General features: G+C 43.3%; 1 long non-coding RNA gene across 2 annotated transcripts; it reads left to right on the forward strand.

Annotated features, from left to right (window-relative positions):
- The first annotated feature begins 36,652 nt into the window (after positions 1-36,652).
- LOC140530226 (uncharacterized) lies at positions 36,653-55,757 on the forward strand. 2 transcript variants are annotated; one of them, XR_011975866.1, is made up of 5 exons: positions 36,653-42,500; positions 48,773-49,058; positions 49,783-49,984; positions 51,033-51,191; positions 55,394-55,757. It is a non-coding gene; the product is annotated as an uncharacterized lncRNA (long non-coding RNA). The 2 variants fall into 2 exon arrangements; XR_011975865.1 differs by having other exon boundaries at positions 36,653-49,058.
- The last annotated feature ends 16,332 nt before the right edge of the window (positions 55,758-72,089 follow it).

Below are 72,089 nucleotides of genomic sequence, written 5' to 3' on the forward strand. Positions count from 1 at the left end.
TAGAAGGCAGCTGTGTTGTTGAGAACAGGATCAGGGAAAGGGTGGAGGGAGAGAAGAACAGCAAGGAGGACAAAAACAGGATGGGGAAGGAGAGGCAGAGTGAGCCAGGCCACTGTGTGCAAGCCTGTTGTGGCAAGAAGCCAGGAATAACAAGATGGTAATTTTCACTTGCCCATCCCCCTTTCACTCTGTCCAAAGAACTTCCAAGCATTAATTAATGAGGTCACGTAATATCACTGGGAGGTAGAGGTGGCTCCATTCCCATCAAACAAATGTGGAGATTGACCTCTCTTTTCTCCCCATGGCCTCCCTACCCCTCAGCTAAGAAGCTTAAAGCCAACTGGGACCTCAGAGGTCACCCTGTCCAGTCCCCTTGCCCTATGCAAGAATCCTTTTTTTAAACTAAATCTCCAACAAATGGTCAGTCATCTTCTGTTTTCATTGATGGGACTCTCACTACCTCATGAAACAGCCCGCTTCATTCTTAGACAGCTCCAGTGCCCTAGAAAGTGATTTAGAAGTGGACTTGGTTATCTTAATAGAATACGAGGTTCTTGAGGACTGAGTCTGTTTCATTTCTGGTTTGGGGTCCTCAGGACGTAGGACATAGGTTTGGACCTGTGATTTTATTAGTAGATATTTATAAATATTTATAGGTAATATGTAATATAAATATAAAATATATTGTGTATAACTATAAAATTAAATAATATAATGTGAATAAAATAAATACGTTTATATTAATAAATAAATGTAAGTAGACCAATAATAAACTAAAGAGAGAGCTCCCAGGTGAGGAAATGCTATCTACCGAGGGCGGTTGGCATCCTCCCTGCAACTTAGAATTCTAGAGCCTGGGCTCTTCTTCTGTTTTTGTGACCTGAACCCCTTTCGGGTCCCCTTCTCAGAATCAGGTTTTTTTATAAAGTTGTTTTTTTTTTAATAAAAAGAATAGATGTGACTCAGCGGCAAGGTGGATAGAATACCAGCCCTGGAGTCATGAAGATCTGAGTTCAAGTCTAGCCACAGGTATTACTAGCTGCGTGATGCTAGGCAAGTCACTTAATCCTGATCACCCCCCCACCAAAAAGAAATTAATTAAAAGAAACATAATATTTCAATTAGAGATTAGTGAAAATAAAGAGAAAGATTTTTCCTGTCCAATTGCTGAGAGCCTGTGTAAGGAAGCTCTCTGTCTTTGAGAAGTACCTCAAGCAATGAGGGGACAGTATGTATCTTCCTGCCTTCATAGACAGCTGTTTATCTACTATCCCACTGGCCCTCCTAGCACATAGTAGGTACTTCATAAATGCCCATTGATTAAAAAGTCTTTTTGATTTTTAGTCCTAATTGATTTACTTTTAACCATTTCCCCACCTTCCTCTCTAGCACATAGGGAATACATAGGGTCATAGATTCAGAGCTGGAAGGGATTTTAGGTTGTATAATCCTTTCATTTTACAAAAGGGGACATTGAGGTACAATGATCTTGTGTGTCTTGCTGAAGTCATATGCAGTGACTGGCAGAGCAGGAATCTGAACCCAGAGCCTCTGCCTTCATGTCCAGCTCACTCCCCAGGGCACCATACAGTCTTTGTTCTTAGGGCCAAAGTGATTAAGTCTAACCCTTCTGTAAAAATTTCTCATCTCTCCAGATACATGCAGACTGCAACCATGACCCCATTAAGTTGAGTCTTCTCCAGGCTAAACATCAATTCCTTTCATCCCCCTCCCCCCATCCCAGAGAGCCTTGCCTAGAGGTCTCTACTCTTGAGCTGTTCAAGAGGCATTTATTGACTTTGGGGAAAACTGAGTGACTTGGCCAAGCTCACCTGTCCCATCATAACAGAAGAAAACAGAATTCTCTCTCCCAGGCTGGACCACACTCCTTGCTTGAACATCTGGAGTGACTGAAACCAAGGAAAAGGCAAAGGAGAATTGGCCTCGTGTCTGACCAAACATCCGTTAAATCTTGAGGGGGAAGCAACCAGATGAAACTTTGAAAAGCTGGTCAGTAGTACCCTTAGTGTACTCTATCTACTGCACCACCTAGCTGCCCCAACTTTAGTTCTTAATATCATAAGTCATCAATTAGAAATGACAACTTACACTTATATAGTCATGTGCAGTCACAGAGCCCTTTCACGTACATTACTTATTAACTCATTTGATCAGAGAAATCACAAAATGTCAGAGCTGGGAAACATGTTATAATATGTCAAAACAGCAAGTAACTTTAGAACATGAAATGTCTGAGCTGGGTGGGAACTTAGAATACAGAATATTAGAGATGGAAAGAACCTTAAACATAATAGAGCTCTGTGGGACCTTAGAAAAGGGGATGTCAAGACTGGGAGGACCTTAGAACATAGCTCCTAGCAGAGAGGGGCCTTAGATCAGGGAATGTCAGAGCTGAAAGGGGTCTTAGACCAGGGAAGGTCAGAGACGGGAGGGACCTTGGCATTTAGGATCTAAGATCTGGAGGGACATGACAGATGGGCAAAGGTGGATGGTTTGTTCTACGTTGTTGACAGAAACACCTACATCAGGGAAATCACAGACCTCTTGTATCTGTCTAGTGATCTTCCTAAGGCACAAGTCTGAGCAGGTCACTCCTCTGCTCCCCAAGCTTCCATGGCTCCCTGTTCTCTTTATGATAGCCTACAAGCTCCTCTGTTTGGTATTTAACGCCCTCCTCCATCCACTTCCTGCCTGGCTTCTGAGTCTGATTCCATATTCCTTCCTCCTCTTGCTCTCTGGTTCCAGTCAGACTGGATGTTCTTCACCTGTGATTTCTCTCATCTGCCTACCTTTGCACTGGCTCTCCCAGGCACTGCTCATTTACTCTCTTTTCACCTCTGAGTATCTCTGAACACCTTCAAAGCAAAATTCAGGGGCAACCTCCAACAGGAAACATGTTCGGCTTCTTTCCCCTGCCCCCACTGTCCCAACCTCACACATAGATTAGTTGACATTTGGCCTGGTGAAGGAGGGTTTAAGTCCTGTCTTTGGCACATATCGTCCGGGCGACTCTAGGAAAGTCACTCTCAATGTCTCAGGCAAGCTCCTTGCTTATGTAGTCATGTGTGGTCACAAAGCCTTCATATGGATTATTTACTAACTCATTTGTTCAAAGAAATAATAGAATCCTCTCGGGCAGGACCTGCCCTTTCCTTTCTTTGTGTTCCCAGAACTTAGCATGCACACCAAAGATGCTTAATAAATGCTTATTAACTGACTGACCCAATTGAGCAGGAGGTATTGACTGGAGTTTATAGAGAGAGTTCCTCACTAGTTACTCCCTACACGGATGAAATATCTGTGTACCTGCCCCTTCCCTCCCTTCTCGAGGATGTGGGCTGTTTCGTTTTTGTCTCTGAATTCCCAGGGCCTAGCACAGACCACAGGAATTGGGGGAGGGAATAAGCCTACTGGGTGCCAGGCACTGTGCTAATCATTTTACAAATGTTACCTCATTTGATTCTTCCAACAACCCTAGGAAGCAGGTACTATTATTATGCCAATTTCATAGTTGAGGAAACTGAGGCAAATAGATGTTAACTTGTCCAGGGTCACACAACTAGTAAGTGCCTGAGGTCATATTGGAACTCACGTTGTCCCAATTCCACATCTGGCACTCTATCTACTGTGCCATCTGACTGCCTAGCACATAGTAAGCTCTTAATGAATACTTGTCGAATTGAACTGGCATATTGAAACAGAATCTGAGAGAAGAAATGACTTCCCTGAGGTCCCGTTGCTGGCTAATGTCAGAAGTCAAGATGCAACCAAGGTCTTCTAGCATCTATTTCAGGGGTCTTTCCTCTTCTACCACAAACTAGTCAAGGAAACGTTTTCTTGACTGAAGGAGTCAGAGCATAGGGCATTTAGATGGAATGAAGACAGTTCCATATGTTTAACTGATCAAGAATGAGAGGAGCCCATGGAAGATCTGAGGAAAAACAAAAATCTCCTCTCCAGGGGGGCTTAAAATGAAGTGAGAAATGGGTGGGTGAAGGGAACCACCTGTTGAAGCAGCCCTGTGAAGCTTGTGAGCAGGGAAGAGGCTCAGGAGACAGATGCCTAACTGTGGGCAGCCCACCAGCAGCCAACCGTTAAAATCTTTCTTTCTATTCAGGAGTGAGCAAGTCCCCAAGTATCCTGCCCACAAATGACCTAGAGTAAACTTGCTTCAAGGGCTCCAGTGAACCAAGGCCCAATGGCACAAAACAGGCACCAAAGCTATTCGAGATTCTCAGCTGACTTCTCAAGAGCTTGTGGGTTTGGATGTGGCTCAAGAGCAGAGTGGAGGTTGGGAGGAAATCAATCAGAAGGTATCGTTCTGGTACATCCAAACAGGAGGGGGCTTAATCTAGTTCTTGGAGGTGTTTGCCATTGTAAATAGGTGCATGGATTTTGAGGGGAATTTGGAATGGTTTGTCCTGGGAGGAAGAATTTCCTGCCTGTCTCTCCCCTCCCTAAAATGATGTTCGGTAGTGCCAAGATGACCACAGGAAGAGGAAGTTTGTTGCAGCCACGCGCTGGAATCCCTGTGTTTCCAGGGTGTTTAGTGAGATTCCAACGACTCCTAAGAAGTCTCGTGATTAGAGGAAAGGAAAAAAAAATGATTCTGGAAGCAACCAGCTGGGCTAGCCAACGTCCTGGCTCTGCTGTGTGCTGTTGGACAAGTGTCTTCCTCTATTTGGACTGTTTCCTCATTTGTAGGAGGGATAATAATCCCTTCCCTGTTTGTCTCCAAGTTATGGGAAGGAGCCTTTGAGATTCTGAATGCGAACACACTAATAAAATTGTAAAGCAGTTTCTAAACTTTATAATGCTTTGTAGACCAACAAGTGCTAAGCACATGTGAACCCTTTAAAGTGGTCTATCCAGGACCCTAGTCAAGAGTCAGAAATATAAAGGAGATATTGACCTGTGCTTTTTGAAGGAATGCTTTTACTTAGACAAGTGTGGTAGGTACCAATCAAGGTGGAAAGCATTTGGGGTAGGGTGAAGAACATCCATCTCACCACCAGAAAGTATTGTGCATCTTGGCTCCAGTGCTTAATACCTGGGAGACTTTGGGCAATGTGCCTCAGTATTCTCTGATGTCAAATGGGGAAAATCATCACTGTATTTTCTAGTTTGCCAGGGCTCTTGCAAAGATGATGCTTTGTAAAATATAAGGAGCTGTAGAAATAGGAATTATTGTTATTTTTCTTATTTGAAAGGATATAGACTGCCAAACTGCCAGAACACCATCAAAGGCAATCAGGAACCCTTTCCCTTTACTCACTGTGGGACCTTAGACAATTCAGCCACCACTTTGGTCCTCAGTCTCTGTCTATGAAATGAAGAGATGGGATTCAGCGACCTCTGAAGTCCCTTCCTTTGATGGGCCTGTGAAATAAAGTAGTGCAATTTTCTTCCTCTATGAAAGCCTCACTTCTGCTATGTATGGTACATGATGTCAGGGGTAGCTAGGTGGTGCAATGGATAGAGCACTAGTGAAGGACTCAGGAGGACCTGAGTTCAAATCTCACCTCAGACACTTGACACTCATAAGCTGTGTGACATTGGACAAGTCACTTAACCCCAATTGCCTCATCCTGGGTCATCTCCAGTCATCCTGATGAATATCTGGTCACTGGATTCAAATGGCTCTGGAGGAGAAGTGAGGCTGGTGACCTGCACACAGCCCTCCCTCACTCAAAACAAAGTCAAGTGCAAGTCATGCCATCATTTCTCTGATGGCATGGTCTTCTTTGGCAACAAAGGACAAACATATACACATGGTGTCAAGGACAGTAATGGTGCCCATGGGATGGGTTGTGTTATATTCAGCTTTTCTTACATTGAATGATATTTCAGGCAACATTGTTAGAACTTTGAATATCTTGTGTTAGAGCTGAAAAAGTTCTTAGAAGATAGAATGGAAGTAGGGTTGGGGCTGAAAGATAGACCTTAGAACATACTGTGTTAGAATGGGGACTATCTCCTGATAGCATAAGCTTCTCCAGGGCTGCCCCTGCTCCATGTTTGCACCTCCAGGGTGGGTAGCTCATGCTTGTGTTTTGTTGAATGGACTGACTGATTAGACTTGAAAGGGACCTTTCAAGCGCAGACTGTTAGAACATAGGACAGAGAATGTCATGGCCACCTGGAAGGGGCCAGAGAACAGAGGAGTTGGAAGGGACATGGAGCACAGGCCCTGAGAGAATGTGGAGTGTTAGCGTTGGACACTACCTTCTATCTTAGAGTATTCCAGGCTGCTGGGGCTCTGAGAGGCCACCTCACCCTGGGTCCTTGGTCCCTGGATGAAGATGACATCCCCAATGCATTCTAGAATCTTTTTCCTGTGGTAGTTAACCCTCTTATCTTTTGTCTTTTCCACTTCTCTCCGCTACCCTCTCTCCATCCCCACCCGGCTGTGGAATGTTTGCCTTCCGAATGCCCCCTCCCAGAGCCAGAGACGAAGAATGTGAGCCGACGTGCGGCTGTGGGGCTGCGCTCCCGCCCCTGGGAATAAAGGAAGCCTCCCGGCGCTGATTCACTCTGAGCTGTCGGGGCCATCCGGCAGCAGCAGGCCTGTCACACAGCCACCCACTGCTGCGGGGAGCAGCCTGGACTGGAGCTGGCACGGGGCACCGGCAGCCGCCGCCGGAATTCGACATTCAGGACCACTCACTTTCCGGGCACATTCTCTGACTTTTGCCAGACTCGAGGGAGATGTGGACACCGTTCTCCTAATCTCTCTCCCTCCTTCTCTCTTTCTCTCTGCTTCTTTCTCTCTTTCTTTCTTTCTCCCTGTCTCTTTCTTTTTTCTTTCTTTTCCTTTCTTCCTCTTTCTTTCCCTTCTCTCTCTCTCTCTTTCCTCCCTTCTTTCATTCCCTCCCCTTACACTCTTCCCTTGTCTTTTTTTCCATCTCTCTCTACCCCTTTTCTCCTCCCCTTTTTTTCCTGCCCTTCCGCTCCCATTTCCTATAAGGCAGAGGACATCACTGGCAAATATCCAACCGAAAGAGTCTGTTCTGTTCTGGTGGGGCAAGGACGATGCTGAACACTCAGTCTGCCTTTCCAGCAAGAGTTAGCCACCTGGTGACTGTTGGGCTCCAATTTATCAAAGCCACTGCAGGAAGGAAATTGGCTTCTTATGAACAAGCAGAACACGGTTTTTTAATATTATTATTGTTTTCATATTTTCCAGAAAAATAAGGCACAAACCTATTTCCTCTTCAGAAAGCCTGACATTAACTGCTTGGAAGCTGCTACGACAGTTCTCTTGTATTTACATGCTGACAAGTTAGGGACTCTGGACTGGAGAGCTGGTGCCAGGTAGCAGCCAACAACATTCATTCCTTCCTTCCATCATTCCTTCCTTCCATCATTCCTTCCTTCCATCATTCCTTCCTTCCTTCCTTCCTTCCTTCCTTCCTTCCTTCCTTCCTTCCTTCCTTCCTTCCTTCCTTCCTTCCTTTCACTTGGTAGAATGTGGTATTTTTGAGAGCAAAGACTGTCTTACTTTTGTATCAGTATCCCTAGCACCTAGACCTAGCATAGTGCCTGGTACACAGGCGGCACTTAATGTATCATTTTAAAAAATAAGAACTTACTATGCACGAAGCATTCATGCTTGGGGTACAGAGAAGAAAACAGCATGGTTGTGGCTGTCCAAGAATTTATAGTCTAGTACAAATGATAAGACACACAGATGTAATCATAACAGCTCACATTTGTATAGCACTTTAAGGTTGGAAGAATGCTTTCTAGCCTCCTAGATGTAGAGATGGAAGGAATTTTACAGGCCATAGAGTCCAATACTTTCTATTAAAAATGAGGTGCAATGTGACTTTTCCAGGGAGGATTTGAACTTGTCTTTCTTCCGTTCTTTTACTCCATCTACTGCGTCATTTATATTCTTTCATCTCATCTCAGTTTCCTCATCTGTAAAATGGGGATAATAGTAGCACCTATTTCCCAGGGTTACTGTCAGGATAATATGAGATAATATTTATAAAGTGCTTTGCAAATCTCAAAGCATTCTATGAATACAAACTATGATCATTATTATCATCCTGATGTAATGTTGTCTCATAAATTTATTTCCCTTAAGCTAAATAATGCATTCCTTCCAACCATCCTGGAAGACAAGTAGTGGAGGAAGGATTATCAGAGTATTCAGGATGAGGAAACTGAGGTTTGAAGGGAGGAAGTAATGTGTTTAGGGTCACATGACTCTTACTTCTCAGGGCTGGAATTCCCACCCAGATCATTTGGTACTTGGACCTGTATGCTTTCCATAACACTTAGCATGTGCCTGCATATAGTAGGTGCTTAATAAATGTAGATTGGTTGCTTGATTGTGTATTCCACACTTGAAGATATTCAGGCTGTGGAAGAGCATAGTTGAGGTCAAGATCACTTCTACCTGGATACCGGGGAAGGCTTCCTCTGGCAGGCAACATTTACAGGAGACCTTGATATTGGCAAATGGGTTGAGAGTGAGAATTCGAGTTCTAGACCTAGAGAACACTGTGGGCAAAGGTTCAAGGGTGGGAACTCATAAAATAGGTGTAAGACCAAGTAATATAATAACTAGCATTTATATAGTTCTTTGAGATTTACAAAATGCTTTATAAATATTATCATTTTGTTCTCATAATTCTTTTTTGTCTGTTGCCTTTCTTTTCTCCTCTGTACTCCAGCTGGTGGGTTTTCGTACTGCTCAGGATTCACCATGAGGTATTAGTGACTACACAATCCTAGGAGTGCTTGCGTTTTGAGATATCTGTGGAACCTCCCCCCCACCCTCCTTTTTTTGCCCAGAGGACAGTTCTCTAATGGTGGAATTTTAATTACCATGGAAACTTTATGGGACATCATAGAGAAATTCAAATGAGCTCAAACTGGAAATTATCAAATTATATTCAATTAATAAACACTTATTAAGCACCTACTATGTGCCAGGCACCATGCCAATCTCTCAGATGGAGAGCTAGCCCTGCTGGGACTGCAGATAAAAGTCAGGACTAAGTTGCAGGATGGAAGAGTTTCAATCTTCTCATTTTACAGATGATGAACTAGGGAAGTTAAATGGCTTCTCCCAGGTCGCACAGATACTAAGTGGCAGAATTTAAACTTGAACCTAGGTCCTCCAGCTGCCCATCTGAATACTTGTTCCATCGTAGCATACAGCCTCAGAGACAAAGGCAGCTTACAATCTGCTGCTTTCAATTGCTTCTGACCATACAGGGGTAGAAATCTATCTATCTGTCTGTCTCTTCCTCCCTCACTCCCCCCCCCCCCCCCCCCCATTGCTAATTGTGAAATTATTTCCCAAGCCTTGAGGTTGTAAAATTCAAAAAACATTTTTTTTTTTTGCTTAAGCTTTCCTTTCCTCCTGTTTTTTTTGAGATTCTTTGTGATTTAAAGGAAATCCAATCCATATGTTTGCTTATTCATACTTCCATCATCAAAAATATTGTTGATTTTTAGAGGAGCTCTTGATGTTCTGGAAGTTGTAATAATAATAGAAAAAACAGCATACAAGCAGCTCTCCCCTTCCTACTTTCCCTGTACTCCAGAAAATAAACTTGAAGTGGAGTTTCATTAAGAAAATTAAAGAAAAGATCATTGAAAGATTCTTGTCCTTTCTCTGAAGTTTGAGCATATCTCAATCATTTCCCAGGCTTAGATCTTTGTGGGGTCTCCTTACCCCAGATTATCTATGGCTTCTACTTGGCACCTCACCCTAATTCTTAATTCCCAAAAAAAGAAAAGAAAGAAAAGGAAGACAGGAAAAGAAAGGAGATGAAAAGAAAGAATAGTCCTACCCATCTGGTAGGGGAAATCCGGATCTGCCATCTTTGATTCATCCTCTGATTCATCCTGCTTATATTGCCAGGTTACTCATTCCTGATGAGCAGTTTTGATTGAATGACCATAGGATTTAGAACTGGAAAGATGATCAACAGTGGACCCCAGGTTATAGAGATTCCAAGTGGCCAGACAGGGCTCAGATCTTGCCTTTAATCAAAATCCTTCCCTAGAACTTAGAATGGGAAGGGAGCTTAGATTCCCAGTCATCTAATTGAATTCAGGCATTTGGCAGAGGAGGAAACTGAGAATCATAGACAAGTATGGGGAGGGGAAGTTGGTTCTTCTTGTAACTTTCCTCAATCTTTGAGAAGGCAGATGTGGTTGGTGACATCAGACTTTGTCTTCTGCCCTAAGGTCGTCTTATGATGGCCCTCCTCAATCTCTTCCTTCTCTGACACAGTTCTCCTTTCCCCCATTGCTCCCAGGCTACTATTGTTTCTAGTCCATTCTGAATGTCCCTCTCCCCTCTACTTCCAGACCCTTGGAATATCTCCCAAGTTCTGAACTCATCCCTGCTTTCCTACAAATTTCTCCTGGGATGATCAGGTGCCTCACCCAGTCCAAATAGACTTCTTGTGGAATCTAGCTCTCATTAGCTGATTCAGTCAAGAACAATTCCCACCTAACAAAGGTAACAACTTGCCAGTGGAGTGGAATAATCAATGGCTCTCATGTTTATTCTTCGTTGCCAAAGAGGACCATGCCATCAGAGAAATAATGACATGACTTGCACTTGACTTTCTTTTGAGAGAAGGAGGGCTCTGCAGGTCACCAACATCACTTCTCCTCCTGAGCTATCTGAATCCAGTGACGTGATATTCCTCAGGATGACTGGAGATGGCCCAGGATGCACTGGGAGACCTTGGGCCCTTTAGGCCAAGGTCTTTGCAGGTACTCACTTAGGGTGAGGCAACACCCATTCATTGAATAGTCCTGTTTAAGAAGTATCCAGGGCATGGCTCTCATACAACACTTGGAGCACAACCTGTGCAAAGAAACAGAGATAAGAGAGGTAGTGCTGATTTTAGATGAAAATAAGACAACTCTGATTTAAACTAAGAGTTTGTGGAGGAAAGTGATGTTCAGTCCTTCAAGGCTCATCTCCAGTGGTGCTTTCTCATAAAGCCTTCCTTGATTCCCTCCTCAACTGAAAGGATTTTCTCTCTTCTCTGATCTCAAAGAATTGGGTCTTGTAGTTATGATCAGAGCATAATGAGATAATAATATAATTATGGGCAGTGTTTCCTCTGCCCATTAGACCCTTAGCTCCTCAAGCTCATAGACCATTTTCTTTTTGTACTGTCCAGAGGGGCTTACACAGTTCTCAGTATTAAGTTCTTTTAGAAGGGGGTGTTGGCACTTTTGTCTTTAATGGCCATCTCAGTACTTGGCACATAGTAGGTGCTTAAAGGGATTCTTGAGTGGCTACTTGATAATTGAGTGAGTGTTTTAGGAACTGCAAGCAATTAAGATGATCTTATTCTTCCTACCTGGGCCTGGAGTCAAAAAGATCTCATTTCCAATATGATCTCAGAAACTTAATAGCTGGGTGGCCTGAGCAAATTGGAGAACCTCTGATTGCCTCAGTTTCCTTAGCCTAAAACAGGAACAATAATAATGCCTACGTCAAAGGGCTGTTGTGATGATCAAATATTTGTAAATTTGTAAACTCAATTGACAAAAATTTGTAAACTAGGCTTAGATGGGCCTAGTGCCTGGCCATAGTAGGTGCTTAAGAAGATGATTTCCAATCCAATCCATTCCATTTTACCTCAGCTTCTAGCAGAGAGGGACTGCCATATTACTTTCAATAGAGGTGGTACCCCCTCCCTGTCCCCAAATAATAATAGACATCTCCATGGAGATTTGACATTTTTGAAATACTTTCCTCATGAAAAAAATACTTTCCACTCTGCACGGTAGGGAGAACTGGCATTGTTATTACCCCATTTTACAGATAAGTAAACTAGGGCTCAGAACAGTGAAGTGATTCTACCACAGCTGATAAGTGTCAGACCCAGGTCTTGCACCTCTGAGCCATCTGACTCCAAGATCATGGTTCCATACTGCATTTCCAAATCTAACTTGTATAAAGATGCATATTATTTTTCAGTTGGTCCTTCTGAATAGTCTTTTTCTCCCTGTCACCAACTACCACCTATCTCTGTATTTGGCTTTGGAGTGAGAGGATATGAATTAAAATCCTGCCTCTGTCACATACCAGCTCTGGGACCTTGGGCAAATTTTTCAAATTCTATAGGACTCAGTTTCCTCATTTGTAAAATGAAGGGATGGCTAGATAGTCTCTTCCATTCAAAGATCTATGGTTCTGTTTGACCTTTAAAGAGATCTCATTTTGGGGGAACAACTATATGGTGGTCCCCTACATCCAGGTTAATAATGTACCTCATGGAGAGGCAGTGTGAAGTAGTTGTAGCAAATAGACAGGTTCTAGCTTGAACACACCCTTGGGGATCCCCCGAAAGATAACTCACTGAATTCACAGCAACATAAATGGGTATCTATTCCAGGGGAGGGAGGTTCTGCCAGTGAGGGAGGGAAGGAGGATGGAAATACTTCAAGGGAGTGTGTAGATGACTGGGTGGGAGGGGTGCAGAAAGGAGGGAAGAGAGCACATTATTTCTGGCTGGCATTTCCAGACAAGGCCTCAGTCAGAGGCCGGAGCAACTTCTGGGTTTTTATTATAATTGTTATTGACCTTTGGAGCCCTGAGCAAAGCCATTATCCATTAAACAAAAGTAAATAAAAATAATTTCTTTGACTTTCCAAGAATGAAGTTTGGCTAATGTAGCCCCTGCCTGCTGACTGTGGGAAAACAATGTGTCTCCTCATGGCCAAGAAATAAGCGTTTGAAATTAATCCATTGATCTCCATAGAAAACCCTATTGTACCAAGGCTTGTCTTGAAAAGCTGCATCCTGCAGATGGCCCTTCCCCAACAGGATGCTCATTGAAGTCAACCCCAGAATTGATGGCAGGATGTGGCCCTAAAATGCTCCAGATTTAAGTGGCTCACAAAATCATGCTTATTGGAGGTGCCCCCTGGCAATTTTTCCTCAGGAATCCAAGAAATAATGACAGTTTCCTTTATATAGGTTCACTGTCTCTCATGGTAGAAAGGGACTTTTGAAATCCCCATGCCCATCCTGGACCTATCTAGGGATCCCCTTGGTAACATTCCAAACAAGAGAATATCCCACTTCCACTCAAAGACCTCCTTTGAGAGAGGAGCCCTTACCAACCAAGGCAACATATTATACTTGGGGACAGGTTTAACTGATTACCCTCCTTCCATCGGGCTACCATTTGTGGATGTCCTTCCTAAAACATCAGACCCAGACCTGAATGCCATATTACAGGTATTGTTTGAGTAGGCAAGAACACAGCAGGCCCATCACCTTCTCTGTGCTAGGTGCTGGGCCTCTTTATGAACTCCCTCTAAACTCATGTGAGTTTTTTCAGCTGCTATGTTTTTTAATGGTTCACATCTGAAATTTTAAAAGCACTTTCTTCAGAACAACTTTGAGAAGTTAGTAACGAAAATAGAATTTTTTTTCTACTTTATGTTAGATTATAAGCTACATTGAAGGCAGGGCCTGTCTTTGCCTTTGTATTTGCATCCTTACTGCTTAGCATGGTGCTTGGCACTTATGAAGTACTTAAAAAATGAGGAGATGAGAGAAAGAAGAGAGGTGAAGGGAAAAAAAGAGGATAGTGAGAAAAGGAGAAGTAAGAAGAGAAGGGAAGGAAAGAGAAGAGGAGGGGAGGGGAAGGAAGAGGAAAAGAAGAGAAGAGAGGAGACCAGATGAGAGAGGACAGGAAGGGAAGGCAAGGCAAGGTAAAAGATAGGAAGGGAAGGGAGGGGAAGGGAGGGCAAGGGGGAGAAGAAAAAGGAAGTCACAGAATCTCCAAACTGTGAGTGATTTCAGGGTTCACCTTGCACCTAGTTAGGAATTGTCTTTATGACATACCTGCTGTGGTCTTTCAGCCTTCACTTGAGCACCTCCATTGGTTCCATCTGCTGCCTCCCAAGGCAGCCTTTTCCTCTTGGGGATCTCTAACCTGGTGGCTTTTCAAATACTTGATCACATCTGTTATTTCCCACCCTGAATTTTCACTTCTCCAGGCTAAACATTCTGCAGATCCTCTCATGGCTCTCATGATTTTTCTCCTCTGTTTGGCTCTCTGGATAGGCCAGAATCCTTCCTAAAATTCTGGGGTCAAAACTGAATTTGATGTGGCCATCATGGAACTTCATGGCCTAGCACAGGTCCTAGAACACAGTAGGCACTTAATGGATGTTTACTGACTGACTGACAGATTGCTTAGTCTTGGACCAAATGTCTTTTTATAAAACATAGCTCAAGTTTGTGCTAATTTCTTTGGTTGTTTCTCACTCAAAGTGAGAATGTGATAAGACCTTAGCCTGAAAGGGCCAGGGTCTCATATTGTATCCTGGGCCATTTCCAGTCATCCTGTTGAATATCAGGCCACTGGACCCAGATGGTTCAGGAGAAGAAAGCAAGGTTAGTGACCTTGCACAGCCCTCTCTCCCTCAAATCAAAGTCAACTGCAAGTCATGTCATCATTGTGATGTCATGGTCTTCTTTGAGAACAATGGACAAACACAACAAGTCTCTTTGGTGGACACATTGCACAACTGTTGAATATTAAGATTACTATTTACTAAAACCCCAAGGACTGTTTTTCTTCAGATGAAGACAGAAGAGATTTCCATTTCTCAACAGAGTAGCTCAACACCAAGAGACATGTTGCTTGCAATAGTGACACTCAAATGATTCAAATATATTGTGTTAATGGATGTCTTGTATGTATACATATATGTACATATATATGTATCTATCTGTGTATCTATGTATGTATTTGCCTGCCTATTTATGTATCTATGTGTTTATCTATATATCTGTTTATCTATCTGTATATCCATGTATCTGCCTATCTATTTAACTATCTCATGAGTGGGCACTGTTCCCACAGAACACAGAGGCTTGGTACTAAGGGAAATCTAGAAAGGACTTCAAAGGCCATCTAGTCCAATAGCACCCCCTCCCCATTTTACAGATGAGGAAAACTGATCCCTGAGTGTACCCAAGATCAGGCAAGTAGTAAGTGGCTGAACAAGGTCTTGAAGCCAAGTTTTAGGATCATGGATTTAGGGTTGGAGGGGATCATCTAATTTGACCCCTTCATTGTACAGATGAAGAAATGGAGGTCCAGGGAGGTCCAGTGATTTGCCCAACGTTCTAAAGCTAGTATCAGGGGTGGGATTTGAACCCAGATCCTTGGACTCCAAAGACTCTCTACCAAGTGATGTGATTCATTCAAGGTCTCACAGCTAACAAGTAGTGTGACTATAATTGGAACCCAGCTCTCCTGACTCCAGTCCTGCTGGAGTCTCTCCCACTGCATATTTAAAGAATGGGTATTGCCTCACTCTAAGTGAGTACCTGCAAAGACCTTGGCCCGAAGGGCCCAAGGTCTCCCAGTCCATCCTGGGCCATCTGCAGTCATCCTGAGGAATATCATGTCACTGGATTCAGATGGCTCTGGAGGAGAAGTGAGGCTGGTGACCTGCACAGCCCTCCCTCACTCAGAACAAAGTCAAGTGCAAGTCATGTCATCATTCCTCTGATGGCGTGGTCTTCTTTGGCAACGAAGGACAAACATGATGACGCGACGACAACCATATTTAAAACACTAAATAAGCAAGAAAGAGCCAGGGGGCATTTACAAAATATGGAAACCAAACCTCTGGACTGGAATTCTGAGGTCTAAACATGTATCTAGTAAACACAGAGGCAGAACTGAAAAGAGAATTTGACCAGTTTCCTCCCATTGTCTATTCTTTCTCTCACTTTGTTATCCAAAATTTCTTTCTTGGGATTTCATTAGTGCTGAGAGCTTCCCATCCCACCTCTCCCCAACATTTGGGGTGGGGGTGGGGCGAGAAGAGCTGGCCATTCCAGCTGCAAACTACATCTGGGCTTCAAGTATTGGGGTGAGAATGGGGGGATTTCCCTTGGTGTTCTTCCCTTAGAAGAAAATGAGTTTGGGAAATAGAGGAAGCTGTGAAATAGTTAAAAGGCACCAATTTTCTATGAATCTGACACCCCCTCCCCCAAGATCTTGAATTCCTCAGCTTGACACGCTGGCAGTCCATCAGTAAGCATTTATCAAGCACCTCTTATGTGCCAGCCCCTGTGTACACACTGTCAGCATTCAGTGCCCCCAAGCCCCCTTCCCTCCCTCCCCCAAATCCCTTCCTCCTACTCCCCTCAGTCACCCACCTGACCTTGGGTATGAAACTGGCCAAAGAGGGAAAGGGACAGGAAATGCACTGGCTTGCTTAATTGAGTTTGGAGAATTAACAGATTTGCTTCTTTCTTTCTTTTTCTTTCTCTCTCTTTTAAGGGTCCTAATTCAGGGGAAGAGGGGAGGGCCCCTTTTAATTGCGGCTGTCTGTCCATCTGTGATTTCTCTGTGGCTGTTGGGATAAGACTGACTCCCAGGCATAAACTAATGAAGGCTTTATTTCTGTTTGATCCTCATTAAAAGGGCAAAGCCCAGAAGTCTGGAAAGAGCCAGAATTTAGGCCAAAGAATGAACTTGAAGTCATAATATGGAGGCTCTAATTCTGACCTGGACACCCTTAGCTTTGGGGTCACTGACCACTTGCATGGGCCATTGTGCTGGATTTGGAATCAGAGACCTGCGTGTGAATCTCAGGTTTGATATTACCCATGTGACCCTGGGTCACTTCATCCTTCTTACTCTTTTCATCTTACCTTGATAAATCTTCTTATAACTAAATCTCTGGATCCTGTTCTCTCATATGCTGGTTGCTGCCACCCCAACTCTCCCTTTGCTGGAAGGCTTCATAAGGATTTTATCGACAGCTTCATGATTTGTTCCTGCTTTTATGTAATTCTAGGGAATCATTGGAATGTCTACAATAGGCACTACCACTTTCTACATTTTTTTGTTCTAATTGTATGTTTTAAATTGACTCAGAACCACAACTAGGGTCAGACAACTGGGTCTTTGTCCCAGAGCGCTGAAATTTAGAGGAGTTGAGAGTACTACAGTTTTTCAGTAGCACAGAAACAACTGACCTTAATAGCTGTTTGGCAAGAAGAAGATCTATTTTTTTTTTCATCTGGGAGTTGCCTACAACCATGAAATCATCAGTCTGGGTGTTATTCCCCTAATTTGTTCAGATGAGATATTCTTAGATGACGTGCCTCCTATTCTCCAGATGAATTCCTCTGAAACCCCATCCCCCATTATTTTTCCCTTCTCCCTAACTTGTGATCTCTCCAGCAGCACCCTCACAGTGTCAGTCCATCAATAGGCATTTAGCAAATGCCTACTGTTTGCCCTGGGAATAAAAATAATATGAAAAATAAAGCAGTCCTTGTCCTCAAGGAGCTTATATTCTTTATACTCTGTCTGTCCTGCCATAGGGCAGCATCCTGTGGTTTTCCCTTCTCTGGGGTCTTATCTAGTGAAGTCTCCTCTCTCCCCAGTTCTCTGTTAAATGGATTTATCTTAAAAAGTTGGTGAATTTTGGAAGCTTGTTCTGAGCACCCAAACTGCTGGCTCTGACTGTGTATTCACTTGTGTACATTTGGAGACTTCATCAGTCACAAGGGCTTGACCAGAAGGCAGTAGGCTTGGTTGATCTCATTGTGTCTTTGTGTCTTTTTTTCATTCCTTGTCTCTGAATTTTTGCTTCTCCTAGAAACCTCAGATTCTACTTGCTCATATGGCTCTCTGGTTTGCAATCCATCAAGGCGTTTGTCTTATTCCATTGAGGACTGTATCCGTTGGGATGAAGCCTCGTTCCTTTATTAGATGATGAGCACCACAAGGCAGAACTTTGGCATCCCCTGGTGTGCTGTGTATGCAGTAGGTTCAATTATGGCAATTATGGTCAATGAATACAGCATTGTGATCTGAGAGTCAGGAAAATGGGAGTTCAAATCCAGCCTCAGGCACTTACTGACTGTGTGACCCTGGACAAGTCCTTTCACTGATGTTTCCTCATATGTAAAATGGGGGTCATAAGAGCACCTGTCTTTCAGAGTTACCGTATCAAATTAGATGATATTTATAAAATTCTTAGCAAACTTGGATGTATTATGGCGACACTGACCATGGTTACTATTTGTAACAATAGTAATAGCTACTTATAGAGCATTTTAAAGTTTGCAATATATGTTTCCTTTTGAACCTCTTGTTATACTCAGAAGGAGTTTCTTGGCTTCACCTGCTTCCAAAGGGGCTCAGATACAAAAGAGTTTAAGAACCCCTTAGCAATAAAAACAGGATAGTGGCTACAAAGACAAAAGTGCCCGTGAGGTATAATAACCTCCATTCTACAGATGAGGAATTTGAAGTGGGAATGTGATCCGCCTGGGCTCTCACAGCTAGAACCAGTAGTTTGGTACAAAGGAACCAGCTTCGGTTTGGAGTTAGCACCTGGCTCTGAATCCTCCCTCTCCTGAGGAATCGTTTAGACTATGGGCCAGTTAGAGACCTTCTCTGGGCCTCAGTTTCCTTATTGGATCCACAGTGTGCTCTCCTGTTTGGTCACAGTATCGATTCAGATCTAGAAGGGACCTCAGGGATCATTCTCGTTCACCCTCTGCATGCTACAGATGAGGAACCAAAGGCCTGGAGAGAAGAAAAACCTTAAATCCAACTCTGTCCAGGAAGGAATCCTGTGTCCCATCTGGTTCTAAATTCTGATCCTATATCTGCAGTGCATTTGGAGCATGTTCACATTTATGGAAATGGGGATCTCTTCATCCCCTACAATTTGGGAAAGGATGAAGGCTTCCATGTTATCTGAGCTGATCATGTCCAGACTAGCTTGTGTTATATTTTATTTCCTGAAATCTCTCCCTCTCAACTCCCCTCCCCCACTTATTGAGAAGGGAAGAAGAACAAAACTTATGAAAACATGGCAAAGTAACTTCCCACATTTGTCATGGAGAGAGAGAGAGAGAGAGAGAGAGAGAGAGAGAGAGAGAGAGAGAGAGAGAGAGAGAGAGAGAGACAGAGACAGAGAGACAGAGAGAAACAGAGAGACAGAGAGAGACAGACAGACAGACAGAGAGAGAGAGAGAGAGAGAGAGTAGGGGCAAGAAGAAAAGGGAGAGGGAGAGGAAGAGGGGGAAGGAAGAAACCAAAAAGAAAGGAAAGAATGTATGCTGTAGTTTGTGCTCTGAGTCCATCAGCTCTTCATCTAGAGGTGGGCAACCTTTTTTATTGAGTCCTTCCGAGCTGTGGCTGCTCATTGTGCTAATTAAATCTTCCAGAGTTGTTGGTCTTTACAACATTGTGATCATAGAAATTCTTCTCCTGGTTCCACTCACCCCCCTCTGCATCCTTTCAACAAGTCTTCTTCGATTTCTCCGAAACCACCCCATCATCCTTTCTTCCAACACAAATAATACTCCATCACACTCATACTCTTCACTTGGGGGGCATCCTCTCAGTTTCCAGTTCTTTGTTACCACAAAAAGAACTGCGATCAATATTTTTGCACATATGGATCCTTTCCCTCTTTCTTTGATCTCTTTGGGATGTAGACCTAGAAGGACTATTGTGGAGTCAAAGGGTATACACAGTTTTATAGCCCTTTGGGCAGAGTTCCAAAGGCTTTACAGAATGACTAGAATAGTTCACAGCTCCACCAACAGTGTATTAAAGCACCTGTTTTCCCACAGTCTCTCCAGCATTTATCACTTTCCATTTTTTTGGTTAACTTTGCCCTTCTGATGGGTATGAAATGATTCCTCAGAGCTGTTTAAATGTGCATTTCTCTAATGGTTAGTGATTTAGAGTATTTTTTAATATGGCTATTGATAGCTTGAATTTCATCCTCTGAAAAATGCCTGTCCATATCCTTTGACCATTTATTAATGGAATCTGCTTAGCTTTTAAGGTCTTCACAATCTGGCTCCAGCCCCTGCTTCCAGGCTCAGGGTACTTTCCTCTTCCCCTTGTACTATGTGATCCAGCTAAACCAATTTCTTTCTGTTCCTCATACACTACATTTCATTGCCTGGAGTGCCCTTGCCTCGCTGAATCTTTCTTCCTTCATGACACAGCTCAAGGACCACCTGCTCCATGGAGACTTTCTTGATTCTCCATCTGCTGGTGCCCTTCCTTCCATTTCACCTTGCATATGCCTAATTTGAATTCATTCTATTGTGATTATTCTGTATACACTTACATATCTGCTTATTGTCTCTCCCATTAGAATGTCATCTCCTTGAGAGTAGGGGCCATTCTCTGAGCTCATACCTGCAGTGCCTTGCACAGTGCATGGAACATAACACATGCTTTCCAAATGCTTGTTGATAGATTGATTGATTATACTGAAGGCAAATGGAAGTCAAAAGTGACTTGGTGAAGGATAAGCAGTTGGCACTTGCTTACCCAGGGATGCACGGAACTGTCTCCTCATTTCATCATACAATATAGGCTGAGAGCTGAAAGGACATTAGCTTGATTTTACAGATGAGAAAACCACGTGCCAAAAGAAATGAAGTCACCTCCCAGCCTAGCTCCTAGTCTACCTTTCCATATTCAGTTCATATCACTCCTTTCTATACTCTTTATTCCAGCCCAACTGGCCTACTGGCTTTTTCCTGTATGGGAAATTCTATTCCAGACTCGATGCCTTGACAGTGACTGTCCATCTTGCCTGGAATGCCTTCCTTCCTTCTTCATCTCCACTTTAGAATCTCCAGCTTCCTTCAAGGCTTGACTTATGTGCCACTTTTCCTGACCCCCAAATTGTTAGAAATACTTTTTGAATATTGAATGAATGACTGAAACAATTTGACGACACCACATGGGTGGGTTTAAGTGGCAGGGCTAGAATTAGAATCCAGCTCCTCTCCCTTCACATTCAGTATCCTTTCCAAAATGACACTGCAGGCAGGGTAACAGTGCAAAGAAACTTGGTTTTGGAGTCAGAGGCCCTGGATTCAAATCTCATCTCTCATAGCAAAGCAAGTCTTTCTTTGGCCTTGGTTTCTTCATCTGTAGAATGAGGGAGATCGGGCTCCATGGCCTGAGACCCTTTTGTGATCCTTAATGGTTGGAGATCATGCTATTATAGGTTTCTCTCATTTGAGGAAGAACAAAAATGGTAACATTTATAGAGAACTTTAAAGTTTGTAAATCACTTAGATCCTTACAACAATCCTTTGAGGCAGGTGGTAATATCATCCTTTTTTTTAAGATGAGGAAACTGAGGCTGGCCAAGTGACTTGTCCAGGATCACACAGTTAGCCTGAGGTACCAGGTGACAGAAGGACATCTGTTTTTTCTTGCTCATGGGCCACATTTCTTCTTTCTCTCTCTTTTGTAGCTTAGCGAGCAAACAGAAGAACATAGAGTCAAGAAGTCATGTGATCGAGGCCTATAAAAACCTAATCGGGGACAAATGGATTGAATGTAGATATTTCTGAAAACCTGGAATGAGCTTGGGACCGAGTCTTATTAAACTTGAAAGAGGTAAATTTAGGATCAAGAAAAAGAGGCCTTAAACCACCACAGAAATGATGGCTAAATGTTACTATTGTACATGATTAGCAGGTTATAAGCTAGAAGGCAAGAAGTCATGGGCAGAAATATCAATGAGTTCAAAGAAGGATTGGACAAAACCACAGCTAGCACGCAATTTAGAGCTGGTAGGGCCTTGGAGATCATCTTCCTCTTGGATGTTCTCGCCTGCCTTGGTCACTCTCTTCTGGATCTCTTCCCTACCTGGCTATTCTTATTCCGTTACATTTGCTGAATTACCCATGTTCCACTCCTTACCTCCAACATCTCCCTGTCCTCAGGAAGAGTCTTTTCTTGCTTTCTTGGTCATTTCAATAGCTCCCAAGAGTTGGATTATATTCTCTATGCAATGATCCCCATATCTATAGAGGTGGTCCAGATTTTTTGGCTGCTCTCCATTTCCATGTCTCTAAAAGGGATGCTGGCCATCTTCACTTGTATGTCCCATTGTCATCTCAAACTCAAGGTATCCAGAAGGGAATCTGTCATCTGCTCTAAAATGGTCCCTTCCCCAAATGTCCATGTGTCTTTTGAGGGTACTACCAATGTTCTACTCCTCTGGGTTTGAAACTTTGGGGTCATTCTCAACCCTTCCTTCTCTCTCACTGTATCCAATAAGTTCCTAAGTGGAGGTGATTCCAGTTTCACAAAATTGTTCATATGTATCTCCTCTTTACTCATATGGTTGTTACCCTAGTTCAAGTTGCCATCTTCTTTCTCCTGGCTTCTGCTAATTAGACACAGCTTTCAGTTGCTTCTCTCTCTTATCTGTCCTTTGAAAAATAGCCACAGGGGCAGAACCAAGATGGTGGAGTAAAAGCAGGGACTCACTTGAGCTCTCCCCTAAACCTCTCCAAATGTCTGTAAAAAATTGACTCTAGACAAATTCTAGAACCCACAAAATGATGGAGTGAAACAAATTTCCAGTCCAAGACAACCTGAAAGGTCAACAGGAAAGGTTGAGAGAACCTCTGGGCTGGGAGAAGTCCAGCATGGCCCCCACCAACACAGATGGGGCTAGAGCTGGCCTCAGGGGACTGAATCACTGGCAGCTGTGGCAGTTTCAAGACTTCTGAACCCCAAAATGCCAAAGACAACTTAGAAAGTCAGTAGGAAAGGTCTATTGGACCTGGGTGGGAAGTATGATCAGGCCCCAGCCTCTGTGGAATCTGAAGCTGTGGGGAAGCTTTAGTGGCTGCTTCCTGAGCTCTGGCCCCACAGATGGTGGGGGGATAGAGTAGCTGATCAGAGGAGGATTGTGGGGATCTCTGTGCTGGCTGTGAGGTAGGATTCTCATGCTTTGCCCATGCTTGGATCTGGGTTGCAGTACTAGGTGGTGGTCCTGGGGAGAGGAGGAGTGCTGGCAAGGTGGAGCTTGCAGCAGTGGTGGAGAGGGAATACTCCTCGCAGTTCCAAGGCAGAATAGGGGGCTTGAGGTCACTCACAGACCAGAGCACAGCCCAGGAGAGGAGTAAACAACTCCTCCTTTGACCATACAAAAATTTACAGGTCTCTAGTAATATTTCTAAAAACAGCTATACAACACCCCTGAAGTGCATCCTCCACCCTGGAAGCAGAGTCCTACCTTAACAAAGAGTTAAATAGTCAAGTAATTGGCTAGGAAAATGAGCAAATAGCAGAAAAATTCTGAGGTCCCTTCTCATTTTGAGATTTTATGTCCTAAAATATTCACTCCAATATTCTGTGATCTATTGATTTGATTACTGTGTCTAGACTAAGTGGGAAGTGTATAGAAGGGGTATAAGGGGTGAGTAGGGTAGAATACAAGACACAAGTGGCAAGATGGATGGAAAGATGGATGGGTAAAGCATGGTCCATTTTGGGGCCAGGGAGCAGTTAGAGAAGACTAGTTAAGTTTTCACACAACTTTCCAGTTAAGATAATTGGATCCTAGGATAGGAGTTTCAAAGATGAATAGATTACCTTCTCCAGGGACTGGAAACACAAATTTTGGAGGTCTGGCAAGCAGATGCCAAGGGAGAGCACTAAGTACCCTTCACGTGTGTGCCCTGGCCACATGTCATTCCTGTGCTTATTCTTTTCCATGCTTTTGTCCTACATAGGCCTGCTTTTCCTACTGATTGTATGTGATTTGTAGAAGAATGTGACCTAGCTTTTTTTTAGAATGTTTTGGTGCTATTTTCCTTACTATGAGATTTTACAAAGTGCCTTTGACTTGTTCTGATTTTGTCCTCTGTTTGACCTGAAGAGGTAAACACATTCAGTGGGGGCTCATGAATGGATATAAACCCATAGAGGACTTTTCTCCTGGGGTATTATTCTTCTCTGGAGGACCCATTATATGAGTTGGGTGGTTCCTCCAGATAATATACTATGTCCTAGAATTCTGTATTCTCACATTCCCTGCACTTCTAAAATTGTGTTCAAGTTCCAAAGTCCCTTTTCACACAGATAATCTATTTTTTTATTCTAACATTATAGAGTCTAGGGATCTAATCCAGCTCTAATGTTCTATGATCCTCAGCTGTCAGAGAAATTTTGATAGATTCTAATTCTTAGCCAAGATAATGACTGCTGATTAAAGGGGATTTTGTGAACATTCCCTAAAAGCAGGTACATTTGCAAATGAGGGCTTGTTGGCATATGGTATTTGGATGATATAATTTTCTTTAATTGAAAGTGCTATCTTAACCAGATCATTTTGCAAAACCCCAAACAAAGACATCTGTTGTTGTTTTGGTTCTTTTTCTGAGCAAACAATCTTGTGGAAAATAGGAAGGAATGAAGAAAATCCCAGAAAAAATTGTAGATTAGAAAAACCTAGGACTATGTAGGGGGATAGTGCTTAACTAAATCTGACAGGCAGTTTCCTCAACCAATCATCCTGTAAAATTTGGGCACATTGGAATTCCACACCCAACTTTTTTGCCAGCTGATTAAAAGGAGAAAAAGGGTTCATCTGCTGGGTTTGATGGCTATTCAGTGCATTGATCTGCTCTCTCTCCAGGCTGGATCACTTGGGAGTGAATCCAGTTTGGATTCAATCAAAAGACCACACTGGAGGACCCAGAGGGCCACACGTGGCCTCAAGGCCACAGATTCTCCATCCCTGGTTTAAAAACTTGACCTACAGATCTAGACTCTTCAGGTCTGAGTCAGGTTCAAACTTCTTTGAGTGGCCTTGAAGGCCTCCCATATTCTGGTATCTCTGTATCTTTCCAGTTCTAAGACTCCTCTATTTGGTGTTCCCAGTTTGACTCCTACCTATTATTCTCAGCTGATTTTGTTTCTTTCCCTCTCACACACTCAAATTTAAAATTATATATACTTTGTTTTTAACATTAAACATTTTAAATATCATTTTATTTTCCCACAATTTAATATAAAACAATTTTAAACATTCATTTAAAAAATTTTGAGTTCCAAATTCTCTCCCTCCCTCACTTCCTCCCCTTCCCTTCCTTTTATCCCCCTGCTTCCCTCCCTTCTCCCTTTTCTGTCCCTCCCTGAGACAGTAAGCAATCTGATATGTTATACAAGTGAAATCATGTAAAACATTTCCATATTAGTCGTGTTACACACTCAAATTTCTAGCCAAATTGGCTAAACAGAACATTCACAGAATCATAGACCTGGAGAACTGGAAAGAACTTTGGCAGCTACCATCTAATCTAGCCCATATGAGAAGGCCGTCCTCACAGAAGCTTTGTGTCACTGTCCAAACTCTGCTTGAAGACTCCTGAAGAGGGGGCGCACCATGTGGATTGGTGTGCTGGTTCTGCTTTCTTCAGTCAGCATCGTGTCACACAAGTCTTCCCATGTTTCTCTGAATCCCTCATCTTCATTGTCCCTTTATAGTCCTATGGTATTTACCATGATTTGTTCAGCCCTTTCCCTAATGATGGCAATGCATTTTCTTTAAGGTTTTCTGCTACAATAAGATTGTTGCTTATTAACCTTTTGGCTTTTATGTATATGTGATGGAAGAGAATGAATATTTATACAGCACCTACTATGTGTCAGGCATTGTGCTAAGTACTTTTTACAAATATTATCTCATTGGATCCTTGCAATGACCCTGCAAGGTAGGTGCTGTTATTGTCATAGTTGAAGAAACTGAGGCTAGCAGATTAAGTGCCTTACCTAAGGTCACGTAACTGATGTGATGCAGAATTTGCACTCATGCTCTCTTGACTATAAGTTCACTCTTCTTCCAACTCCATGATATTGGAGGAAGTAACAGGACATAGAGTTAGATGTCAGGAGAAGCTTGTTTGCAATTACAGATGTCAAAAGATGGATTAGACCGTTTTGGGGTATAGTGAGTGGGTTTCCTTTCTCTGGATATCTTCCAGCAAAGGCTGAGTGACCACTTTTTGACTAGCGAGGATTCTTCCTATTATAGATTGGACTAGAGAGCTTCTGAGGTCCTCTTCTGCTTTGAAACATCGAAATCCTGCACAAAATTCTATCTCCTAAGTGCCTTTGCAGACTCTTTTCCATAGCTGGAATGATCTCTGTTCTTGCCAATGCACTTAGAATTCCTAGCTTCCATTGAGGAAATGAATGAATGAATGAATGAATGAACGAATGAGTAAGTGAATGAATCTTGTGCTTCTGTAATAGGTTAGGGCCTGCTTTTGGAGGGTCTTCCAATGACAGCTAGAGGAGTCTGGACTCTTCAGTGGCTTAATGGCGAGCTCACAATTCCCCACAATAAAGCCAATTCTCTTTCTCGAGTTTCCTCAGGCCAGCTGGCTGTTCTAACTGGGCCAAGGGGGAGGCTGCTCCAGGCTTTGAGTGGTTCTTTGATCTTAGTTCCTGATTATTCCAGACCTCCAACTGTCCCAACTGTTGGGTGCCCCCAACCCCTCCCAGCTTAGAGTCATTAGGAAAACTGAACTCTGCACAATTGATCTCCTGAGAATAGTAGATCACTGCAGGGTGTGAGTGAATCTCCTGGGTGGGATGTTGTTAAGTGGGCTGGGTCCCCTTGGGAGCCTGGTGGAGATGATGACTATACACGTGCCTCTACATTTGTTCATCAATACAGAGACAGCAGAGAGTACTTGAGAGAGCCCTGGTTGGAAGTCAGTAATCCTGGGTTGGAATACCAGTTTTCTATTTACATGACCTTAAATCCTCAGTTTCCTCAAACTTAAAATGAAGCATTTGGTTTAGATATTATCCAAAGCTCTTTCCAGCTCTAACTCCTGTGATTAATGAGCCTAGGATCAATACTTGGCATTTACATGGGGCTTTAGTGATTATAAAGTATTTCATGAACATTATCCCATTAGACTCCCCCAAAAGCCAGGAATGCTCTCTCCTTATCTTCTAGTTTCCTTTAGGATTCAGCATAAACGTCACCTCCAGCAGGAGAGCTTCCCTTTCTCCTTCTGGAATCTTTCTCTCTAAGGTCACCCTCTATCAACTCCCTAGCGCGCTTGTATATATTTGATTATACACCTGTTGTTTCCCCAATAGAAAGAAAGCTCCTTGAGGGCAAGAATGTCTCACTTGGGTTGCTTGGTTCTTGTCTTTCTCCAAGAGGACCAAAATGACATCGCTATGTCAGGGTCATGGTACAGTGCATCCTATTGTGACTGAGCAGACCAATATGAGCTCAGAAGGCTCCACCACAGGTCAGGCACAAATAGTCTAGATGAACATTTGGAGTGGAGACGGCTCTAAATTTGGGCATCTCGTGTTTCTTCTGAGCTATTGAAATTCTGTCTTGAATTCTGTCTCATGTGGGTACTTACATTTCTATCATCTTGCACCTAGTACTTGGTGCACGGTAGTCACTTAAAAATTCCTGTTGAGATTGATAACTAACTACTTATTGATTGACTATTTCAAGGAGAGGGTGAAAGCAGTGTAAGGATGGACAGACATATGGTCCAGGCAGAAAGAGGACCTGGGTTCAATTCCTAGCTCTTCCTTCTAATGTCTGACCTTAGGTAAGTCACTCACATTGTCTGGGTCACAATTTCCTTGTTGGTCAAATGAAGGAGTTGGACTAGAGAACCCTTGAGATTCTTTCCCACCATAGATCTCAGCTCCTATGATCCTGCTAGTTCAAAGAACTTTGCTGCAAGTCAGGGGTCCTAGTTTCTTGTACCACCTCCATCCTTCACAGATTCCATTTCCTTGTATAAATCCCTTCCTCTCTGGACCTCAGTTAGTCATTTTTGTAAAACAGGGGGAATGGAATCAATGCTTTTGGGGACCCCTTCCAGCTGTAAGATTCTCTGATTCTCTGATAACCTTGGGCAGATGGTGAAATGACTGACTAGAATATTGAAGCCCCTACACCCCTTCAGCTTAATTTCTAGATGCACATGCACTGAATTATCCCCAAGCCCAGAGACTTATCCTCCTCCCTCTTTTTGTCGCAGTGGTAACTAAGAAAGTCTCCAGGGCCTCTACAGGAAACATCTGCCCAATAAAATCCCCCTTCGGAGTTTTGTGTGGACTGGAGTGGTGCTCTTTCCTTGGAGAGTAAACCAAGTTGGGATGAAGATCCCAAAGGGGAGAGAACACTGTGGAAAATCTAAGGGAGTTTTGCTCTCCCATGCTGGCCCTTGCCTTCCTCTGAATTAATGCCTTAGTATCATCCCAGAACTCTTGTATTCTGTTGAAGGAATGTGGGGATGCTTACCAGAGAGGAAAGAATATTCTAGGGGACTTGATGATGGAGTTCAAATATTTGGAGTGCTCTCATGAAGACTAGGGGTCAGGCATTTTTCACTTGACCCCAAGAAAAGAACCAGAAGCAATGAGAGAGGTACATTGAGGTAAATTCAGGCTTGACATCAGTACAATCTTGCTATTAATCAGAGATGTTTCAATGTAGAATTAGCTGCCTCTAGAAGTAAATAAGTTCTTTATTGCTGGAGGTCTGCAAGCACCTGACAGCACGTTGCCTGGTACGTAGTAGGTGCTGAATAAAATGCTTTTTGATTGAATGAAAATGACTTTTCCTTCAATGCCCAATTCACATGCCACTTCTTTCCTCAAGGTTCCTCTGCTTCCCTCACCTGAATGGGCTCTCTGGTAAAATATATCACTTTGTTTAAATTCTTCCTTTTCATTGATCAGAATCTACCATAAATTGTATATCTTATATATGATTGAGATAGGCACTGGATCTATGATTTTAATGACATAAAAAATCAAGGATAAGGAAACTTCTTCTACCAATGCCAGTTGTTACCACCTCTGAAATTTATCACAAAACTACCTGGAGCACTTAGAGGTGATGCTCTAGCCTGGGTGACATACCCAGTGTGCGTCAGAGGCAAGATTTGAACACAAGTTTTTCTAGCTCCAAGGATAGCTTTCTATCCACTATTCCATAGCTGTGACTATGGAATGTCCATATCTATGTCTATCTATCCATGTATGTATGTATCTAATTTCCTTCATTAGACTTATCTCATTAACAGTCTTGTTCTTAGTATATAGACTATTAGAGCAACATGTTGTGGATGAATTGGCTTATAGGGACCATTCCTTGGGATAGGGGTAGATATTCCCTGAATGTATCCAGAGGATAATGTGAAAGCTGGAGGGAAACCTGTCATGTGGTAAAACCACTGTGGAAGGGATATGGGAGTTTCTTCATGGTGTGACAGATACTGAATAGTCTCTTGGTCATTCCCTGAAACCTTGTGACAGGAGCAAGAGGTGAAAGGGGTGCTTGAAAGCTGAGAGGTGGTGGCTCATTAGGTAGAGCACTGGGGTCAGGAAATCCTGAATGCAAATGTGACCTCCGTCACTTAGCTATGTGACCCTGGGCAAATCACTTCACCTTAGTTTCCTCAATTGTAAAATGGGAGAGCTAAGGCTCTCAGGGTTGTTTCAAAGATCAAACAAGATAAGATTTGTAAAAAGTAGTGTCTGACATATAGTAAGTGCTGTACAAATGCTCATTTCCTTCCCTTAGACAATGACCATCAGAGTTGGAAGGGGGCCTTGGAATTCATGTCAGAGCTGGAAGAGACCTTAGAACACAAATGACGGGATGTTAAAAGTAAAAGGAACCCAAAACATTAACTAGACTAATCTACCTACTTTATAGAGAAGAAAGTTGAAGCCTAAGGGGAAAAGCAATTTACCCAAGGGCACCAAGCTGGGAAGCATGTGTTAAGGTGAGTGTTGGGAGGTACTCCAGCCTAGACTCTGAAAATAGTACTTTCCACCATGCCATAGTACAGACCAGATTCTGCAGCCTGACATCTGTTGCTACGATCAAGAAACATACAGCAGACTAGGGAGTAGGGTCTTAGCCCATAGTTTGGTGCTTGGAACACAGTAGGCACTTAATCTTTATTGACTGACTCTTACTCTCAGAGTAACTATTGTGGGGCCAAGAGGACTTAGCCCTTGGGTGTTATGTCCAGGGAAGTAGCCCACTTTCTTCCCCCAACATTGCTTAACAGTCCTCTGGTAGCATGAGGTGCAAGGGTCCCCTGATCACCACACTTGGGATCCCACCACTGTGGCTATGGAGTTGTGCCCTGGAGGCTAGCTTTCCCTCTTAACAATAATGGTGATAATTATAACACCAGCGCTGCCACCAATAGCTAATATTTCAGTACTGCTCACTATGTACCACGCACCGTGCTCAGGCTTTACCATTCCAATTTCATTTACCTCTCCCTGCACGGGTGGGAGTCTAGATTCGGTGGGTTGGGCCCCCTGGCCTCCTTGCTCCACCACCCCCAGAGCTGGATTGTCCTCAGCACAGCTGTGCCTGGCCCCTTTGCCTCTCCCCATTCTTCTGCCTGGCCCATTGAACTTGCCTCAGGTGCAGTGATGGTTCGCTACGGCTCTGCTCTAAGTACTCGCTTCAGCTCAGTAATAGGAGCTGAAGAAAACAAATCTCTTTATTGGTGTCCTGGAGCTGGGCTGGGGTTGCAGCTGTGGAGAGAGAGTGAAAAATGTTCTGGACTCGTGCAGCTGGGGCTGGGATTGAGATCCTCCCACACCCCAGTTCAGTTGCTGTAGTCACCGAAACTAGGATGCTGACAATAGAGAGAATAAGTATAACAATAATACTAATATTGAGCATTTATATGGCACTGTAAGACTACGTGCTTTACACATATTATCTCACTTGATCCTCATAACAACCCTGGGAGACTGGAGCTATTACATTATCCTCGTTTTACAAATAAGAAACTGAGTCAGACAGGTAAAATGACTTGTCTGGGGTCACCCAGCTAGCAAGAGTCGGAGGCTGGATTTGAACTCAGGTGTTCCAGAATCTTCTTCACTGTGTTACTGCGTCACTTAGCTGCCTCTGGGTACTGAGGAATTAATGTGCTCATGAAATACAAAGGGTGTCTATACCCTCTCATCCCTTGATAGAGTGTGAAAAAAATTCTGATTGAATTGTGAGGGAGCTGGCCATTTGTTGAGAAAGACTGGCCATGCTTAGTGGCCTGCCAAGTCAGACAAGCATTTTCAGGCAGGCAGCACCTTGTTGTGAGTGACCCTTGATTTTCTACCAGAGGGTAGGAGGGTTAGAAGAGGATTTTCTCTCTCTCCTTCTACTGAGCTTCTTGCCTTGCAGCACAAATTATAAAGTAAGAGTTTCTATCCTTAGGGAGCTCATATTTTCATAGGGGAAAACACATGCAGGAAATTTCAGCTGCAGGGCAGATGACGGAGCCCTGGGGTTAAGTAAGTATAAGAAAAGGTCAGAGGAGAAGGGGGGAAAAGAAAAAAAAAAGGGGAAGCTCCAGAGGGAGCAGAGACACATGCTTCCAAGGGAGATACAAACTCATACAGGAAATAGCTTTAAGGGGAATGATTGACACCTAGCAGCAGAGAAGAGGGTCAACTTTTGATTCAGGGGAGAATTAGGTTTGGTGGTTGGGAGGTGACCCATTGGGAGCTGACCTGTGGAAAGGACTAGACCTAGGAAGTCAGCAGAGAAGTTATGACCAGGAGGGGAGCATAAGGCTACCATGAGGTGGTACCACAGCACCAAAGGCATGAGTTGCTTTGTCAACTTCTATTCACCAGGCATATAATTCACTGCCGATATATGCTAACTTTTGGTGCTGTATGTATTTGTGGAAGAGTTTATGGGGGTAATTTTTTGTAGCAATTGTTTATAATAACTCATTTTATGAAATTCTTTTAATTTGCATTAATTGTGTCTATTGACTGTTAAAGGTAAGTTCACCAATGGGAGCTTGTGAGGTAAAGTTTTAAGAGTTTAGACTTAGTGACTGTCTTTAGAATGTAAGGTAGTATAATTCCAAGGAGGATCCAGCTATAGGCCCATGAGTGCCAATTTGGAGAAGGGAACACCTTTGGGAAGAGAGAGCTACCTCTTGAATTCTTGGGCAACATATTACTGACAAATCATTTCATCTCCCCTAGCCTCAGTTTCCTCAGTGGACACCAAGAGACAATATGGTGCACTGGACAGAGAACCATCATCTGAATTAAGACCTGAGTTCAATTTCCTTCTTGGAAATGTTCTTGCTTGGAGATCTTGGTAAAGGTACTTAAATACTCAGTGAACACACCAATGAAAGTATGCATCCAGGCTTTCCCCCACCAAAAAAAAAAAATGAACACAAGAATACTCATAACAATAATAGCTGAAATTTACATAAGACTTTAATGTTTGGAAAGTACTTTATAGATTCATTTGACCCCCACAACAATCCTGGGAAGGAGGTGCTAGAATTATCCCCATTTTACTGATGAGGAAACAGGCTTGTAGAGGTTGAGTAACTGGCCCAGGGTCACACAGTTACTAAAGATCTAAGGTAGAATTTAACCTGACTCCAAGTTTAGTTCTTTATCCATCACACCATCCAACTCAAAGAGCTGCTGCATTAGATTCAGAGGAGAGAATATGACTATCCCACAGTGAACTGGTGACTACACAGGAATCCTATCCCAGATCTCCTTACTTCAAATCATTGCCTCCTCTTCTCTTTCCATTTCTAGTTATCCTGATGGGAAAGAGATCACTCAGAACTTGGTGGAAAGGTCTTCTTTGCTCTTTTCAGTCTGCTCTCATGCCTTTTCCCCTTTATATTCATCTTTGATTTAAGGAAAGAAATGAGAAAAGTGTGTAGAATACAGTTATTGAACAATGGAATGAATGGATGAATGAGTGACGAGAGTGAATGAATGAGTGTCCAGCACTGTGCTAAGTGCTAGAGAAACAAATAGGGAAGTGAGAAAGTCTCTGACCTCTGCTGCATCATTGGGACTTTTGGGCCTTTCCATCCTCCCTGAGGCTAAACTTTCTTTGATGTATTGTCTCCTCCAATTAGAATGTTGGTTCCTTGAGAGAAGGGACTATCCTTTTGTTTTGCTTTCTAATTGTAGTTTCAGAATTTAATACTGTACTGGGTGTGTTGCAAGAGCTTAGTGAATGCTTTTCTACCCATCCATCCATCCATCCATCCATCCATCCATCCATCCATCCATCCATCCATCCATTCATCCATCCATTCATCCATCCATCTATCCATCCATCCATCCATCCATCCATCCATCCATCCATCCATCCATCCATCCATCCATCCAAGGAGCTTACACATCTTAATAGGACAAGTTCTAGCTGCCATCTTGGCAAGGCAAGGGGATCCAGAGGGTCCTGGAAAAGGGTAGAATGGGAAGAGGGGGAAAAGGGAGAATGAGGAGAAAGAAGAGAAAAAATAAAGGAATAGATGAGGAACAGAAAAGAGGAGAGAAAGGAGAAGAGGATAATAGGGAGATGGTGGAACAAGAGGAAAAGAAAGTGGAAGGCTTTGGAAGGAGGAGGGAGGGAGAAAGCATGTGAAAGGGGGAAGGAAAAGGAGGAGAAATAGGGGAGGAGATGCAGGAGGAGAAAGAGAAAGGGCAGATAGGAGGAGAGTGACTGGGAGGACAAAGAAGGGGAGAGGTAAGGAGTGTAAAAATGGAAAAGGAGAGGAGAATCCCAAGTGGGAAAGGGAGAATTGGAGGAGGAGAAGGAGGGGTCCCAATATTTGCACAGGTGCATTGTAACACAGCCTGTGGTGTGAACATTTTCCACTTCATTACTCCTGGACCATTGCCCAGATTCTTCTGCTGTTTTCCAGAGGTCCCTGATTTTTTTGGATCTCAGTGGTTCTTTCCTGGGGTTCAGAAAGTAGCTGCGGCAGAAGCAGAAATAAGGAAAACCAGAGTTGCCAGAAACATCAATGCTGGTTTTGTTCTGCCTGGTTCTGTACTCTGGGGGCCCAGGAGCAGAAGTGGAGCTAGAGTATTTTTCACCTGAGGTAAAACCAGATGGGTCCAGGACAGGCTGATGGTTGGTGCAGAGAGAGGAGGGCCCATGCCCCCATCACCTTTTCCTCCATGAGGTAAGGACTTTTTTCCCTCACCTTTCCTGGGAGGCCAAGGTATGGCAGACTTTAGATTGCCCTTAGAATAAAGTATCCCACCAAGATGTTGGAGTCCTGGAAGAGAGCCCTAGTTACCCCACCCTTGTTATGCCTCTGTCCAAGATGCGGAATTCCCAGACTGCAAGTCTGACAAAAAAGGGGAAAGAAGACACCTAAAAACTGAATACTTGAACTTTACTTCCAGACCAAAGCATCTCCCCAGTTTCCTCTTCATGTACCCAGTGTACCCAGTGAAGACGAGGCTGACATTTGCTTCTCCTTGCAAAGCAATCTTGTTTAGTTGGGGCTCTGAATATAGTCTCAAAAGAAATAGTGAGGCAGCAATCTGTGATAGAATGGAGACTTCATGAGGACAGAAACTGTTTCTTTTTCTCTCTTTGCAACCACAGAGCTTGGCACAGTGCCTAACAGGTCGTATCGTAGGCTCCCTTCCATCAGCTCCTTCTCTCCAGTTAGCCCATCATTCCAACCTAATCTAAATCTCACCTCCTCCATGAAGTCTTTCATGATCTCCCACAATAGGAAGAGACTTTGCCTGCCTTTGAACTCCACCTACTTCTTTATGCTGCTTTTCCCACAGCCTTTTTTTTCTTCTGCCAGTGTTTTTGTATTCTTGCCATCTTTCCTTTTAGACTGTATGGTCCTTGAGAATAGGGATTATATTATCCAAGTTTGGATCTCACCCCCAAGTACTGCATACAGTAAATACTTAACGCTCCATGATGTTTAAAAAAAAATTGTTGAGACATCTCATTTCTTCAGCACAGGAAAATCTTGGTGTGCACACTCCCTTCAGCAGTACTGATCTGCAACTCTTGCGCAATTTTCATTTTTAGAGCTGGTATTCTTACCCTTTTCGGGGTCCTGGACTGAGCAACCAGACTGTCGAAGCCTATTTTCTCTTGATCAGAATAATGTTTTTAAATACATAATATATAAAGCATTACAAAGGAAACCTATCATATTGAAATACCAAAATATATTTTTAAGTGGTTATGAACCTGTCTCAGAATGTAGCTTGAGAGAGCAGAGAGGTTATGTAACTTGCCCAGGGTAACCCAGCCATTGTGTGTCAGTCAGGAACTGGACTTAGATCTTTTTTTTTTTTTTAAATTAATTTATTTGTTTTCAGTTTTCAACAATCATATCCATAAGTTTTAAATTTTCTCCTCCTTGCTCCCCCCATTAAACACATTTTCACATTAGTCATGTTGCATAAAAGAATTAAAATGAATGAGAGAAGCCATGACAAAAACCACACCAAACCAAAATATAATACAAGAGAAAATAGTCTGATTCATTTTACATTCTGATTCTAAAGTTCTTTCTCTGGATGTGGTTGGCACTTTGTATCATGAGCCTTTTGGAAATGTTTTAGGTCCTTGCGTTGCTGTGAAGGGCTAAGTCTATCAGAAACATCCTCACACGCTATAGCTGTTATTGTGTACAGTGTTCTCCTGGTTCTGCTCATTTCACTCAGCATCAGTTCATGTAAGTCTTTTCAGATTTTTCTAAAGTCTGCCTTGAACTCAGGTCTTTCTGACTCTTGGGTCAGTCTCCTATCAATCAATCTTCACTGGAGCTCTGGAGGAGAACCCTCCCTGATGATATCCTTTCTCGTCCTCTTCTCCCATTCTTTATCCTCCTCCTTCTGTCTCCTCCCTCGTTCCTCCTCCTCTGCCATGCTTTCATCTGCCTTTCTCCTTCCTCTCTCACTTCCTTCTCCTCCTGTTCTACCAGGTCTTCATTATCTCCTTTCCACCTTTCCTTCTTCTCCTTCCTTTTCTTCGTACTGCTTCCTTTCTTTTTCTCATCTATTCCCTTACCTTCTTCTTTCTCCTCATTCTTCCCTTCCCCCTTTGCCCCTTTCCAGAACCCTATGAATCCCCTTGTCTTGACTAGATGGAAGCTAGAATTATCTTCCTGTCTTAAAATGTGAGCTGCCCGTTGAGTGAATGAATACGAATGACTACGAATGAAAAAGCATAAGCTAGGCTGCCTCTTTCATGAATGAATGAAAAACAAATTAATAATTATGCAAAGGCATAGTTTTCACATAATAGGTACTTAGATTTGTTCTGTGTGGCCCCTAGGAATAACTGGGGAAAGTAGGAGAGGCTGATTTAGTCTTGATATCAAGGGATAAAGTGAACAAATGGATTACAAAATTTCTTAAAGATGAGATGTGGAACATCCCATGAGATGTACAAGTGGGATTGAAGGATTTACCATGAAGAATGGGATACCTTGAGAGGATGGTGGGCTTTCCCTCAATGAATGCCTCCAGGTGAGGGTTGGATGGCTATTTAGAGGGTACCAGGAAGATGGGATCCCTTTTCAGGTACAAATCAGATACATCTCTTCTTGCTCTGAGGTTCTGGGGAGCTACAAATGCCTGAGAAAACACGGATCTGAGGCGATCAAGATGAAACTGACTCAGTCCTTGAACCACATAGAAGACTTCCACAAAAGACTGATTTCCTAGTGTTTGACACAGGCTTAGGCACACAACACATGCAAACATGGATAAATTCATCTGAGAGTTTACAGTGAGTCAGGTGTTTGGGGATAAAGGAAGGACAGCATGGGAGATTTCTTGAATGAGCTGTTGCCCAGGGGACTGACATATATTCATATACATACACTGGGTCCTTCACACACATGCACACATTAAAATCACAGCATTAGAGCTGGGAGGGGCCTGAGGACAGGGGGTGTCAGGGATGGGAGGGGCCCGAGGACAGGGGAGGTCAGGACTGGGAGGGGCCTTAAAGACTTTCTAGTCCATTTTTCAGATGAGAAAACTGAAGCCTAGAGAATAAAAGTGAGTTTCCCAACAAGGTCATCATGACCCATTTAAAGGTTGGCCAACAATGTGTTATTACTTGCTTGAAAGGAAGATGTCCCCGGACTCAAAATTCATTGAATAAGGTTCTTTTTGTTTTTTTCAAGAAATTCTGCTTTACCTTCTATGGGAGAGGCGGCTTTGGGGTAGGCATTTGTCCACATTTCCCTTTTTTTGTCTATAAAATAAGAAAGTTTAAGGTTAGAATTATGATCTCTAAAGTCTCTTCTGATCCACATTCTGTGTTCTAAGCTCTGACATCTCCAGCTCTAAGTTCCCTCCAAATAATTTTCATATTAAAGTATACCCAGAAAACTCTCTCGTGCATGCTATTAGAATGTCTAGTTGCTGTTGAAACACCTTATATATTTGAAAATAATGAAAAGAACCATATTTCCAGCTGGCTTCCCATCAATTCAATCTTGTCTTTGACCCTAACTAGTCTGGATTCATGAAACTGTACAATACATGGGAAGAAAATGATGAGCATGTCCCTCTCTTTTACCTGGTTTTAATATAAAATTTCTCAACTGAAAGGGTCACCTACACATCTATCCCTTGTCTAATGCATGAATTCCCCTTAGAGCATCTCTAATCTCAAACCAATGATGGAGAACTCACTACTTGTCGACTCTCTGTTTTAGTTTTTTTTATTACAAGGTCAGCACAGCAGTCCACTAGGCTTTCCCATCTATACAAAGAAAACTTTTGAAGAATATTTCCTGAATTGATTTAAAATGTTTTTTTGTCAATTACATTACCTTATTGCCTGAGATACACAGGATTTCAGTGTGAATAAAAGCTAAGAAAGGAGGAGAGACAGGAGAACTTTCAAGAGAAAATAAAGGTCCCATAGAGACAGGCACTGGGCCTGTGATTTTGGTGGTGTAGGAACTCCCAACTGAGGAAACTCCGTCTATTGGCAAATTGGTATCCTCTTTGCAGCTCAGCAAGAGTTCCCTACAACGCTGAGAAGGTCACTTAGCCAATATGTATCAGAGCTACATCTTGAAGTCAGGTCTTTCAGTTTTTGAGATTAGCTGTTGTCCTCCAAGGTTCTATGAAACCCTTCCTTCTGCAGTTGGTCCAGGCTCCATGATGACCATTTTTCCAAGCAACATCAGCTGGCATGTGTGGTTTTCCTTCGAGCCTGAAAGACTGTTTAAGTGGAGGTTGGAAGGCAGGGGAAAACCCTAAGGAAAATAAATTTGGCACTCTACCCCAAATCTCTAGCACCCTTCCAGACACACAGTATGGATTCTGAGTTTCATTATTTCACCATGGAGCTGGGAGTTGCCAGGGAAACGTAGCAACAAATATTTGGAGTCCATAACACCTTCCACCAAGATTCCAGACGAGAATGTTTTGGCGAGGGCCTCTGTCCGTCAGACAGCTCCTGTGCTCTGAATGCCGGCTTTGTCCTGGTTCTTCTGTTCACAGAGATGACGACTCGTCCCTGATTTTTCTAAACAGCATTTGTGTTCTCTTTCTCCAGAAAAGAAGGGAAAAAATACTAAAGCCCCAATCAGAAACCACTCACCCCTTTGCTTGGGCCATTTGCCAAGGTGGGCTTGGGGAATGCCCTTGGCCTTGACCATGTCAATCAGACAGTGCTTGTAGCTTCTCCATACCGCTTGGTCTGAACCCTCTCCAAGATCTAGAGGATGATAGGGAGACAGACAATTATGTCCTGGGTAGGCACTGTTTTTATCTGCCTGAGAACCTGATATGTGCATTTATCACTTCTAGTATATGGCCTCCTGGTTCCCATCTGTCTACCTGTCTGTTGGAGGGGAATGGGAGGGAATCAGACTTCTGTAACAGGTGTGGCCTTCAGGGCCAGCAAAGAGGCATTGTTTTCTCTGGCCTTCCTTCTTCTGCCTTCCAGCTGAATCTCAGCTTAACTATTATGATGCCAATGCCTTTTTCTTGGCATCTCTCAGCTGTTTTGACTGGTTTTGTCTCTTCTCCATTCTTCCTGCTTCCCCCCAGCCAAACTAAACTAAAATATGAAGCAGAATGATAGAGAGGGGAAGTGGGTAATTTTTTTTAACAACTGTAATTTTATGATGATTATGTAATGGAATAGACACGCCTAGCCCTCCATGCACCCGGACTCTGTGGCCAGAGCCAAGCCAGTAGATGATTAATTATGGGCAAAGCCAATGTTGGATTGAAATTCTCAAGGCACTTGGTGGAATGAGGCCTGGGCTAGCAATCAGGAGACGGGGTCTTTCTGCTTCTCTGCTAACTAGTTGAGTGATCAAGGGTGAGCCAGCTGCATACAATTCAAGTGGACTTGGAGTCAGGAAGACCCAGGTTCAGATCCTGCCTCAGGCACTTATTAGTTGGAGGACCATGGGCAAATCACAACCAACTTGGGCCTCAGTTTCCTTATCTATAAAATGAGAGTGTTGGCCTAGAGGTCCCTTCTACCTTTACATCTTTAATTCTATGATCCTGTGACTATCACTCAATAGACATTTATAAACACGTATTTTGTCTCAGATACTTTAGACACAAAGACAGAAACAAACAAACAAAAAATCTTCCATGTCCTCGAAGAATTTATTATGTTTATTTACTCATGGATTCTGAGCGTCAGTTTCATCATCTGTCTCCCTCTTCTGTCCACCTCACATAGCTTTATGGGCATAAAATGGGAGAGTATAGGTGACGGCGCTTTTCCAAATGAACATCTCCAGGCTTTCTTCAAATCTCAGCTAAAATCCTACTTTTCTGCAGGAAGCCTTCCCCAATGCCCCTTACTGTTAGTGTCTTCCTTCTGAGATATTCTCCAATTTCGCTTGTACAGACTGCATCTATACATAGCTGGTTCGCATGTTTTCTCCCCCTTTAGAATGGGTGTGGTCTTAGCACAATGCTTGGTGCGTAGTATGTGCTTAACCAATATTCATTGAATTGACTTGTTGACTCTTCACTTCCACAGCATCTGAGGGGTTAAAAGAATATACAGAATGAAATGAAATAATTTCAGAAGGCAGCACAAATATATGGAGAGTTTGTTACCTTGTTAAATTTAATATAAAAATAATAAAACTCTACAAGTATCTGAAAGTAAAGCTCTCCAATACTTCCCCTTTTAGTTTTTCCTTATCTATTGAAATGCTCTTATTTGTTGATGATTATTAATTTATAATAAAAGAGAAAACTTTGAAAAATCCTAATTTTTCTTGACATAAGGCATAATTTTTTTGATCCTACCCATTAGCTATTAGCATGTGTGCACCCTCGTGTGTGTATGTCTATGTGTGTGTGTTACACACACACACACACACACACACACACACACACACACATTTCTCTTATCTGTGGAAAGGTGTCCCATCCCCCTCCCCTCCAGAAGTAGCTAAATTCCTTAAGATCAGAGATGGTCTCAGAATTACAGAATTGAAGTGTTAAAAGGACCTAGTACTAGCGATGCATTCAAAGAAATCCTTATTATAATATACCCAGGGAGTGGTTTTATGTTTGAAGACCTCCAGTGAGGGGGATAAAGGAAAAGGCTTTCTTGCATTGTCTTTGGCTACTTTCATTACCCCTGTAAAGGAGAATTCCAAGAGGAAATGTCTTAAAACCATTTTTCCTCATCCTTTGGAAGAGATCAGTGAACAAGCTCATTCTTATCCACACTGCACGTGATGACCCTAACCCATCAGACATGGAGAGGGGGGAGGGGAGCTCTCCTGACTACCCTTGCCACACTAGCTGCATTCTCTACATACTAAAAATTGTGGAGAAATGGTTACAGAAACAATTTCCTCAGTTATATTTGTTTCTCACTTCACAGCATCAATACTTCATTGAATTAGTTTTGATTGGGGCTGTTGTACTTGTACAAAATCCACTCATTTTAGCTTTATCTTTTCTTCTAATCATTTGTTAATTTTGACCTTTTTCTAATGAGTCAGTAGTCTGATTGCCTACTAACTGCTGATTCTAGAAGTCATTTTCTACATGTTCGAACATGACCAGTTTAATTTTTTGTGTTCCGTATTTGCCATATCTAGCTAGCTCTTCCCAATTCTTTTCTTGAGGGGAGTACTCAAAACCTAGAGGAGTGTGTAATTTCAGCTGTGCAGAAGAAGGCATCAGCCTTTTTTCATTTCCGTTTTCTTGACCAAACTGTCGCTCTCATTTTATTGGACTTTTCAATCCATTCACCTTTAAAGTGTCATTCAGAGGCAGTGAGACAGTACAGTGGATAGAGTACTGAGCCTGGGGTCAGGAAGACTTCAGCTTAAACTCAGCCTCAGATACTTAATAGCGGAGTGACCCAGGATAAGTCACTGCACCTCTGTTTGCCTCAGTTTCCTTGTCTGTAAAATGGAGATTACAATAGAATTCACTTCCTAGGGTTGTTGTGAGAATCGAATGATGTAAAATTTGTAAGTTCTTAGTGCAGTGCTTGATACATAACAACACTTACTAAATGCTTAACACTAGCTCTAATTCCATTTCCTTAAAGTTATGAGAGTTAGGTTTCTATTTTCTTTCATTTATGTCACTAAATGACATAAATTTTTATGAATTTTTTCCTGAATCAATACTTTTTGGGGGGAGATTCTTTGTCTTTTTACATTGTTCATCTGACTAATTTTGTTTAATCTGCTTTAAAGCAACCACACTCCTATAGGCTTCTCCCCTCCTCCTGACCTCCTCCTCCTGTTTATTAACCCTCTTTCATTTCTTAATCCTGAATCATATTTTCACATTATACAATTATGCAATTTATATTCTTACAGGGTTGCCTAGGGGCACTGAGAAATTAAGGGACTTACTTAGGGTCACACAGTCAAATGATGCCAGAGGTGGTTTGGAATTTCTGTGCCCCTAGAGCCCTTTGCCCCTTTTCAAGCATTCCACCATGGTCACTAAAGGAATGTCAGGTTGCTGCGAAGGCCTGAGGGCCATTTGGTATTTTCCTTTGCTCCATGGGTTGCTATGTCCAAAGAATTCGTTGACAAGGGACTGATCTGTTGATGAGGAGCTCCTCTGTGAATAACCAGACTGGTTTTCAGGGAGCAGGTTCAGACTGTTACCAGAAATTGCCACTCTTACTTGGATGGACCTGAATATACATACACACACATGCATATATGTACACACATGTATGTGTATATTTGCATATATGTGCGTATATGTATGTATATGTGCGCATGTTTATATACATACATACACACATATATATGTGTATATACATATACACATATCTACCTATATCTATATCTGTATCTGTATCTATATCTATATCTTCAGGTATATGTCTCTCTACTGCCAGAGTCATCCCAGCTCTAGATCCAGGCTGATCCAGTGCCTGGTACGCAGTAGGTGCTTAAAGAATGCTATGATACCTTTTTTACAAAGCACCCTGCCATCTTTCCATATTTGCTGGCATGGGAGAGGGAGAATGAGTTTCTAAAACCCTCCAGATGGAGGAGAGGCTTCTGGCCCTCTCTAATCCAGGGCTGCCATGGTCCTACTGTTGCTACTGTTTCTGTTGTATCCATTTTTTCTCATTTCTAGGTAAAGGAGATTGGAGGTAGCTGTGACCGGTTCAGCTTAGAAAGGTCAGGAGAGAGTAATCTGAGGTCTGAGAGTAATCTGTGGTCTATGCTGAGCTTTGTGGCTAGCCAGTCCAGCATTAAGGCTCTGAGAAATGGCCTTCAGGAACCAGTTCAGACTGGAGGTAGCTGAAATCTGGACTCATCATTGAGTGGAAAATTGGTGGGACCAATGGTAAGTAGAAATTATGTCAAGTTTGAATCTATGCTCCTCTGGGACAGACGTAGTTTAGGAGAGGATGTATTTGGAGGGATATTTATATTTCTGTTCTTAGGATATCTTCAAAGTAAATATCACTTTGTGAAAGAAATAAAAAAAAAGTCACCCTTGTCCTAAGCACCTAGGGAGATACAATAATCAATAAGATATAAATCCTTCCCTGATGGAGCTTCAAATGTAATTGTGGGGGTGGGATGGTATAGGACAGGACCACATCCAATTTGTCAACTTGAATGTTAAATTAAATTACTGTGTGCCAGGCATTGTGGTGGATGCTAGGCATATGTAACTGGGTTTGGAGTGTGCTCAGATGACCTAAGATGGAGGTACTTGTGTGGGAAGACACCAGGGATCTGATTCTAGGAGAGAAGTGAATAGGTCCCTTCCCCCAAATGTAGCGAAAAAAGTTAGTCTGTCCAGGCAGGTCACTCTGAAGATGGAGGCAGAGGCTGCTCCCAACCTCAAGGTAAGCCAAAGCCTGATCTATGCCTGTTCTAGTCCTTTTAAATCTCAGAAGGAGGTTCCTGGCATCTCTTGAGGGGGGATGTCACCATCATAGATGATCTAGCGATGTGCCAAACACTGTTGTACATACAAAGACAACAATGAGACAGTTCCAGCCTTCCAGAAACTTACATAGTACTGGGATTGCGAGGTAACATGTACACAAATCATTATGTCGGTAAAATAATGTCACGATATGGGGGTGGGGCTGGGGTGGAGGTTGTTAATCAGGAACAGCCTAGTATAGACACCTGAGTCATGGTCTGAAGGGAGATGAAGGGGACATTCCATCCCAGACATGGGGACTGCTGTTTACGAAGGTAGAGGCAGAGGAAATATTGTCTGTATCTTTACCCCAGTCACCTCTGGCTCCCCTTTTTTGTCTTCAGATTCCTGATGACCTTCAAAGTTCAGCCCCAGCTCCATCACATACATGGAGCTATTCCTGACTCCTTCCTCCCAAATGCTCTCCTTTGCTCTGACCCCAGCTTTCTTCTGTTGCTGCCCTAGATACACTTACTCATGTCTTCCTTGATAGAGTGAAAGCTCTGAAGAACGCTGAGGATGTTTCATTTTGGTTTTTATATTTTCTCCATTTAGCACAGTGCCAGGAATACAGTTTTATTGTTGTTGAGTCATTTCAATTGCGTCTGACTCTTTATGACCCGATTTGGGGTCTTCTTGGTAGAGACAGTGGAGTGGTTTGCTATTACCTTCTCCAACTCATTTTACAGAGGAGGAAATAGAGGCAAATATGTGAAGTGACTTGCCCAGGGTCACACAGCTAGTAGGTGTCTGAGGCTGGATTTGAACCCAGGAAGATGAGTCTTCCTGTCTCCAGGTCCAGCACTCCATGCACTTTAGCACCCCCTAGCCGCCCTTTAAGGTGGGTAATGCAGGTATTTTGTTGCAGTTATACAAATGAGGAAACTGAGGTTCTGAGGTGAGGTGACTTACCCAGGGTTACCCAGCTAGTAGACGACAGTTCTGGGACCCAAACTCAGGTCCACCCACCTTGAAGCCCAGTACCTTGTCTCATAGGAGCTGTGCTCAGTAAGATCTTTCTAAATGATCTTGCTTGGGGAAGACAGCATTCAGCAGCCAAGTTTCCACAGCTCATGGGTCAGGGCCCTAATTTTTCCCTTTCTGCATCATGAACATTAAGGCCATGGGATCATAGATCAAGAGCTAGAAGAGACCTTGGAAGTCATCTCATTCAGCGCTCTCATTTTACAGATAAGGAAACCAAGGCACAGAGTATTTCCCAAGCTCCTACAGGTAGTAAAAAGTCAGTTTTGATGAGGGAGACTGAAACTAAAGTCTCCCTCTGAAGCTGCCGCTGGACTCCTCTTGGTGATTGAGAAATCTGGACTTAATGAGCTATTGGAGGTGCCCTTCTTGTTTATCAAATTCCCTTCCCGTTCTAATGTCCCTGTGACATTTTGGATATTTGACAAGGCATTTCCAAATCACCAGCTCAGTTAAAGATAGAAGTCCTGCATTGCTTTCCTAAGCCAAACATGTAAAGCTTTCTACCCATCACATTTCTTTCTCAGGGCATTTCTCCCCATTTCTGTCCTCAGGGCTTCAAAGGAACATAGCTTGGAATGTCATGTTTTCCATCCTCTGTTTCACCCTGAGTGAAGAAAGCCTCTTGGGGCTTGGTCAAGCCCTTTATTTTGGGATGATCAAATCCTCAAAATCCTCCATCCTGGTCAGGCCCCCTCCTGAGTGTTGTGTTCAGTCCTAGCCTCCAATTTAGGGAGGGCATGGAGAAGTGGGAGAGAGGCCAGAGGAGAGCAAGTAAGTTGGTAAAAGGACTCAGGGTCTTGCCATCCAAGGGTTGGCTGAAGGAGCTGGTGAAAGTGCAGCCTTTGGAGAAAAGCAGACAAAAGTGGGAATGCTGGCTGGCTTCGTGTATCTGAGGGGCTGCCATGGGGAAGAGGGATCAGCTTTGTTCTGATTGGAGGAACAGTTGGAGGAAAGTTACAAAGAAGGCTCCATTCAGGTTCTATACAAGGGAAAATGTCCACTTAAAGCACTCTAAAATAGTAATTCGTCCCTCTAATCCTCCTACAATAAAATGCTGGGTGGAAAATGGATTGTCTGAGGAATCAGTAGACCTTGGTTCAAATTCTTAGTGTGTCTTTTAAAGCCCAGACCAAGTCACTCGACTTCCTTGGCCTCCAGTTTTCTCATCTGTAAAACAGAAAGATTTGGGAGTAGGTGATTTCTGAGGTCCTTTTAAATTCTGAATCTATGATCTCATCTATGACCCCTCACCTGTGGTCTTCAGCTCAAGGCTAGCACAGTGCCTGGTACAGAGTGAGTGCTTAATAAGTGCTGGTTGAGAAGCAGAGCTCTGAGGAGCGTAGATTTGGAGCCAAAATCCAGCTTAGAGATCATCTCGCAAGTAAGTAGGAATTGAACCTGAGACTCCCTGGCTTTGAATAGAATCCTTTCCATTATTTCACATCCTTGTTGGGGATATTGGCTCAACCAGACAGCATTTTAAATGTTTTGCAAACCTTAAAGGGTTGTATAAATGCTATTAGCTATTAATATGGAGCCTTTGAGGCTCCTTCCAGATTTAGAATTGTGCTCTTGTGATTGGATGAATACCTCCAGAGCATAACCTAACTTGCTGGTGATGGTCCCTCCATAGGTCAGGGACTTACCTTCGGCCTAAGTAACTAAATGTTGTTTCAATCAATATCTTGGGCATCTTCTTGGAGCCACAGGAAATAGTGAGTCATTCCTGGGACAGGTGGCCTCACCGCCTTATTGGAGCCAAAGGCTGGGAGGTTGTATAATCTAGTAGAAAGGGCACTGGGATAGGAGTGAGGAGGATCAATGTCTAGGCCTGGTTCAGTGTATGACTGACTAAATAAGTTTGGGCAAAACATTAAAAGGACAGAGTAGGAAAGCCTCCTTGTGCATCATATAGAAAAGTCTATTGTGTTGTTCAGTCATGTCTGACTTGTTATGACTCCATCTGGGGCTTTCTTGGCAGAGATAATGGAGTGGTTTGCCATTTCCTTCTCCAGCTCATTTTACAGATGAGGAAACTGAGGCAAACAGGGTGAAGTCACTTGCTCAGGGTCACACAGTTAGTAAATGTTTGAGGGTGGATTTGAACTCAGTCTTCCTTATGAGTCTTCCTAATTCCAAGCCCAGTGCTTTATCCACTGCAGCCCCACCTAGCTGTCCTGTACTCAAGGTAGCTAAGAACTATAAGGGTGGTTCTTAACCTGGAGTTTGTGGTCCTCCAGTGGAGCTGAGATTCATTTCAGGGGGTCCGTGAACTTGAGACAACGTGTCCTTCTTTTCACCAATCTTCAGTTGAAATTTAGCTTTTCCTTTAAAGACGAATCTAAAACAAAACATGATTGTGAGAAGGGATTCCCTAGGCTTTATCAGACTGACAAAGGGCTTCATGACATAAAAAGATGGGAATCCTTCATTTTATAGAAGAGGAAACTGAAGTCTAGACTTGCCCAAGGCTAATTCTTTACCATTATAAGAAAAAAAAATGGGGAAAGAGTGGGCTATGGGCTTATGTTCTTAGTTTCTTATTTATGGCCTAATAGGAATGAGACCTGTGACCTGGGATTTCACTGACTAGGGTACTCCCATATGAGGACACTCCCTGTACTAAGGCAGATGGGCACTTTCTCTGTGACTTGTGAGCTTAGAGAGTTGTCCCGGGCACTAAGAGGTTATGTGAAGATCTCTCTCAAGAACTTTGGATTTGACTGGGAGATACTGGCACAGGACAGCTCAGCATGGCATGCCCACATCAGAAAAAGTTCTATGCTCTACGAGCAAAGCAGGATTGAGACAGCACAAATGTAGGATGTTCAGATTTGGAGTAATATTCACTATCTATGCCCAGTTTATGGTAGAGCATCCAAACTCGTATTGGTCTGATCAGTCACAGTAGGACACACTGAAACTTTACTTTATCATGGTGATGTCATTTTGGTCCTCATCGATAATGAAGGACAACAACCAAGCAACACAGACAATACTCCACAGAGGTGAGATATGAATCTCGTTCTTCTTCATTCTAGGGCAGCTCTCCCTGTACCATGTAGCCTTTAGTTAGGGCACATGTGGTTAATCAATCTGGGAATTTGTTTCACTTGACTATGCTTATATAATCAAGGGTTCTATATTTCTTTCTTTCTTTTCAGTGGGTGGGGGGAGGTAGGAGGAAGGAAAAAATAAATGCTTGGCAATTTAAAAATATATTTAAAATATGATAAAATAAATTCCTCCTTATCAGTCTCATTGTTGCCTGGATATGATTCTGGGTTCATAGAATCGTAGACTTAGGATGGGAAGGCTCTTAGGTGGTCATTTAGTCCAACTCACTTATTTAATAGATGCGGAAACTGAGGTCCAGAGAGAGGTCACATGACTTTTCCAAGGTCAGGCAAATAGCAAGTGTTAGAGCTGGGATTCAAGCTTAGAGTTTTCCTTTTGACATTGAGCCTTCTTCCCACTGAGCCACACTGCCTCCCAAGACCACTGAGTTCGAACTCTGGCAGATTTTACCAAACTTGAAATATGGACCCAAAGACGGATTAAGCATCCCTTGTCCCAAGACTAGTTGAAATATACTCAAAGAAACTCTTCTCCAGGTTGGTCACAGATTATGAGATTTTTGGCCAAGGAAAATCTCAAAGATCATCTTTAAATTATGGGAAGGCAGGACAATACAATTGAAAGAACACTGATCGTGTGTCAGAGAACCTGGGCTAAAATCCTGTCCCTGACCCTACCTGTGTGACCTTAGAAAAGTCACAAATTCCCTGGATCTCAGTTTCTTTATCTGTAAAATAAGAGGGTTGTACTACCACTTCATGGTCTCCTTCTAGCTCTAGACCTATTGTTCTGGCATTTTTATGTTCCCATCCCTTCTTGGAGCCTGGGCTGAGAAAAAGTCAATAGAGTCTCGGAGTCTCACTCTCGGAATGTGCCTTAACATTCATCCAATTCCAACTCCTATAATAATACCAACAACCTACTCTTTCTGGTTTGTTTTATGTAACTCCCCACTCTACAGCCCAGACAAACTGGCCTTCTGCTGTTTTATACATAGAATGCTCTATCTCCAGCCTCCTTCCTTCAGCATGGGTTATATTCACTACTTGAAATTCCCTCCCCCTTCACTTTTATCTCTTAGACTGACTCTCTAGTTAGAATCAACACTCAGCCTAAGCAACACTTCTTAGATGAGACCTTTCTTCATCCCTCCAGGTGCTAGTCCCTTTTCTCTCTCCAGAGTCAACAAAATTACTTTGAGAATATTTTGCATATACTTATATGTGTGTATAAGGGGAGGGGGAAGTGACACCCTTTCCTTAGCTTGGTGATTTAGTCACAGAAGGCCAGAATGTTATTACAAGATATTAATTAGGTGTTAAACTAACTGTAAAGGATGAATCCATGCCTAGATCCTTTTATGAGGTGTGAATGCCTCTCTGGTTGGGTCAAAAAGAGAACAGTATGATTAGTTGAGCAAACAAGCTAGCCATACATGCCTTTAGGGGCTTTACATAGCTAAGCCCTAAGTGAAATGCAGCAGTTTGATCCTGAGAATGGGAGATAATATATTTAAAGAGCCTCCTGGAGGAGGAGATCTCAGGGAGGAAGAGGGGGAGTAATGTTTTTTTTCTTCCTTCCTTCCCCTCTCCTCCGCTCTATCATCTGTATAGCTGTCAAAGCGAGCCACTGGACCAGTAGGAGACACAGTGTCCAGTGGGGAGTAGTGACACACATTCTAGACAGATTGTCACTCAAGGAGGAAGCACCCAAGGAGTGGGCAATTAAGAGTCAAGTTGAGAGAATCAAACCCTGGGAATTGAAGACTCAACAAAGAGAGAAAGCACTCCCAGGCTGTGCAGTCTTTGCCACACATTCATCCTTTATGTATGTCTTGATGCCATTATACTCTCAGTTTGATCCTACTCTTTCTATGGATGCTTGGAAAGCACATCTAAGGTATGTGGAGGAAATGTTTGTAACTATTATCGTATTCTTGCTGTGCCATTTAAGCAAATGCCTTTGCTAAGAGGTCATTTATTCTACTGGCTGATTGTTAATGCTAAGCACACCAGTTGGGGCTTGTGAACAGCAATTTCAGATGTATAATGCCACAGAGAATGGTCATTCCCCTGGGACCCCAACTTGAGAATGCAAGAGGAGGTGAATACTCCAGAAAAGGTGCTACTTATACATATTTTTTTCCTCTAGATTATGAACTCCAGGGCAGAGTCTTTCATTTTCTCTTTATATTCACAGTACATAGTACAATGCTGGCACATATCAGGTAACAAATAAATAATTTCATTCATTCGTTCATTCATTTATAGACAACTGATTGTGAGGAAGTATGAGTTAAATTAAAATCCAAACCTAGCAAAAGGAGTCAACGTCAGGACCTGCTCCACCATTCCCTTGCGCGGTCCTTTGTCCAGTTGTGTTTAACGGGGATGATCCCTCCAATTTTACCATCCCAGAGTTTTAGGAAGGAGTAGAATCACTGCTCCACCTTGTCTGCAGACTAGGGCTGGGGTTCTGTGTCTTCTTCTTGGACAGAAAATACTTCTGTACTCCACAGGAAATTTGGGATGCATCTCTCATGTCTACCTCTTTCTCCAACTATCTCAGAAGGAGAGAGACATGTCTGTTCTATTGTACCGATAATGGTGTTTGTTCTCTCCAGTCAGGTACATAAAGATGACCATTGAAAGCAAAGCAGAATAGGGAAGTGTGAAATGAAACCAAGGCTGGGGAAGACTGGCCTCCTCAGCAGAGGCACAAAGAATGAGAGCGTCTCTGATCCTACAATGTTCAATTATGGATGAGCTTTGGAAATGAGATCTTTCAGTCCATCAAACCAAGAAGCCTTCTTTGTTCTTATTCTGGTACAGGATCACAGCCACTGTGTTTCACTGTAAAGTCATTTGAGGCAGCATGGCATAGTAAATAGAGTATTAGATTTGGAGCTGGGAAGAGCTGAGTTCAAGTCCTTACGCAGACAAGTAATTGTTATTCAGTCCTTTCAGTAGACAGCTCTCTGTGACCTGATTTGGGTTTTTCTTGGCAGAGGTGCTGGAGCAGTTTGCCATTTCCTTTTCCAGCTCATTTTACAGATGAGGAACTGAGGCAAATAGGGTAAAATGACTTGCCCAGGGTCATACAGCTAAGTAAGTATCTGAGGCTGGATTTGAACTCAGTTCTTTCTGACTCCAGGTTTTGTACTTTATCCACTGTGCCACCCTGCTCTCAGACAAGTAACAGAGATTCAATAAATGCTTGTTGAATTGAATTGCTGCCTCTGTGACCCTGGGGAACCATTTTTAGACTCAGTTTCCTCATCCGGAAAATGGGAATGTAATAGCACCTACTTCCTAGGGTTGTTGTGAAGATCAGATGAGATATTTATAAAGCACTGTGTAAATGTCAAACGTCAAAGCACTACCGACATGTCAGTGATGATGGTGACTACAGTTATCATTATTACACACATTTTCTTCATCTCTAAGTGACCCCCTATCACATTCACCTGAAACAGCTGTTCCTAAACCTCCTCTCCCCAATCCACCAGCTTGACCTCCCTCACCACCCTTGTTTCCTCATGATCTTTAGTCTTACTTTCTTGAGAGTGAGGCCATTACCCTTGAGTTCTCGTTACCCTTTCCTTGTCCCCCCCAAAAAACCCAAACTTTGTTATGGATTTGAGGTGGGGTCGGACAGGATGATCCCAAAGCCTTTGGCAAAGAGACAAAGTCTCTCGTGACATTCTTTATGTAAAATAGTAAAAACAAAAAAAACCAAAAAAACCCCAATGAAACAATAAAATTAGTTGGATTTGGATCTGGTTGAATAACTTAGTTTTTATCAGTAGCACTCAGGATAAGTCTTGCTGATTGACTCAGTTTTTGATACCCAACTCCTTTTCATCCCCCTCAGGTGCCCCTTGCTCCTGATCAGAGTGCTGGGGAGTGTAAACGAACTCTGGCCAAAGCTTTCCTTCCCTGAGGGCTCAGCTCAGAATGTTTCAGACTGTTCATTTTCTGTCAGCGCCTTGACTTGGCTTCAATCCCATGGGACATCATGCCCTTGCATCAGGTACCTCCTCCCCTGCTTTTCACCTTCCTTTTCTAGTGCTGTCTTTTTCCATTAGAGAGGGCAGGGATTTTCTTTCATTTTCCTATTTGTATCTCCAGATCTTAGCAGAGTGACTGACACATAGTAGGTGTTGCTGTTTGACCGATGACATCAGAGAGTGACATCTTGACTTACGTGAATTGGATTTAAAAGAGGCAGAATTGCCAGAGCTGTCACTCTCTTCTTTAGGTAACTGAAGTCCAATCCCAGAACACAGTATGTATTTAATGAATATAGGGGCAGCCAGGTGACTCAGTGGATAGAGCATATGGGCCAGGAGTCAGGAAGGCCTGAGTTCAAATCCAGCCTCAGACACTTACCAGTTGTGTGATCCTAGGCAAGTCACTTAACCCTGTTTGTCTCAGTTCCTTATGTGTATAACGGGCTGGAAAAGGAAATGGCAAACCACTCCAGTATCTGTGTTATGAAAACCTCAAATGGGGTCACAAAGAGTTGGAGAGAACTGAAAAATGACTACCAAATATTTATTGAATTAAATGTCCAGATCCAAATTAATGGCTGCTGTATCTTTGGAAGGATGTCTACATAGGAGTATCCTAGAGACCTGTGCTTGCCCCCCCCCCCAAACCAAACCAAACCAAATAAAAAATTCCAAGAGGCAGAACCTGAAAAGAAAAAGGTTTTGGTATAATTAGGATGTTAGACTGAACCAAATACAATGGAATTTAATCTGGCTACATAAGAAATCTTATGCTTGGGTTCAAAAGAATCAATTTTACAAAACATTTTTGCAGATGATCTCACCTCCTACTTTACTGAGAAAATTGAGGTCACTGATTGTGCGTTCCCTCATCTCCTTTATACCTCCAAAATTCTCAGTGAAGGATGGTGATACTAAGGTCCCTTCCAATACTTTTCTGACATTCAACCTGCCTGCTCCCTGATGGTCAATGTGTTGACTTTGGCATTGGATGACTTGGATTTAAACCCTCCCTTGTCTGAAGAAGAATTGACCATTCTCCTATTCAAGGCTAATCCCTCAATTTTTGCCTCTAAGACCTTCTCTTTCTGATGAGAAGTGGCCTGTCACAATGGAAAACAAAATAATAGACTGGGTGTTAGGAGAGAGAAGTTCAAATCCTACACCTGAAAATAAGCTGTGTGGGCACTTAATTTCTATTAGCATTCATGTGTTCCTCTGTCAAATGCAGATAACACACCTCCTCCGTGGGGTTATTGTGAGGAAAATGCTTCATGCACAGAGAATTTACCCCTCTCCCCAGGTTGATGAGAGGATCCAGTGAGATAATACTGATTACTACTGGCCTCACTGATGGTTCTTTGTGTGTCTCAGTCTCTGTCTCTGTGTATGTCTCTTTGTCTCCATCTCTAGTTCTCTCTCTCCCCAAAAGCACCCCTCCCTTTCCTTGCCTTCCCCATGCACAACACATACAACAAATGTTTACTTAAACCCTGTCATCCCCAGAAGACGTTGCCTTTCCCTTTTCTCCTTCATTGCGAACCCTTAGAAGACATATCTTCCTTATGTTGCTGCTATTTAACTGCTCACTCACTCCTTAGCCCCCCGTCATCCCTCTTCCTTCCCCTTGTCCCTACCAGGATGCCTGCTGGCCCTGGCATCCCTTCCATCCCACAGCCCCCACCTGCTAGGTTTGCATGTGAGGTATCCCTTAGGACAGCCCCTTCCCCCAAAGAGGGCAGAGCAGGGCTGTCCCACGGGGGAGAGCCCATGCAGGACATCCCAGAAGGGCAGCTGGATTAGTCAGGGGAGAACTCCCTGTCTGTCCTAGGAGCCAGCAATAGTGAGGCTGGAAGCCAGCAGAAGAAGCTGGATGAGAGGGACCTAGGCTCCAAGGAGGCTCTAGCCCTGGGATGGAGGCCAGCTTAGCAACGCTTTCCATGTGAAGATTTCCCCTGACAGCTGCTCCCACTGAGGTTCTCATAAGTGGAAGGGGGAAGGAGGGTGAGCCCCTTAGAGGCCTCTGGAGCTCAGGAACAGAGGATTGGGTAAGAAGTGACCCACCAAAATACATTTATAGAGAACCTACTTTGTGACCGGTACTATGCTAAGTGCTTTGTAAAGATTTCATTTGATCCTTACAATAAATCTGGGAGGGAGATGTTATTCTTATTATCCCCATTTTATAGATGAGGAAATTAAGACAGACAGAGTTGAAATGACTTGCCCAGGTACACACCGCTAGGAAGTCTCGGAGGTTGGATTTAAACTCAGGTCCTCCTGACTGCAGGTCTCTCACTCTGTCCTCTGAGCCTCCTCTAAAAGTAACACAACATGATGCCATACAACACTCATGGCAAAACACAAAAATAGAATAGCCACATAAAAACAGGAAATATTTAGTAGACACCTACTGTATGCGGAGTACAATGCAGAACTTTGTTTTGAGGGAGAAACAAAACTTAGATAAGACATCTTGAAGCTTGCAGTATAGTAGAGGACTGGATTCAACCCAGGAAGCTTTAATACACAATTTTACTTGCTGAGGTATTGGGAAGTTCCAAGGTACAAAACGAATGTAGAGGAATGAGTGTTGGAGTTGGTGTTGGAGGACTTGAGTTCGAATATCACCTTTGTCTCTTTCTTGCTAGTGTGACCTTGGGCAGGTGTTCATTTCCTCATCAGTAACTGAATTAGACTGCCAGCTGTGTTTCTCTTATCATAGTGGCCTAAATGATTTTCCTGAGCCTGTATCTTCACCTCTAAAATAAGTGGGTGGGACCAGGTGACCTGGGCAGGAATCTCTGATGGAAGGTAGAAGGTCTTTACTAAAATGGGGAACGCGGAGTGGAGGAAGGGACCCAGAGAATGCCAGCTGTCATTTTCATTACTTCCCCAACATTACTATTCCTGTTTTTCAGATGGAGAAAATGAGGCTCTTAAGAGTGAAATGAATTGCTCAGGGTCATGCAACATGCAACAGCCCAACTCAGGCCCCCTTTAAAAAGCATTTGATGAAGCACCTACTATGTGCAAGGCACAGAGGAAACATTAAAAATGGGGGGAAAATTCCCTTCCCTCCAGGGGTTTCCATTCTACTGTCTCTCTAGCACCCTTTCCTTTGCTCTGACTATGAAAGGAAAAGAAAGAGCAGACCCAGCATTCCCGCCACCCCCCACAATTCCCTCCCATTGTATAGGCTGGTTTCCTTTTTTTTTTCCCCCAGCAGCTGGGAAATAGTGTCCAGGGCTGCTCCTTGGGCCACAAACACAGCTGTGGTGGGGAGGAGGATGCACGTGTGGGAAGGAAGATGGCTCTAAAAGGACAAGCAGACAAACAACTCGGGAGATGCATCTCTGCGAAGCTGGAGGAGCTTGGTGGGAGGGGGGCTGTAAACATCCTTCTGGGGCTGTCCAAGGACACTGGCCTCCCTTACCCTCTCTTCAGCAGAAGGATGCAAGGGGGGGGGGGGTGTTGCTGGCTGAGGCGGGGGCAGGGTGAGAATGATACAGGTTGGATGACTTGGTCTCTACCATTCTTTGAACTTGGAGATTCCAGGATTTGGGGCTTCTAGGTCATGGAGGAGACACCCCAGGGCCTGAATGGACAAAAGCTGACAGCAATAAAAGCTTAGAGAAGGCTTTATTTGTCTGCAAAAAAGCAAAGAGCTTTGGGTCACAGTGTCAAGGAAAGAGTGCCACATTTGGCACAGTCTGAGGACCTGGATTCGAATTCTAACCCTAGTACTTATTACCTGTGTGACTTTGAGCAAGGAACTTAACTTCTATGGGTGTAATTTATAACATGAGAGAGTTGGATTAGGTAACCTCTAAGATCTTTTACTGATCTAATAAGAATAATAATATTTATGTTAAAGCATTTATACAGAGCTTTAAGGTTTATAAAGTACCTTATGTAAATTATCTCAACTGATATATCTAAATCCTATAATCCTTTGGTTTACATTCTAAAAAAAACCCCAACTCCAAACTGAATCTGTAGCCATCTTGTCCAACCAATCCCTGAATGAGAATCCTATTGGCTCACATTCACAAAGTGCTTTGTGTTTTCAAAGTTCCTTATACGAATTTAATTAGTGAGTTTTTACCATAACCAGTCAGGCTAGAATAATTAATAATAACCACAGCCGGCATTTAAATACATTTTCTCATTTGATCTTTCTAACCTGAATGACAGGAGCTATTATTACCCCCTTTTGCAGATGAAGACACTGAGGCTGGAAAAGACTTATCCAGGGTCCCCGAGTGAGTGTCTGAAGCAGAAATGGGGCTGAGGTATTCTTTGCTCCAAGGGAAGTCCCTCCACCGAGTCACCAAGGTGCCGGCAAAATGATTCTTGGGTCCTGCATCCAGTCTTCAGATCCATCATCTGGGGAAGTGGCTGTGCTCTGCCCATGGGACCTTCCATCTGACTCACAATCAAAACCTCCCATGGGCATTGCCTGCCCCATTACCTTGTGAGCACCAGGAAAGCAGGAGAGAGCTGACTTCTGTTTGTATGCCCAGTGCCTTAGCATGGAGCTTGGCACATGATATCCACTTAAGAAAGGCTTCATTCCTTCACGCTTATGCTGTGTGACCTTGGACCAGTCATTCTACCTCCTCTGTGTGTCCTTTTTCTGATCTGGACAATGAAGGGGTTGGATGGAATGAACACTCCAGAGCCCAGCCCTGTAGTTTGTGCTCAATGAGCCTTTGCTGCTTTACTTTGCTAATTAAATCTGATCCATTTCAGTGGGCAGGGTGGGTCCCCTGAACTTTTCAGGGAGTCAGGGACCATAGTTCAGTTGAAGGTCCTCTTCTTAACTCTTCCCTTCATCTAGTGTGTGGCAAGGGGCAGGCCTTGCAGGCCTGGGGCAGCCAGATTCAGGCCTAGTTGGAAGAGTTAGTCATTGCCCATTGGTATGGAAGTTCAAAGGGCATTCAAGATGAAGACATTGGCATGGGCTTGGAGGCTAAAGGTCCCTGGCACTTGTCTGTGAAGCAATCAATAATAAATATTAAGTCCTTCCAAAGTACCAAGTCCCAAGCTAGCCACTGAGGACCTTGTGGAAAGGAAAAATTTGACTTGGTATAAGGGAAAACTTTCCAGCAGTGGAAACATCTCCAGAGTAGAATGGGTTGCATCAGGAGGTAGTGAGGTACCCATCCCTGGAGTGCTAAAAGGGAAGGCTTAGGAGCCATTCGTCAGGTCTAAGGTGGTGAGCTGTCATTTTTGGAATCATAGATGCTGAGCAGGGTTTTTTGACCTGGGGTTCATGGATGGATTTCAGGAGTTCTCTCTTTTCACTAACCTCTAACTGAAATTTAGCATCTCCTTCAATTATTTGAATATGTTCTTCAAGCAAGGTCTTTGAACTTTTCCCAGGATTGTCAAAGGACTCCATGATAGAAAAAGGTTAAAGTGACCATCTAGCTCAACTGCCTCATTTTCCAGATGAAGAAACTGAGGCAAGGAGGTTTACTGAGTTGCCCAAAGTCACATACTGATAAGAAATGTCAGAAGCAGCTTTGGAATCTAGATCCTCTGCCTCTAAAGCCAGTTGGACTAGGGGATCCTCCCAGTGCTGAAGTACTCTCAGTGTCCCTTCCAACCACAAACCCAAGTGTTTTTATCCACCTCCCTGGGCTACTTTGCTGACCCCAGGACCTTGGACATTGTTTCAATATCTATTTTTCCTTAAATGGTTTGTAGAAGCTTCATTCCTCTTCTATAAGAGAAGCAATATGGTGGGACTGCTCAAGGGATGGTCTTGGAATCAAGAAGGTAGTTCAAGCTGCACCTCTCACACATATAGTGGCTGTGGAACCACTTCTTTCTCCTCCTCCCCCTTCTTTTCTTAATGTCCTCTTCTCCCATACCCCTTCTCTGCCATCCCCAGCTATAGGACCTTGGGCAAATTACTTGCCTTCTCTGGACTTCAGTTTTTATAAATCTAATACAAGGAGGTAGGAGTGGTGGTTTCTACATTCCTTTTCAATCTCTGAAATTCTGTGCTATTTTTCCCAGGATTATTATGTACCTCAAATGAGAAAATGGTTATAAATTGTTTTGCATATCTTACAGTAGCATAGAGATGGGTCTCTGATCATCGTGATATCAGAATCTACCACCTCATTCCCTCACTGATGCCCTCATGGCTTTCAGAAGTCACTTCCAGGTCACTTGCTGTCTAGGATCATAGATTTGGAGCTGGAAAGAATCATCCTTCTAATCCACTAATTTTACAGATGAGAAAAATGAGGCTGAGAGGGTAAAAGAGCTGGAAGGACCTTCAGAAACTCTCTGCTTCAGCCCCTCATGTAATAGGTGAGCAAATGGAAGCTTGGAGTGGTCAGAGGGTCAACCAGTTTAGTGAGTAGCAGAAGGGCATTGAGACTGAAATCCACTTGTTCCAAACCCAGGCTTCTTGCCCTCTGCCTAGAAGGGAGTAAACATTTATCTAGCACTCCTATTTGCCAGGCACTTGATAAATATTGTGCCATGATTCTCACAACCACCCTTGGAGGTAGGTGCTATTAGGTTACATGTAAGAAAACTGAGGAAGATAGAGGTTAAGGGACTTGCCCAGGGTCACCTAGCTAGTGTGTCTGAGGCAGAATTTGAACTCAAGTCTTCCTGATTCCACCAACAAAGCTTTCACAAAAAGAGTATGCTTTTTGGCTAAGGTACCAGAGGGCTGGAGGATTGTCCTCTCCCCTTCTGGAGGCTGGCTTAGCTCATTACAGCCCCTTACTTTCCTCATCTGTAAAATGGGTGTTATTGGTTAGGTTAGCTGTCCCCTGATGAACCTATTGACTCCAGATATGTCTCTCAGGTCTTTTCCATCTATATCCATGATTCCAAGTTGTTTCCTCTCTATGAGCCTCACTTTCCTTATCATCAAGTGGGAGCATATTACTTGCATGGCTTGTCACCGAGGGAGGTTGCAAGGAAAGGATTTCATCAATTTCCTTTTCAGTAATTTCCTTTTGGGGTTTACTTTGGGATGGATGACCACTGAGAACCACCTCAACTCTGGAATTCTTTGAATTTTCCTACGGGAATTATTCTCAGTGGATACGTTGACCCTATACAGGACAAAGCAGAATAGAAAAACAGATTCTCCCCTATTGTCTTAAAGAAAAACACATCTTCTCCCTCTTGTGTCTTAATAAACCACTTGAGATACAGGAGTGTCATGGTGACTCCCTCCCTGCTAAGTTAGGGTGACCTGTTCCTTCTCCTAGCCAATCCCGCCTGTCCTTCCAATTTCCCCAAGAACAAATCTGGGTGAACTTTCCCCGATTCAATGGCTCCTGCCCATAGCCCCTCCCCAATCCACCTTTACACCCCAGAATTACTCATTAGTCTGTTCCCCATAAGACATTTGGAGAGCAGTATGCAAATGAAAGAGACGCTGCTTCCCTCCCCACTCCCTCTCATGGTTCCTAGAGTATCTACATCCTCCTTGACTGACACCACAAATCTGAGTCATACTTAGCTTTCAGCATGGGCAAAAATTTCAGGTGTTGAAGGTGCATCTATGGGTGCGTGAATGCTGTGGGAGCATCATACATGGAGCTTTCTGCATTTTTGTATGTTTTATTTTTTGCAAAGAATTGGTGTTTAACCCTGCCCTATGAATCTGAGGAACAACATGATAGACAAGACAAAGAGATGGTTTCTGTGTCTGGAAGACCCAAGTTCAAGTTCTGTCTCTGACATGTTGGCTGTGTGACTCTGGGCAAGTCACTCTGTCTGCCTTGGTTTCCTAAACTGTAAAATGGGGATAATAATGGCATCTCCTTCCTGGAGTTGTTGTGGGAATCAAATGAGAGAATATTTGTGAAGTGTTTAGCACAATGCCTGACCCAGAGTAGGCACTTAAGGCTTGTTTAGATTCTCAGAGTTGGAAGAAAACTCAGTGGCCATTTAGTCCAACCTGTGCCTGTAAGAGAATCTTCTCTCCAATATAGGAGCGGGGGGGCTCCCAGCTTTCCATCTGAGCCCCATCCAAGTTGTGTGCCAGGCATTGTGCTAAGCCTTTAAGTCTATGAGTAGTATAGGGTTGTTGAGAAGTTCAGATAAGATATTGTATAATAAGGTCTTTGGAGACTTGAAACTTCATGTGTGAGCCTTTGGATGATCATTTAGAGCAAGTGTGGAGAGAGAGAGAGAGAGAGAGAGAGAGAGAGAGAGAGAGAGAGAGAGAGAGAGAGAGACAGAGAGAGAGAGAGAGAGACAGAGAGAGACAGAGACAGAGACAGACAGAGAGACAGACAGAGAGAGACAGAGAGACAGAGAGACAGACAGAGAGAGACAGAGAGACAGAGACAGAGACAGAGAGACAGAGACAGAGAGACAGAGACACACACACAGAGACAGAGAGAAACAGACACACACACAGACAGAGAGAGACAGACACACACACAGACAGAGAGAGACAGACACACACACAGAGACAGGGAGAGAGAGACAGAGAGAGAGACACACACACACAGACAGAGAGAGCTATATATATAGAGAGACAGAGAGACACACACACACAGACAGAGACACATACAGACAGACAGAGAGAGAGAGAGAGAGACAGACAGACAGACAGACACACACACACACACACAGAGAAACAGACAGACAGACACAGACCACTGTTAACTTGCTGGGTGGGAAGGGCACCTGTCTACTGGCTGCTTCCTTACTGCCTACGCTATGCTCTTGTCTCCTCCAAAACCCCTCATCTTCATCCCCAAGAACTATCATCCCATCTCTCTGTTCTCTTTGTGATTAAACTCCTTGGGAAGGCTGCCTACAACGAGTGCCTTCATTTTCTCTCCTCTTACTCTTTCTTAGATCCTTGCAGTCTGGTTTCCAGACTCAACATTCAACCAAAGCTACTTTCTCCAACAATCTCTTAATTGCCAATTGATTGTACCCCTTTTCAATCCTCATCCTTCTTGACCTCTTTGCAGCCTGGGATCCTATCAGTCACCCTCTAATCTTGAGCACTCTGAGCTTTTGTGTTCTCTCTTGGTTTTCTCTGCTTCGGTCTTCATCCGTATCATGCCTCCTAAACATCGGGTCCCCCAAGGTTCTTTCCTCAGCTCTCTTCTCCTTCTATATTATTTTACTTGGTGATCTTGTTAACTTTCATAGTTTCAATTATTATCTCTGTGATACCTCAGGTCTACTTGTCCAGCCCAATTGATCTCCGTGTCTTTGATTTTACATCTCCACCTGCCAAGTAGACATCTCAGCCTGGATGTCCCATAGTGATCTTAAACTCATCATGTCCAGAACTGAACTGATTCACTTCCCCCTCCTCCCCAGCCCCAATCCTGTTGTCATTGGTTGTCCCTTATGCCTGGACCTTGATTGCTCCTCATCTCTCTCTCCTGGCTTCCATCAATTCTCAGTTAAAGTCTCACCTTCTACAAGAGAATACTTTCCTAATCTCCCTTAATGTTAGGACTTTTCCTCTGTTAGTTACCTCCAATTATGTGTGTATGTGTGTGTGTATATGTGTGTGTGTGTGTGTGTGCATGTGCATATAGATCTATCTTGCCACCTACCTATCTATATGCATGTGCACATACATAATATATATATAATTATATATACTATATAATATCTCTATCTATCTTGTTTGCACACAGTTATTTGTGTTATGTTTCACTCTTTTGACCGTGACCTCCCTGAGAGCAGGGATTGCTTTTCGCTTTTCTTTGTAACCCCAGAGCTTAGCACAATGCCTGGCACACATTAGACATGTAACAAATTTGAGTTGACTTGACTTGGATGGGGCTCAGTTAAAAATAATCTAGGACAAGCCGTCATAAAAGGATAGAAAATATTCTTTTATATTTAATGTTCTGTAGCCTCTTGCTCAGGCAAATATGTTTGCTTTCTGCAGCTGAATCCAAGAGTTCGGAGCTCAACTCATCTTCTGTAGACTCACCGAAAGCGTCGTTGGGTCGCCATTGTTGTTATTACTGATAATATTATCTTACAGTTGTCTCGCTGCTGTAAGGTTTGCAAAATTGGGGGTTTCTACCCTGCAGGCTCTCAGCCTCTCGTTGTGGTGAGCAGCCCCCGCTGCAGCTGGCTGCTTTTACCCAACTGCACACTAAGCCATCTAATTGCAGTGTACATAGTGTGAGGGGCCCAGTGTGAAAGGAACACTCCCCAGGAGGGAGGATAGGATGCCGAGGGCGGGCCCACAGGGAAAGCTGGGTCTGTTGGGAAAGAGAGGACTTTGGAGAGAAGATGAATAGTAAACAATCCAAGTCTAAAAATATACCAGACCTCAGACAGGGCAATCCTATGCCCCTGTCTCCTGCCAGGGGTTAACTGTTCCATCTCAGGCTCCAGCAGAACAATGGCATCTCTCCCCTTTTGGAAATGCAAGAAGGATGGAAAGAAAGCTATTTCAGAAGGCCATTTCCTGTGCAGGGAGAGTATTGTCCCATGGTCAGTCAAGTGGTGGGGGGAGGGGGGGTGTTTGTAGATCTGCTTGTCTAGAAGGAGTCCAGAGGTCATTGCATTGTACTGGGCATCCTAGGCAGATAACCCCCAAAGAAACAGTCAAGATTCAGAGCCTGGAGGGAATTAAGAATGTGACCAGATGGGAGACAGAATGTCAGAGCTGGGAGGGAGCTTAGAACACAGGCTGTCAGAGCTAGGAAGGACCTTTGAACAGAGAGGGTCAGAGCTAGGAGAGTCCTTAGCACGTAGACTACATGGGAGGATGCTGAGAACACAGAATATATGACTTGGGAGGTACCTTCAATATAGAATACTTGTCTAGGAGGGACCTTAGAACATGGATTAATAGGAAAACCCTTAAGATAGAAAATGGCAGAACTGGGAGGGACTTTAAACCATGGGAAGTCAGATCTTCAAGGTAGCACAGAGGTGATCTAGTTTACCCCCCTCATTTGACAGAGGAGGAGATGTCATGGAGCGGAATGGAGATATTACCAGGTGTGCTGTAGAAAGGCTACTGTTTGCCTCTGGTTTGACTAGATAAACATGGAAGGTTTTTCCAACTTGGAGATTCTGTGATCTTATCATGTGACCTTATTTCTTGTTAACCTTGCATGAATGGGCACAAAGTGGGAACATTTGGGGAGATTCACCTAAATTATCAAGAGTCATTAACCTGAGGTCTAATGCATTGTTTTAAAAATATTCCCATAGCTGTATTTCAGTAGAATTGCTTCCCTTTGTGGTCCTATACATTTTATTTTATGCATTTAAAAACATGATTCTGAGGAGGAGTCCCTCAGCTTTCCCTGCCTTTCAAAACAATCCAATGCACAAAGTGAAGAACAGCATCAGCTAATACCTGGCCTTTATAGAAGTTTCTACTATTTGCATAGCACTTTGGAGACATTATCTCAACTTGCCTTGTCATCACCTTCTGGGGTAGAGAGTACAGTTATTATTCAATCCATTTCATGGAGGAGGATGTTGAGGCTTACTTGTCCAGGGTTCCAGAGCTAACTGGTGTCTGAAATGGGATTCAAACTCACATGTCTCCAGAATACAGGTCCAATTGCTTTCCCCTCTATCCACATTGCTTTAGCATCAGGACACATCGCCTCTGGATGTTAGGAAAAAGGTAGTGATGTTTTCAAGGTGGGCACCCTCTGGGAGGAAACTCAGCCCCACCTTGGCTGTGGCAGAGCTCTATGCTTTGGCTGGAGCATTAGAATCTGCATTTTGGCATCTTTTAAGAGGCAAACAAATGCTCCTGTGAAAGACAGTCCAGTAAACTGTTATCAGTTAATAATACGTTAGTGTAAGTGGGTTTAACAACGTTCTTTCTTACAGCTGATAATTATGTAATAGCTCATCTAATTTGGTTTCTCACCACAATCATATATTTTTAATATCCTTTTTTCCCCTACAATAACCTTGTGTTACTAAAACTCATTTTACACACGAGGAAACTGAGGCTCAGGAAAATGAGATGTCTTAGACAGATGAGTTTGGGAGGGGAATCTCTCAGCTTATAAACAGAAGGGCTGAGATTTGAGCAGAGTTCTTTCTGAAGTTTCTCATTATATGTGCTTGTCTTTATGACCTGGAACACAGGGAGCTATAGGGTTGGGATCATGATGAGTCAGATGTGACTGAAATGACTCGACAACAAAATCTCAGGGAATTCATGTTGTTCATGAGTTCAACTTTAAGAACCCGAAAAGCCCTTAGAAGTCATCCCAGACAACGACTCTACTTTACAGCTGAGAAAAGAGAGGACCAAAGGGAAGAAAAGATGGGATTTCAGAGCTAAACAAAAGCTTACAATTAGTCAAATCAAACCTTTTCATTTGAAAAAGCAAACTAAGGGAAATAATTCCCCCCTGACAGGGGGAACTGATTTACCCAAGGTGGCACCCAAGGAGAGTTAGCAACCAGCTTCTGCCATCTTTCATGACAGGTTCTCTCTCTCTTTCCTCTCCTGGAGAGGATATTTATGTTTATTCAGGGGCCAGAAGACTTGGACCCAAGTACCAGCTCGGACACTGCCTACCACTGTCACCTGAACAAACGTTATTTTTCCTCTGGTCCTCAGTTTTCCCATCTGTAGAATGGGAGGTTAGACTAGATCAGGAATTCTTAACATTTTTTTCTTTTGTGTTGGACACCCTTGGGCAGTCTGGTGAAGGCTACAAACCTTTTCATAATCACGTTTTTAAAGCAATAAACTCAAGTACAAGTAATTACAAGGGAAACCAGTGATATTGAAACAAAGGGTACCTCCCCTGCAATAGTTAACGTTTACACAGAGCTCGTAGGTTTGCTGAGTGTTTTACTAATATTATTTTATCCTCCCAACAACCCTGAGAGATGCTGTTTTTTGTTTTAATTTTCTCAGTTGTATCCAAGTCTTTGTGACCCCACTTGGGGTTATCCTGGCAAAAATAACTGGAATGGTTTGCTATTTCCTTCTCCAGCTCATTTTACAGATGAAGAAACCAAGGCAAACAGGGTGAAATGACCTGCCCAGGGTTTCATAGCTAAGTAAGTGTCTGAGGCTAGCTTTGAACTCAGGAAGATGTTTTTTCCTAACTCCAGGCCTGGTACTTGGTCCACTGTGCCACTGACCCTGAGAGATAAGTGCTGTAATCATCCTTTTTATGGATGAAGAAACTGAGGCAGACAGAGGCTTGATCTCTGACTTGCCCAGGGTAACATAGCTAGTCAGCGTCTGAAGCTGCATTTGAGTTCAGGTCTTCCTGATTCCAAGTCTAACACTCAATCGACTGTACCACCTAGTTAACAAGTTCGGAGACCACTCCCCCAAACCAAGGAAAACTAACCCAAATGTTATATCCATGGATCTTGGGAAAAGAACCACTGGACTGGATGGTCTTTAAGATCCCTTCTACCTCTGAGACTGTAACCCAGGTCTGGGGCATTCTCCCTCCTCATCTCAGCCTCCCAGCTCCCATGACTTCCTGAAAGTCTCAGCTCAAGTCCCACTATCTAGGGGAAACCTTCCCTAGGACCTCTGCTGATTGTGTCCTGTCTAGCCTGGCTTCGTCTTGCTTGTCCATTAGCTGTTTGCATGAAGTCTCCCTCCCCCTTAGAGCGTGAGCCCTTTGAGTGCAGAGACTGTTTGCCTTCCTTTCTCTTGCCAATACTTAGTACAATGGCTGGGCACGTAGTAGGCACTTTAAAAATGTTTGCTAATTAATTGACTGTAAATTTCTGAGGCCCCTTTGAGTTCCAACATTTGATGGTTCTATGGCCAGTCTTGATGAACTAATCATCAGAATCATAATATTTCTTTGTGATCTGTTCAGAGAGGAGGGAGCTGACTTGAATCTGTCAGCCTCTTCCATCCCACCCCCCTCTCTGCTCCTTAACCTCCTGGTGAGATTTTGTAGGTTGGGTCAAATTTAGACAGCAACAAATCTTTTTTTTTTTTTTCTGAACAGCTTCTGGCCAAGCTAAGTGTATCAACAGCCAAGCCTGGCAGTTCTTTGCCCTACCCTACTCTCCTGCTCATGCCAAGGCTTCAAGCCCCTGAGCAGGCTGCCTCCCCTTATCGGACTGGCAGGCTGCCAACCTTGAATAACCATCTATTCATGTCTGGGCGGCTGGCGTTCCCCTTGCATCCCAGGGATATCTTTTAAGTAAACATGAGTCAGGTCACAGGCAGAGGAAGGAGAAGGGGAGTGGAGGAAAAACCTTGACATTTTAGTTGGCTGGGCTAGTTAGTGGACACCTGGTATAAACCTTATCTTCAGTGTTTATGAAGGGCTGCACCCCCTCCCCCACCTTCTTCCTTTGGCTAACCAACTGGGTCTGTAAATAGAATTCAAAAGGCATATGATGATGACCGGAACTTTCTAGGGCATTTACCATTTTTTCCCTTTCCCACCAGGCCAAGGATCATGGGATTTAGGACTGGAAGGGACCTTAGAACATAGAGTATTAGGATACAGAAAGTTAGGCTTGGAAAGAGCCTCAGATTATTGGAATGATGGAATGTGAAAGAAAGACTGTTAGAGTTAGAAGGGTACTTGGAATAGTGAATCTTGGAGTGTGCAGCCTAGGATGTTAGGACATATGGTATGTGATGCTAAGGCTGAAACAACTCAGAATAGCAAACAGACTATAGCTCGGGAGGACAGAGACTATCCATCGGATGCTAGAGTTGGAAGGGGCCTTATATCATCTGTCTAGGGTTCCTAACAACAGGATCTGTGCATATATTTTAGGGGAACTCAGGAACTTGGAGGGGAAGAAAAGACATACCTTTATTTTCACTAACCTCTTAACTAAAATTGGGAATTTCCTTCAATTATGAATGTAACAAACATGATTTTTAGGCTAATTCCCTGATTTTAACAGATGAAGAAACTGAGGCATACCTAGAAAGCTGAAATGACTTGTCTGTGGAGATATAGGTCATGGGGAAAGGATGTAGGATTTGAACTCAGGTCTTCTAACTAAACTGAGTTCACCAGACTGTTAATAACAACATCTCTTTTCTTGCAAGTGATAGACACATACCTCACTTGGCTTGCCTTTTCCACTTTATCAGGAATTTTATTTTATTTTTTAAAAAATTATTATTCTTTTCCCCTCATATTGCTCTGCAGTCTTAGTAGCAGCTTTAGGGGAGGACAGGGTTCTCCTCTCTGCTTTTCCAACAAGAGTGGGCAAATGGTTGCCATGTAATTTACCCAAAATAAGAAGTTTAAGGTCTTAAGAATGTCCCATTCAGAAAGGAGATTCCAGAGCCCTGCTTTGAGCCAATGAATAATTTTTTTCTAAAAATCACTAAATATAAGAATAGATCACATTTCTCTAGTGTTTCAAATCTTAAACTATTTTCCTTTCAAAAATCCTGTAGGAAAGAGAGTGAAAATGGGGTGGCTATGCCCATTTTACAGATGGAGAAGTTGAGGTTCTATGAAACTAAAAACTTTCCCAGGTGTTCATTAAAAATAAACAAACAGACAAAAAAAAAGATAGGATACACACAGAGTTGCAAGAGACTTTGGAGATCTTTCACCTGGTCCAGTCTTTACTCTTCAGAATACAAGGCCAATGGGAAGGGTTTAAGGAATTTGTGGTGGGTCCCACAAGTAAGTGGAGGCAGAGCCGATATTCAGACCAATGCGTTGTTGCCCCCATGATTCCAACCAAGGTCTCTCTTGACTCCGAGAACAAGGAATATAACTCACGCCACCAGCTTGAGTATGTCACAAAATGGGTATTTTAGATTTGATTTTATTTAAACACTAGGAAACACAATCATTGCTAGACGATTTCATCTTTATTAATTGGCCAATTTGCTTTAAAATACATCTGATCACTGTTATTATCTTCATGGAAACAGTAATTTGGGTTAATGCTAGCCTACTATTAGCGCCCCTACGTAAGACACAAGGACGATGCTTTAAAGAAAAAGCAACAACCTAACTTATACAACAGGGGCTTTCATTTAATTCCATTTCAGGGATTGTTTATAGCTGTTCCCCCTCACTGGAGGCTCCCAAGCAGACTGGATGATGGATGGGGGATGCTGTCAGGGACTGGGCTGGACTGGGTGGCCTCTGAGATTGGGGGACATTCCCCAGTGTCCCAACTAGCATCCATCAGTTAGCCATTAACATGATACAATGAAAAAAAAGCAACAGCTGACTGAGGATCTAGGAGCCCTGGGTTCTGGGCCTTCGTCTGGTGTGAATGCCCTGTGTGCCTTTGGAGGAGCCCTGAGCCCTCTCTCAGCTCTGTTCTATCCTCAGTTAAATAAGGGGGTTGGACTCCCAAGTGCACCAAGGTCCCTTCTGACTTGGAGGCCTATAATTCATCTTTCACTCCACCGAAGTGATGCCCTGGCAGAGTCTGTCACAGCTCTGGAGTCACGTGTGCCTAGGGCAGGGTTTGGCCTTTAATGCAGATAAGGAGTGTGCCTTTAAGAAAGTGTGGCTTCACACTGGCTGCAGAACACTGAGATCTCTAGTTCCCAGAGGAAGTCCAGGGGGCCAAAATTCTTCCACCCACTAAGGAAAGGGGAGGTGTTGCCAAGACCTGTTGACACATCGAGATGCAGCCAGTGGGTTCTGCTGGCTCCCCTCCCCCCCCTCCTCCCTGGTACTTAGGGAGGCCCCCCCTTCTAATGGATGATTGCTTACATCGAGGGAGGAAGGAGGGCACAGAAAAGAGTTCTTCCTGGGGAATGAGGGACCCTGGGTTCAAATTCTGCCAGAGCCATGGGGCTTTGGACAAGTAACAACCTCTCTGAGCCTCAGTTCTCTCCTCTTTAACATTATCTTAATGGCCTCTTAGGTCCTCTCTTGTGCCATCTTTATGCTTCTAGAATTCTACAGGGTCACAAAGTACTGTAATATCCATGATTTCCTCCAGGCCTCATTCCAACTCTGTGGGGCAAAAGTGGATATCTCCAGTTCGTCATTTAGTCTTGGCAGAGATCTCAGAGGCCATGGAGGCTACCCACCTATTTTACAGACGATGAAACTGAGGCCAACGGAGCTAAGTCACTCACCTAATGAATGTCACACAGTTCAGGAAAGGCTTGAGGTGGAATCTTAAGAAATTGAGGCTTAAAGAGATGAAGGTGGGATCTAGGGATAGGAGGATCTTTAGAGCTCATGGGACCTTAGATTAATCATAGGATGTCCTCCAAATTAAAAATAAAAGTGACAAAGAGATGATGCAATTTCCCTAGTGTCACACAGCTACCCACCAGGAGAACCGGGACTTGAACCCAGGCCTTCTGACTCCAAGTTCCAGACTCCTTACTACAGCATTCTGCCTTCTACAAGGAAAGTGGCTGCATACGAAAACTCTCAAACATTAAGGACTCCCCATCCCTACCTGCAAGGCACAACTTGGTTATTTTGGTGCTTGGGACTTGGCCAGTAGAGTTTTATTTCTTTGCCTGAAGCCCTGTCATCTCCCTTGAAGTTCCCCTCCTTTTTTTCTGACCATGAGAAAGGCCATTGGACTGACCTGATACCAGCTTGTAATACCTAGTTTGTCAAATCACCTTCAGTGACTGGAACATTGTAAGCACTTTATAAATGCGTATTGGCTGCCTCACAGACTTAGAGATGGGAAGAACCTTAGAAGACAGTCTAGTAATCTAGTCCCACTGTATTGTTATTATTTTTTAAGCAGATGGAGATTCCAAAGCGCAGAGAAGTTAAGTGATTTGCCCCAAGTCACTGAAGTGGCAGAACTGGGTTTTGAACTCATAACCTTGGATGTGAAATTCATTTCCACTATACCAAGTTGCCTCTGAGAGCTATAATAAGAATGAATTTGTGTTTAGTATGCCGTGGTGCACATAGCTTAGTCTATTATTAAAGCAGGTCTGTGTGAAAAGCAAACAAGACTTATCCCCATTTTATAAGTGGGAAAATTGAGCCCCAGAGAGCAGTGATTGCAGCTAGGTCACTTGGTTTAACGAACACAGGACTTGATATTTGAAGCCATTTCTTTCATGATACTGAATTCAGTCCTAATATCATATACCCTACTAACTTCTGGGGAAGGAGCAACCAAGGCAGGGAAAGCCACCGTGTTAGGAGGTAGGGGACTGGGCATCCCTCTTGTTGTCTCCTCTCTTTCCTCCTCCTTCTCTTTCCTGGTTTCTCCAATTTCCCCTCTGGTTATCCTCAGTTAAAAATAGCCTATCATAACTTCCTCTTCCCAAAAACCCAGGCCTTTCTAAGGGCTTTCCCATCAGTAAGAGCAGAGCATTACCTGAATACCCAGTGAGATGATCAAAGAAGAACAAATGCGAAGATTGTTTTGCAAAGGCTAAATACCATATACACTTGAATTCTTATCATTTAGAAAGAGCACTGGATGGGTTAGATTATCAGTTGGCCTCTGAGGTCCCTCCTATTCTTGAGATTTTGGGATATAATAATCCTGGGACCTGGAATAAAGTCCTACTTGGGCTATTAGCTGCCTGAGGAAACCTTCTTTGGGTTCACTTTTGCCTAAGGATCATTTAGCCTTTCAATAGCTTAGGTAACTCCCGAAGACTATGAGTTAGTTCCACAGAGCAGGTGCCAATGTGTCTCAAGGAGAGAGCTCCTGACACCCATGAAATCACAGGTCCAGACAAACAGACAAGTAAAGACACAGTGGAAACAACCAAACCCATTGTGTCTGTCTCATGGGGTTCTTGGGAGGCTCAGAGTGAAATCAGTGCTACCAACCCTTCCTACGTGTTTGCTAGGTGCACACACTAACAACTTTCTTATCTCTAAGGTCCCTCCCTGCTGTAACAGTCTGTGCCCTAATAATGTCCTAATAATGTTCTAAAATCAATCACTTCCATCTCAGACATAATTTATTCTTTTTTTCCTCTTGAAGTATTACTTGGAAATGTTTATTTGGGTTTTGAAACACACAAATATAAACTGATTTACCATCAAATCACTATTTCCAAGTAGGACTTTAAAAAATTCCCCCAGTTACATGTTAAAACACCTTTAACATTTTTTTTTTTTAAGTTTTGAGTGCCAGATTCTGTCCCTTCCTCTTTGCTCTCCTCCCCACTCCTTGATATGGTAAGCAATCCAATATATGTTTTACATGTGCAATCCTGTAAAACATTTCCATATTTGTCATTTTGTACAAGGACTTGAAAAGAAAGGAAGGATGGATGGAAGGAAGAAAGAAAAATGTCACGTTTCAGTCTGTATTCAGATAATATCAGTTCTTTCCCTGGAGGTAGATAGTAAGCTTCATCATTAGTACTTCACAATTTTCCATTGAATAATATCGCTGTTACTTTGTATAATGTTCTCCAGGTTCTGCTTGCTTCACTTTGAATCAGTTCATGTAAGTTTTTTGAGGTTTTTTTAAAAAAAATCATGTTGTTTGTTTTTTCTTACAGCACAATAGCATTCCATTATTATCCCATACCACAACTTATTCAGCCACTCTCCAATCGATGGGCATCTCAATTTTCAATTTTTTGCCACCACAAAAAGAGCTGCTATAAATATTTTTATACAAATAGGTTCTCCCTCCCCACCCCCCTTTCTGAGGACATGTTGTATCAACTTCCAACTCTGACATTCTATGGTCTAAGCTTTCTTCCAGCTTTGATGTCCTATGTTCCAAGTTCCTTTTCAGCCCTGCCATTCTGTGTTTGAGCTGACAATCTGCTGTAAGGTTCTCTCTGGTTCTAATATTCAATGCTCTAAACTCCCCTCTAGCTCTGATATTTAGGTCCCTTTTAATTCCAACATTCTATGCTCTAAGGTCTCTTCCAGATTAACAATCTCTGATTCTGCCTTCACTCAAGGTACACTGCATTTCAGGACTCTGCCTCTGATTTCCAGCCACTTTCCTGATAAGTCCCAGCCTCAGGGACCCTCCCTTGCTGCTGAATCCTCCCTGGCCACCTGGCCATGGGGCAGTCCTGGGTGGGATGCGGGCAGAGAGCCAGCTCTGCAGAGTCAGCCATGGAGGAGGGTGGGGACCAGCCAACCACCCCTTCTCTTTCCACCCATATATGGCAAGAGCTGTATCCACTTCCTGCTGAATTGTTCCTCCAGGCTGGAGTCGAACTGGTTTCCGAGTCTACAGCAGCCTGGAGCAGGACAAACGCAGGCAAAAAGGAGTGCTCTGGAAACTGTCCCAACAGATAACAGGGTGTGTGCCGCCCACTCACCCACCCACCCACGTTGGGAAAGAGGCCTGCCCTGAAAATCCCATCTTCTCTACCCCTCAACAGGATGGAGGTGGTGGTGGGGCAGGGTAGAGCCCTGAGGGGAGCCAGCTCCCCACCATTCCAGGTCATTTGTCTATCAGGGAAAATGGTCAAATGAACAGGTTGCCCCAGCTCAGGGAGATGGGTCTCTGTGGTATCAGAAACAAGAAGTGAAGAGGACTGGGGGACTGAGCTCCCCCCCAAAACAACCACAAAACCTCTCAGTATTTAAGACCTGTGTCCTGGGGGGTGAAGAGTCCAGTTCTTAGGATATGGCATGGCAGAGTTGAACATAAGGGATAGGAGGGGCTCAGGGATGCCCCCAGGGGAATTTAGGGGTCTAAGACTATCGCTAGGGAAGCAGAGAAACCAGGGCTATCCTATAGGGTATTATGGGGAAGGGATCAAGGCTGTCTTTTAGGGGGCATGTCCTTAGGGGTTGTGAGGATTGGAGGTCTACCCCTGGGCATGAGAGGCTAAAGGCTACCAGCCAGGGTACTTGAGGGACCAAGGGATAGCTCTAGGGATTATGCATGCATGTAGGGGAAGAGAGAGAGGGAGAGAGACACAGAGACAGAAAAAAAAAAAAAAAGAATCAGGTGTTAAGATCTTATTACCATACCAGTAAAGAGTCTAGTATGTAGTAGGTGATTAATAAGTGCTTATTATTTGACTGATGGATGGCTATTTA

This window comes from Notamacropus eugenii, chromosome 2, assembly GCF_028372415.1.
Source record: "Notamacropus eugenii isolate mMacEug1 chromosome 2, mMacEug1.pri_v2, whole genome shotgun sequence".
Taxonomy (NCBI): domain Eukaryota; kingdom Metazoa; phylum Chordata; class Mammalia; order Diprotodontia; family Macropodidae; genus Notamacropus; species Notamacropus eugenii.